General features: G+C 43.3%; 2 protein-coding genes across 6 annotated transcripts in view; both read left to right on the plus strand.

The window, feature by feature from the left end:
* Positions 1-10,240: 10,240 nt before the first annotated feature.
* Positions 10,241-53,260, plus strand: Pkd2 (polycystin 2, transient receptor potential cation channel). The gene is made up of 15 exons (XM_032916126.1): positions 10,241-11,464; positions 19,663-19,776; positions 23,777-23,910; positions 25,324-25,574; positions 26,556-26,780; positions 28,633-28,861; positions 32,725-32,892; positions 35,047-35,228; positions 36,870-36,990; positions 43,453-43,551; positions 46,491-46,612; positions 46,812-46,929; positions 47,209-47,372; positions 50,475-50,622; positions 51,082-53,260. Exons 1-15 carry the CDS (start codon positions 10,876-10,878, stop codon positions 51,316-51,318), a joined length of 2,901 nt encoding a protein of 966 aa, XP_032772017.1. The 5' UTR covers positions 10,241-10,875; the 3' UTR covers positions 51,319-53,260.
* A 14,954-nt stretch (positions 53,261-68,214) lies between these two features.
* The window catches only part of LOC116912914 (THO complex subunit 2-like), a 20,877-nt gene continuing 17,002 nt past the window's right edge, over positions 68,215-72,089 (plus strand). For all 5 annotated transcript variants that reach the window (XM_032917171.1, XM_032917172.1, XM_032917173.1 and 2 more), the window contains exon 1: positions 68,215-72,089. This exon is cut by the window's right edge and continues 1,490 nt beyond it. In XM_032917171.1, coding sequence (XP_032773062.1) covers positions 68,281-72,089 — 3,809 coding nt within the window. In that variant the 5' untranslated portion in view covers positions 68,215-68,280.

Consider the following 72,089-nt stretch of genomic DNA (forward strand, 5'->3'; position numbering starts at 1 on the left):
CACAAACCCACCCTCTCACCACATTCAGGCAATGCCGGTCTATGCTGCTGCAGCATAGACCACAGCAGCCTGGGAAGAAAAGGGCTTATTTCACTCACTTCCACAGCAATGTTAATCATTGAAGGAAATCAGGACAGGAACTCAAGCAGGGCAGGAACCTGGAGACAGAAGCGGATGTAGACGGCATGGAGGAATGGTACTTACTGGCTTGCTTCCTTGGCTTGCTCAGCTTGTTTTCTTAAGAGAAGCCAGGCCTACCAGCCCAGGAATGGAACCAACAATGGGTAATTAAGAAGTTGCCGTACAGTTGGATCTTCTGGAGACATTTTCTCAGCCGAGGCCCCTCCTTTCAGAGGACCCCAGCTTGTTTCCAGGCAGATCGCTTCTATCGCCAAGAAGAGTCCAAGTGTTTTAGGAGCCTGTCTCATGAATCACGGCCAGAACTGACTTTTCATATTAATACACTATAATAAAGAATGAACTAGAAAATACCATCCTGAGTGAGGTAACCCAATCACAGAAAAACGCACCTGGTATGCACTCATTGATAAGTGGATATTAGCCCAAAAGCTGGAACTACCCAAGATGCAATCTACAGACCACAGGAAACTCAAGAAAATGGATGACCAAAATGTGGATGCTCCCACTCCTTCTTAAAAGGGGAAAAAATATCCATAGGAGGGGATATGGAGGCCAAGTTTAGAGCAGCGACTGAAGGAATGGCCATTCAGAGTCTGCCCTACAGGTGGCCCATATAGTTACAGCCACCAAAACTAGATAAGATTGATGAAGCTAAAAAATGCATGCTGAAAGAGACCAGATATAGATTTCTCCTGAGGGACACATCCAGAGCATGTCCAATACAGAGGTAAATGCTAGCAGCAAACCACTGAACTGAGAACAGGACCCCCATGGGGGGAATTAGAGGAAGGATTGAAAGAGTTGAAGGAGCTTTAACCCCATAAAACAACAATGCCAACCAACCAGAGCTCCAGGGTCTAAAACCACTACCGAAAGACTATACATGGACTGACCCAGGTCTCCAACTGTATGTGTAGCAGAGAAAAACCTTGTTGGGGCACCAGTGGAAGAGGAAGCCCTTGGTCCTGCCAAGGTTGGACCCCCAGGATGGGGGAATATGATTGGGGGGCAGTAAGGGGAATGGACGGGGGAATACCCATACGGGGGAAGGTGAGGGGATGGGGGTTTACAGACAGGAAACCAGGAAAGGGAATAACGTTTGAAATGAAATATATCTAAAAAAAAAAAAAAACTCTAAAGAGTGAAAACGTTAAACAAATGAGACAATACAACCAGAAAATAGGCAAAAGATATGCTTGACACGCTGCCAAAGGGGTATGGTCTGCAGATGGTAAACACATGAAAAGATGTTCAATGCTATTTGGACATGTTTAGGGCTGTAAGTCAGTGGTCCAGCATTTATATGTCTCAAGTTTCCAAGGCCCTAGGTTCAATCTCCAGTACTGAAAACAAACAAACAATCTACAATAGTATCCAACCGTGAAACACCTATGAACGTAACAAATATAACTAAAAAGAGTGCGGGTGTCAGACACTGCCAGGGGTGTGGACCAGGTGGTCGCACATGGCTGATGGGAATGTAAAGTAGTACTCATCCTCAGAAGTAGTTTGGTCCTTTGTTCCTTTGTTGTTTATATACACTTTACATATGAAAGGACCCTGAGGGGATATCTATTTTCATGTAGAAATATATAAAATTTAAAGAAGGTTTATAATAGTAAAAAATGGAAAGTAACCACACGCTCCAACAGGTCAATGCTTAAACAATAGCACTGTTGTAGTTTGCATCTGAGCCTAAAGCAGTGGTTCTCAATCTTCCTAACGCTGAGGCCCTTTAATGCAGTCTCTCGTGTTATGGTGACCTCCCATTGTACAATTATTTCATTGCTACTTCCCAACTGTGATTTTGCTACTGTTAGCAACTGTCTGTCTGATAGGCAGAATATCTGATTTGTGACCTCCAAGGGGGTCATGGCTCACAGGCTGAGAACCACTGCCCTAAAGGCTATGTATTAAAGGCTTCATTCACATGCTGCAGAACTTCTGGCATGTGGTGGAGCTGTGGGGGCATGGTGGTCTACTGGGAGAATGTCGTGCCATGAGACATATGTTGGAAGAGGATTGGGGGACTCTGGTATCTTCTCTCCCTTTCCTTCCTCACTGCCAGTAGGCTAGTAATGTTGTTTCACTGTGTGCTTCCCACTGTGACCCCTGCTTCACCACAGGCTCAAAAGCAGAGAGACTGTGGATCCTGAGCTGAAGCAGGGTGTTGACCAAAACCTCTCTTTTTGTAGAAAGTTGCCTTGGCGATTTGTTACATGTTAGAAAGCTAAGGCGAGCATTGTATCTATATCCTGATACACTATTCAGCAATTAAAAAGAAAGGAAACACTATTAATACACAGCGACTGCGATTTACCTGCAGGAAATTGTAAGTGGAAAAGGGTATCTTTGAAAATGTGCATATTCTATGATTCTGTTCATAGGATATCTGTGAGATAACATAATCACACAGATGGTGCTAAGCAGAATGATTGTCAGTAACTAGACAGAGAGGGAGGGTGCTGGCACGGCCATGAAGCTGCAACCCAGGGACGAGTTTTAGTGCTGGTGTATTTAAGTGTTTTGGTTGTAATTACATAACCAGGATACAATTGCATAGGGCCATCATCCCAACCCCACAACATACATGCTATCATTCAGGGCAATGAACACACCTAATGGCTTGTACAGTCTGAATGAGCCCACTGACATCAGTTTTCAAACACTGATGTCATATTTTTGTTTTACAAGACATAGCACTAAGGGAGGTTTGTTGTGGATCCACAAGATATCTCTCTCTCTCTCTCCCCACCCCCGTGTGTGTGTGTGTGTGTGTGTGTGTGTGTGTGTGTGTGTGTGTGTGTGTGTGTGTACCGGTTTTTCAAATTAAAAAGACAAGTTACAGCAAAAGATGATATATGTCCAATGTGTCTTGATGTGACTCTAACTTTCAAAAATACCCACTAAGACACTATTAAACAATCTGAGTGTAAGTGTAATTTTTCCCATCCTTCAAACACAACAAATGTGAACAGTGACTTTCAAGCTCCGGCTCAGGTCCTCAGATAACAGAAGTCAAAGAGGAGAAAATCAAAGAGAAATGACACAGAGGCGCAAAATGAGAGCAGGAGAAAAGAAGACGGGGGTGTGGGGGGGAGTGACGTCTGCTCTGCACTCTCATGCCTGTCCTCTAACTGCTGACCCAGGTACACACACACACACTACCAACACACACACACACACACACACACCACATATAACACACACACACACACACACACACACATCACGGTGACCACCACCATCATACACCCACATACATACCACATGACATAGGCATACACCACACACACACACACACACACACACACACACACACACACACACACACACACACACACACCAAAAAAACACACACACATGCCACACAGACATATACCATACCACCCACCAACACACACATTACACACACACATACACACTACACACAACTACACACACAAAGAGCATATACATCACATGCACACACAGCACCACAACCACCACCATGCCATATACACACATATATGCCAAAAAGACATATACCAAACCACACACAAACTACAGCATACATACATACATACATACATACATACATACATACATACATACATACTTGCATACATCATACACACACACATACACACACGTGTGCACACACACACACACACACACACTCCCCTCAGAGACACCTAGGCCAACCACTATCTGCCTTATTCAGCTTACTCAGCACAAATGTGCTCATAAAGTCTATCATGCATGTGATTAGCATGACTCTGACCTGTCTACATGATCCACTTCCGTTCGAATCTATTTATTTGTTATAATTTTCTTTGCAAGTGTCAGAGACCCTGACCTAAGTAAGATAACAAAGCAAAGCTATTACTCCAATAAGTACTGACCCCGGGGCCCAACTGTCCTGTCATCAACATACGTGTCCTCGAGGCTCCTTCTGTGCTTTTCTAACATATGTGCTTCTGCAATCCACCAAAGACAGGGTTGATCAGAGATCCCCAGAGTCAGATCCTAGGATCTGTGTTTTAGAACGAAAAGATTTCCTGGCAGCGTGTCATAAAGATTAAAGATTGGTTACATGCTTTACGCAACCTAATAGCAAAGTTACTGCCCTCAGGGAGGGTCCCTCTGACTCATTCACAGCCACGATCTTACAAAATGGACATGAAGCAAGTGCTGCGTGAGGTGTGGTAGGAGCCGGGGTGCTGAGCCCCTTGTTCATGTTGAGGTCAAGAGGTATTTGAGAAATGGTCTGATAGACTGTAGGAGAGTCTGGGCTGGTAGAAGTACATTTCAAAGTCTTGTAGCAACCACACCAAAATAATGATAATGAATAAACTGGAGTTAGTTAAGGTGCAACTTTTTATAATGGTCCAAATAACCCTGTTCTCCGTCCCCCCTTGAATGAAGAGGCAATGGATAAATAACTGTGCACTTGACCAAACTAGGAGATAGCACAGGAAAATAACTATTTCGAGGCTGGAGACGGTGCTGTTTGGGGAGAGCGCTAATGGCTGCCGGCACACACCTGTGACCCCATCCTTCAGGAAATGGGGACAGGAGGATCAGAAATTCAAGGCCATCCTTTGCTACACGCTGAGTTTGAGGCCAGTCTGGATTCCATGAAACAAGATGTGTGTGTGTGTGTGTGTGTGTGTTTGCGCGCACACACACACTCACACTGATAATGTAGCAACCGAAACATTAATTCGATTTCGGTTTGCTTCTAGTCCTCATATTCTGTGTGAAGCAGTTTTCCCATATATCCTCTTGGCTCTGCACTTCCCGAGAGTCAAGTTTGGCTGCCTGCTTGTCTGGACTTAGAACTCCACAACACAAAGTAGCAGACAGGAGGTTTTTCCTTTTAACACTTGGTGAAAAACTAACCCACATTCTGGCTTGAGTAATGATCAAACTTGGCCGTGGCATTCCTTCCCTATTACAACCACAGGGGCTTAGGGGGACAGATACTGGGCTTGACCGTGTCTGAGTGCCTGACTCACTTCTTGGGAGATAAAGGTGCCAGCCACCTCTGAGTCACACACAGACTCAGACTCAGTATAGGGAGAACCATTTCTGCCCAGAAAGTCTGACTACCACTGTCACTCAAAAGAGACAGGTTGTGCAGCCACGGACAGACGCCAGTGAAGAAGCCTCCACCACCATCCCTACTCTGGGTATGTGTCTTACTCAGGAAGATGACTGATAGACGGTACCAAGAACACAGACATTTACTTGGTGGACCAGCAAATAAATGGAGACCAGGGTTGTAGATGAGGAAGATGCCAAGAGACATTGATAACTCAGAGTTGGAATCTAGAAAGATCCTTAAATTTCTGTGAACTGTAAAAAGAAAGGATGAGAGAGATTTGAAGACACTCCCAGGTAGTCTGTTTATACAGTTTGCTTCCCTTGAAAACAGAATTTATGCCTCATTTTTGATTCCCTGGAATCCAACATGGCACCTGATATCTGTGAATGTTCACTAAAGGCTTGGTAAATTTGTTAATATTCCTTTATTAGCGTTGCATCTGAATTCCACAGAGGATCTGAAAATGAATATTTAACTTCATTACTCTGTACAGGAAACTAAGCCGGAGAGGTTAGGAGTCTATCACCACAGTGCCAGCTAAGGCTGACGCCAAGATACCCCCTCACAGACACAGGCGGGCCAATCTAAATGCAAGCCAGACACGGAATGCCACAAATCCGAGCCTCGCCTTATTAGAAATAAAAGGAGAATAAAAGGAAGCTTTAAAAACGACTAACACTTCTTATAGTGGCACGAACGTCAGATTTTCTGCTAATGATTTCAGACGTTGAGTGGTAAGTTATTTTACAATGTTGTTAAATAAATACATACTTAGGGGAAATGAGGGAAAACATGTTTGTTTGATGAGTTGCTAAGTAACACCACACATGCCAGGAACTCTTTGGAGTTCCTATTGGAGGTGGAGACGTCCAGACCAACCGGTACTCTGTTTGTGTCTGTCTCACCAGTTTTCACTGGAAAATTAGTGAACACAGCCAAATTAACAGTGGGGCATAGAACGTATATTGGATGTATGTGTGTCAATTCTAAGTAGACTCTTCCCGCGCGAGGTTGCTGTTCACAAGTTTCCCTGATGTCTACAGAGTATCCAGACTGTGTGGGATTTGTGCATTTTTCCCCCAGAAAAGCCCACTACAGAGATGAAATGAAACCAAACATCCGTGATATGCACATGCCTCCCGGTATCAGATTACTGAACGATGTATAGTATACAAAGGTCTGTGGTAGCCAGGGGAGGCAAACCACAGTTTGTTCTATCTCATTTTATATAAGGAGAACTCTATGAGAAGTAGGGCGTTTTAAAGGACGATTTAAAGGAAGTAACTCTGTCCACGGGAAGAAAATATGACAGCCTCAGGACTTGCTAACCCTAGTTGCTCTGCAAAAGGATAGACACAGTAAAGTAAAAGGAAAAGCCGAGCAGGGACATTAGCAAACCAGAAAGGACGAAGACTTTGGATAGCTGGGCTCATGAAGCAAAGACTAAAGTGAAGCCAGATTCAGCATGAAGAAGCCCAGTGCTTTTTGAAGTAAGATGCATTAAAACTGCAGATTTTCTTAAATTACTTTTCTTGCAAGTAAAATTGAGGCAAATACACATTCAACTCCAAGTTATTTAGATACATTTTTAACCAATCCGAATTACTTACTTGTTTAGATACATTTTTAACTAATCTGAATTACTTTTGGGGGTGACGGTGCTATCTTAGGAAGAATGTTTTATATTTGTTTTAAGTAATTAACACTGTAAAAGGAAAAGCCCTACTATCCTTACTAACTTTGTGATTTGTTTATCAGAATCAACTCTGAGCCTTTCGATGATATGGTCCCACTGCTTTTCCTAACCACTTCAGCCTAGGGATGCCCTCTTTGCTGGAAACTTCCATATTAACCAGATGCTACATGGCAACTCATGCTGTTATTGATATCCAGGGGGACCATCTCTCCAACAAGAGCACAACTCCATGAAATATCTGCCTAAATTGCATTGAGTTTCGTCCATCTCACCCTAACCAGAATCACATTTTATTATGTAAGTAAAAACACAGAATTGGACACTCATGGTAAATATAAAGTAGTTGGATGAATCCGATAGCTCTATTCTTCCTTAGCTCCCTCCCAGGCAGCGCTGTTTAAAGCAAAGACTTCTCATGAAGTAGGAAGAGGGGATGAGGGCAAATGAAAGAGGAACATATTCATCAGTGACTCACTGTCTTCTAGTTGGAATGATACTCCGAAGGGCAAGCAAACAACCCTTTCCCCATTCCAGAGTCAGGAAAGGTCCGGCTCTGTGATTGAAGATTCTTAATTTCAGCACTTGCTTAACACACAAGGATTAGATTTGGCCCATTTCAGAGGTCACATCTTGTTCCTACAGATGTGTCTTGTGCACACTGGATGCTCAGGAAGTATTTTCTCTACAATTTTGCGTTTGCTATGGCTCCCCCGTTCTAAACAAATGCATATCAAGCCAAGGAAAAAATGGCCATGGAGCAATTATGGCGGATCAAAAATAATTAATATGAGTAAGCCATAAGCATGAATTCAGCTTTAACAGGACACGGCATTTACCATGTGAAGTTTTCCAAATTCATACACCGAAACCCCTATCTGTCACAGGATAATAAAAGGAGGTGGGGTTTTTATAGGGACATTAGTCCTAGAGATAGATGTCTTACACAGCCAAAGAGGGGTTGTGTTGGTTAATTTTTCATTGCTGTGACAAAATGCCTGAAATAAAGGGGTGAAAAAGTTGTTTTGGCTCATGGTCAGAGAAGGTTCAGCCTGTGGCTTACTAGCTCCGTTCACTCAGCCTTGTGAGTGTGAATATCACTGGACCTTACACATGTGGTGGAACAGAGCTACCACAGTGAGCGGAAAGTGGGCAGGACAGAAGAAGAGGAGAAGAGGAGATGGGAGGAAAGACCTGGATCCCAATATTCCCTTCAAGAAGAAGCATGTCTCTGAGGTCTTTATTTTATTCTTTACTTGGGTCCCACCTCACTAAGAGCTCACCACTTTCTAACAGGATCACAAGCTGGGACTGATCCTTCAACACACAAATGTCAAAGGACATTTCTGACCCAAATCCTAGTGCAGCCTTTTGTCCCTTCACCACATGAAGATAAATTTAAATGGTACCACATGGATCAGAAAAGACTTGTAACACATACCAACTCTGCTGGCACCATGCTCTTGAAACTTCTGCTTCTATAGCTGTGAGAAGCAGATGTTTATAAGCCACCTGGTCATGGTAATTTTGTTACAGCAGCCTGAAGGGATGGTCTTAGACATTGGTATCAATTCAATGTATCTTCACAGGCCTATGAGGCAAGTATTCATCATTTCCATTTCCATGGGCAAAAGTGAAGTAACTCACTGCAGGTCATGCAGTTGTCTGCTTCTACGGTTCTGATAATGAATTATTAGAGGCTGGAGCACCACTGACAGTTCTAGATCTGAGTTTCTGTATGGTGTCATCATTGTGACTATAAAACCCAGGCTACAAGGTGCGTTTTATGAAAACTCTTTTATCTGAAACATGCAGTTATTTCTCAAACTTAGGGTGCCCGGGAGCCTACAAAGAGACTTGGAATTCAAGGGCAAACTTCCTAGAATTTCTGAGTCAATAAGATTGTTATGGAGGACCCAATCAATGTCTCTATTTCTCAGTATCTTAAGTGATGGTTATAGTTCTTTGAGTCACATTTTAAAACCAACCCATAAAACCTATTTTCTGACCCCAAGTCTGTGCCCTCTCTCCACACCCGGCTCCTCTGGCAATATGCCTTAAGCAGTTAAACTGTTAGTGTGGCAGGTGGCACAGCTCAGAATACTACAGCTCTTGCTAGGCAGGCATCCCAACCTTCCTAGTGGGAGATTTCTGCCTTTTCTTTTCTTGAGGTCTGGGTCTTTTCTTGAAAAGATCTGTCTTTTCTTGAGGCTAGGGGTCCTTACTACACTGCTTAAGTTGCCCAGTTCTGAATTTTACATAGTGGGAACATACTTGAGATTAACAAATAATGACAGGGAGAAAGATAGATGTGTGATGGGGAGATCATTCTAGAGAAGTACTGTGGAGCCCACAATGACTAAGGAAAACATGTACCCCTGAATTCATACGTTGAATTCCCAAGCCCTGGTGTCTCAGCATATGACTGTATGTGGTCGTCGGGTCTTTCTAAAAGCAACTAAATTTAAATCATACCATATGGTTGTCTGTAATCACTATGATGATGATGACGATGAGGATGACGACGATGACAGTGACCACAAAGAGGAGCATGAGGAGGAGGAAGATGAGGGAGGAGGAAACATCTAAGGGAGGACAGTGGGGAGACACAGGCAAAATGGGCCTTGTACAGGCAGCCAAAAGAGGCCTCGGAAGAGGTCAACTAACTTTTTTTTGTCTTTTGAGAAAATATATTTGCGTTATTGAACACAGCGTGTGGTGATTTATAACAAGCCTGGCAAGCTAATATAGAATCGGATCAAACACACCTGCTAAACTGTGGAAATGAAATGTTACCACTTAAGCTGGAATTCCATAGACTCCTTTATGCACCAACATGGCTGGCCTCTCATCTGGAAACAGAGGGGACATGGAGAATACGGGGTGGGGTAGGGTGGGGTGGGTCAGGGTGGGAGATGATATCACCCATAGACTCCCAATCCAGTCCTGTCTCCGAGGCTCAATAGAGAGAGGTCAGTTTAGTACCAGAATGGCAGAAGAGAGATGGAAACGACAGAAACCATTTGCTCCGCTGTGGAATGACAATGCTCGCAGTGGGAGTGAAAAGCAGAGACAGCATCAGGGAAACCCTCGAGGACCTAAGTGACAAGAAGATCCATGCAGGACTTGAAGAGGATGTGGACGAGGACATCCTACGAGTGAGTAGCTGTAGAAACAAAGACCTCAGTCAGGGTTTTGACATTTTAAAGAGATGGGGAAAACAGGGAAAACCACCTTGGAGTAGGCTTTGCCTGATCCAACTGCAGTCTTAAGTTGGATGTGCCAGCTGCCAGTTGGTGTAGTGAGGATGGAGATCTAGACCTAACGCCTGAAGCAAGATTCCGTTACTCTGGGGCTGGCTAGGAGCGGAAATGAGATAATGGTGGAGGCATCAGAAATCTGAGAGTCCCAAAATCCAACCCTTGGATTCTTCAAGATGTCTGGAGAGTGGAGACAGGAAATCATCCAGTAAACGCAGAATCATGGAGGCGAGGGCCACCAAATGCAAGTGGGGCAGCCTTAGTGATTTCTTTCCCTTCCAGGAGAGTTCAGTTCAAGCTGGATTTCACTAGTTCACTCTATCGCACCAAAGGGTCACTGTCTTTACCCTGCTCTTTGTACTTTGCAAACACGGGGCGAGGATGGGCAGGGCCTAAGCACTCATCCAGAAGCCCCTTTCCCAAAGAGCTGGCTGGCCACGCACTCCCTCCTTTTGCGAGCTACGGCATTGGAATGTGTGCACCGGTGGGGACCCTGGCTCCACTTGGATCCTTGGCCGCCGGGGCCTTTTCGGCGCTCCTGAGGCCGGTCAAGGGGAGGCCTGGGCCCGGGAGGCGGGCCGAGGGGGCGGGCGGAGGCGGGGAGCAGGAGGCCGACCCCGGGAAGAAAAGAACATGGCTCCTGCGGCAGAGGGTGGCGGCGCTCCCGGGCGCGCTGGGCGCCAGTGAGCGCTATGGTGAACTCCAGCCGTGTGCAGCCGCAGCCTCCCGGGGACCCGGGACGCTCGCCCGCGCCGCGAGCGTCCGGGCCCGGCCGCCTGGTGGCGGGAGGCGCGGGCCTGGCAGTCCCCGGCGGCCTGCGGGAGCAGCGGGGCCTGGAGATTGAGATGGAGCGCATCCGGCAGGCGGCCGCTCGGGACCCACCGGCCGGAGCCTCGGCCTCGCCTTCTCCTCCGCTGTCGTCCTGCTCCAGGCAGGCATGGAGCCGCGACAACCCGGGCTTTGAGGCCGAAGAGGATGACGACGACGACGAGGTGGAAGGAGAAGAAGGAGGGATGGTGGTGGAGATGGACGTGGAGTGGCGCCCGGGCAGCCGAAGACCGGCCTCCTCCTCGGCCGTGAGCTCGGCGGGCGCCGGCGGCCGGGGGCTGGGAAGCTACCGCGGCGCGGCTTACCCGAGCGGGAGACGGCGCCGGCTAGAGGACCAGGGCGCGCCGTGTCCCAGCCCCGCGGGCGGCGGGGACCCGCTGCATTGCCACCTCCCGCTGGATGGCCAGCCGCCCCGAGTGGCCTGGGCCGAGAGGCTGGTGCGAGGACTGCGAGGTAAGATCGGGACCCGCAGCGTCCGGTGCGTGCTTAACAACTGCTTGCCCGCAGGCTCGAACCCCTGTTCTCCGAGGGCGGCAGTCTGTGCGGTTCCACCTCGCATCCTCTGCGTCCCCGCCTCCTTCCTGAGCGCTTTCCCCTACCTCTGCTAATTCCGCGCGATTTCTAGTACCCAGCTCCGAATTTCACCAGGTCCTTGGTGCAAATTCGTTGCGTTCCTTCCTCCCTCCTTAAGATGCTAGCACATTTTGGAAAATAAAAGAAAGCCATTTTCAGGAATACCTGGAGCTTGTAGAGGTCGGAAAGTGACTATTCTAGTACAACTAATGACAGTTGGACTTTATGTTTGCTAAATGTCACAAATGAGGAACACGTTTATTCCAGCGCCCAAGCTTTTCATTTGGCCGCTACGCGCCATGTCTCTTCAGCCATTCTAGGAGGGACCTACAGTGTTGCCCAAGTTTTGAGAGGAAATGCCTTTAAACAGGTCATTGTCAGTAGGCTTGGTTGAGAGAGGAGTTGTTGACAGAATACAGCAATGTCTATAGAAACACATTTTTGATAATTTCTAATTCTAGACATTTCTGAAATGGTTGCAAACAAAGTATCATACCATCCCCACCACTGTGTGTGTGTGTGTGTGTGTGTGTGTGTGTGTGTGTGTGTGTGTGTGTGTGTTTAAAGACTGGAAGTAACGGCCTTTCCCATTCCAACAAGATGATTGCTTTTCCAGATACCAGATGGTTAATGTGTCAGCGTTCTGTGCCTGCTACTCTCCACAAGGCAGGAAAGGACACGGATTTTCCAAAAGCAAGCTGATCTCATGTTCTCAAAGTTTTGCAGCCAGAAGTATCCGGGGAAAAGTTTCACTAACTCTCACCCACCTAGTTATCTTAATCTCCAGCTTTAAAAAGTTACATCCCGGGATTTGGTGTTATTTTCTCTCTTGCTCTCTGTCTACAGTCACCAGATCTGCAACGGGAACTATCCAGATGTTGAAGCAGTGTGGGTTAGACAGGTCAGGCCTCCATCCAAATCCTGGTTCTGCTACTGTTTGACCTTGCGTATGTTATTTAACTGCTCTGGTCCTTTAGATTTTTGGTTTTTTGTTTTTTAGAAAAGAAATAGCCAGTACATAGCCCTCGATGTGTTGAAAGAATTAAATGAGAAGGTGTCTGAAATGCGCAGCAAGTCTTTGCTGTGCTGTGCTTCTTGAACGTCACAAGTGATGAAAGAATATTTTGACACTGTTTTTATATGTGCACACTAGTTAATGTGCGTCAGGGCATCGTGAGAAACAAAACATCCCTATAAGGTAACTGTAATCAATAGAATAGGAAAACACTGATTTTTTGATGTCTAGAACAGCATAAAACACACTGTTATTTTAAACTATGTAGGAGATGCTTCTAAAAGTATTCACTGAAGTGACATACAAGCTTCTTAGAAACTAGTAGACGTGGAAAGTCATATGATCAGTTAACTTTGAACTCAATAATGGGAGACAATGAAATAAAATGTAAACTTTTATATTGGGATGTGTGTGTGTGTGTGTGTGTGTGTGTGTGTTATTTCTTTTAAAGAAGAATTTCAGTAAACTCACAATAAGGCAGACTTTACCAGTGGGAACTCTGTAGAGGTTCTGGGAGAGTAGGGTGCAGGAGAGACAGGGAAGCTGTAATTCCCTTCCCAGAGTCTTGCCCTCTGCATCTCTGCATATATTACCTCAGTAATATCTAATAAACTCTTGTATGTAATAATAATAATAATAATAATAATAATAATAATAATAATAATAATGTGATGACATACCTGCCACAGATGTATTTCACAAGGAAGCAGACTTGGGAAGTTATTAATTATAGAAAATTTTAAACATTCAATTTCTGTTACAAAAATGTAGTTGGCATTCTTGCGGCTTATTAAATACACATTAGGTATTTAGCACATGTTACGAAGATAGTATACTGCTAGCAGCTCTAAAGTAAAATAAGCTTTGGGAGTATTTCACTGTTTTCCAAAGGATGGAGCCCAGAAATGTAAAATCACTAATAATGAGTGAGATGCAATTTGTTTTTTCTGCCTTGTGCGAGAACAATCATGGAAACCCTGTGTGTATCCAGTGAATCATCCCCCAAGGATCAGAACAGAAAGTGACTTTTGCAATAGCCATTGGTAATGGGGACTATTAAGGGAGAGGACTGACATCTGGGAGGTGTCCGCTGCTTCCCCTGTCACTCATTCAGGCTCTCCGGAAGGGGTGGCAGGGGGCTCAACTTCTCAATTATAAAATGAAAGTGTTGGGCATGGTCTCTACCTCCGGGATAGCAAACAGACAGCAAATGTTCTGTGGACAGAGACTTACCCTCTCAGCAGTGAGTAATCAGGGTTGAAGAACTACTTCTGGGATACACTGTATCTTACTGGGGAATTAAATGTATCTCTGCGTACTAAGCAGTTGAGGGCTTCCTAGCTGCAACAGAGCATGCTGAGTGACTGGGACCCAGCAGCCTGGTGTCTCGGATTGTTTCCAGAGGTAAATACCAGGCAGGGAGACATCAGCCAGGCAGGTGTGGTGTGTAGCCATCAGTGAATTGGTGCTGCAAACCTGGGCCAGAGGAAGCAAAGGACAACTGATGACAGTACCTCAGACATCATTTTGGAAGTAACACATCCACTCCTGCTGCACTGGCAATTGTTAATACACATAACAAATCTAATGGAAAGACACATAATAAGCGATACAATGTAGCCGTGTGTCCACAGTTAGCGATCTTTGTCACATATTGTTAGGGCTCAAATGAATGAGAAGGCTACTCTTATTTTTCCTAAAATCATCAGAACTTGGTACTGACATGTACTGTTTGATAACTGGCCACCATTATTTTATCTCATACATAACTTGCATTTTTCCTGCCTTTCCTTTTGATGCCCACAGAGGAATGTGTTCAGTCATTAAAAAGGTTATTGGTGATGATAAAGGTCTGAACTTGGCTATACCAAACAGTACCACACCAAAGTGCTACTCCCGATCCCTTATTCCTCGAAGCTCATGATCATCCGTGTGCAGGGACTGATGAATTTGGCCTGTTTTGAATCTCTGGATCCATTCTTACTCCATTACCAGCATAGCGTTATCCTAAATGTGAGGTTTTCAGAAGGAAGTAGAGGAGCTTTTGCTCCTTAGGGGGTAGTAGAATCTGATGTATGAATGGGCTTTTATAACCCCAGGAGGGAGTAGGGTTACACCTGCCAGTTAGAAGGGAAGAACTGTATGAATTTCTTAAAGTGCCTGGGGCAGCCTCCTCCTCCACTCCAGCATTCCATCCAGCACATCAGCAGGATAGAGGTTGAGGAACCTTGCCCTAATCTCTTAGGTGACAGTCTACTCAGCACTCTGGAAGCCCTTTTGTGGTCATAGTTTGTTTTATTCTTAGGTTGCCACCTATATTAGAAGCCATTCTTACCACCATCTTCCTGATGAGGGAAGCAAGGGTTAACTGACTCCCCCATGGCCACAGCTGTTAAATAGCAGAGGTAGGACTTAAGTAGAGTCCAAGCTGTTCCTACTATGACAGGCAGCTGTAATACTCACACCTAACTGTAGCCAGATGCTTTCACTTTATAAACGTTGATTCTTCAGGCCGTTTAGAATCAGCCATATCAACCGCTCTGTGTATCCAAATTCCTGATTTATCTAAATCGGGAGAACCTACTTTCTTACTTTTTAAAAATTGTTCTGAAGTACATGCAACGTCAAACTTACCATTTCTTTTTGTATCCACTGTTACATGGGTGCAGATACATTTATAACCCCATGGTTCTACGGAACTATCTTTTCCCAAACCTTTACATCATCTGAAGGAACCCACTGTACGACAAGTGAAATCTGGACTTGTCCTGTTATGTCTCACTCATTTCGCGTAGCCTGTTTTAAGGCTCCTCCCTGTAGCACAGTGCAACCCAACTTTGTACCTAGAGATGCCTGGTGCCATCGTTTCTATATACTAATTTTGTCTATCCATTGGACGTGATTTTTTATTTAAGTATAATATTTTTATTATATGTGAAAAATTGTTACATGCATACAATGTATTCTGATCATATTCACACACACACACACATGCATGCACACGTGCGTGCATGCATACACACACACATTTCGGTCATTTGAGACAGGGTTTTACAGCACAAAGTAGCCTGGGACTTCCCATCCCCTGCTTCATCCCTCCAGGGTGCGGGTACTAGAGTTACAGTTAGAATAATACCACACTCAGCTCCCTGAAACATTTTTTGACATCTTTTAGAGCTTTTCCAAAACAACTCCTTGTCAGTTTGTGAAGAAAGCCTCTCAATATAGAAAATGTTCCAGAGACGGTCCTAGGCTGGACCTTGTGATTAGCCAGTGGCGTCATTCAGACTTGATACTTAAGCCAGTGCCCTGAGTGTGGAGTATGATCTCCCCCTCCCCCTGGGCTCTGTGGCCCTCATTCTCCAGAATCAACTCTCAGCTCTTCCTTACTACCTACCCCTCAGCGATACTGTATGGAACAGCGCCCAGAGTTACAGCTGAGCTGACGGGAAGACTGCCCTCCCAGGGGACTTGTCTTCGATGATCCTTTCTGGTGTTCTCTTGTTCCTGTGTGTCACTCCAGATGGAACCTCCCCTAGGATCAGAGCCATGCTTCAACCAGAATGCTGGAGGGGCACAGCACTCCTTCTTCACTCGAAGTGTCACTGTGGCCCATAACCTCGTGGGTGGTGGACATGCATTTTGTCAGTGGTGGCCACAGAGGACAGGCATAACTCTCCAAACTGGATGGTACCTAAGGGCAGCTAGAGTCTTCCCCTTCAATACTGTCACTGAAGATGCTGGCCTGATTTTGGCTCAGTCTGTCTAGTAGAGGCCAAGGGATTCCCAGCATCCAGTTATGACTTGGGCAGGAAACAAGACTTTGAGGTCACAGTAATATTAACAAGGATCTCTGAGGACTGATCTTGGCCTTCAGTCCCAGCTGAGGTCACAACTTGATGGGAAGAGGGGCTTATTCCTTTGTTTATTTCTTTTGTTTCTCTCTCTTCCTTTCTTTCTTTCTCTTTCTGTTTCTTCCTTCCTTTCTCTTTTTCTCACTTCATATTTGTCTACTGAACGTTCTCTTCGGTTAGGAAGATAGCAAGGTCCTAAGTTTGTCCTTAGAACCCATATTTAAAGAGCTGAGTGTATGGTGACCTGTGCTTACAGCCCCACTACTGGGGAGGCCAAGACCGTGCTCACTGTCTACCTCACTCTCCAGTGCCAGGCCAGTGAGAGGGACTCTCTGAAAACCAAGGTGGACAGTTAGTGCAGAAGCTCTCGGGGTTATTGATCTCTGGTCTCTGTGTGTCTGTGCCCCAGCATATGAACAGAGAGAATTCTTAATCCACGCTTCCTTCCCTAACCTCTTTCTTTTCCTCTTCGGACTTCATTGCTGCCTTTGCCCTCTAGGCTGTGTTAGCTGTGATGAAGTTGCTCAAGTAACACAATTCCTGCAGTCAATAAACTTGCTGGGCATCGCCTCTATGATAAGACCTAGGAACACACAGATGGGTAATACAAGGTCCCACATCTCAAGCTGTTCCCATTCTGAGTTTAGCAGACAGAACAGCTATAGATAAGTAATTACTGTGCGTGTCTTGGCTGTGAGAGGAACTCAGGGATGAGGTAACCTATCTCTACCTGAGGAGGTCAGTGAAGGTCTCCAAAAGGAGACCTTCGAGAGGGAGGGGCTTCTGGCAAAGAACAAGGAGCATTAACCAGGGCTGTGCAGACCCTGAATGTTGCATTAGGGAGCTGGCACAGTTTGCGTCAGGTATTGGGAGCTATAGAGACCCCAGACAAGGCTGGTATGACCGTATGCCAGACTGAGGAATGTAGAGGATTCAGTGAGTTGGGGTCAGGAGGGAGCTGACATAGAGAAAGGCTTGCCAAAATTGCAACTCAGAATACAGGCTGTGATGCTGTGGGCCTAGATCAAAGACAGACACCGTTAGAGTTACAGAATCAGGCTGGGCGTGGTGGTGTATACCTGTATTCCTAGCACTCAGGGGGCAGAGGCAGGAGAACCATTAAAAGTTCAGGGTCAAACTGAGCTAGGCAGCAGGATCCTGCCTCAAAACATAAAACACAATAATTAGAGAACCAACTCTATGTGAAGAAGGATAAGAGTGGGGCCAACTTTGAGACAGACATCAAGTTGTTTGCTCGAATAGGAAAACATTTCTAGAGGAAGAAAAAAGACACCTGGGGCATGTAAATCTGAGCACATTTGATGTGTACCTTAAGTCACTCCTGCCTGTCAACTCGTGGACATCAGAAGTCGTCTACAACAAGACCATGATGCAGAGGGATCCCTGTCTCCTAAGACTGACTTCTTACACAAACCAGCAGGGAAAAATTAAGGATTGGGAATATTTAATTTTTAAGAGGAAGGTAGGGTAATTTAGAAAAAGTAAATATGTAGTAGTTTATAGAAATACGAAGAGGGTGTTTCTCATTTCCTCTAAGGGGCTTGAGTTAAATTGCCATAATTCATTGCGGATTTGGCCTGGGAAAAGTCTGATATCCTTTTTGTCTGTTTCTATTTAAAAGTCTGAGAATACCTTTTGTATGAAATTATGTCTACTCCTTAGCGGCTGCTGTCTGTAAACCACTGGAAATAAAATCACTGACCATGCCGCAGGAAAGATGCTAAAGAGACTAGCAGTCTCCACGTGTACACTGAAGGTCGGCCTCCGGAAGAACTCTATCCAAAGATTATGTGGGGTTGTATTTTGGGTTTGTACCCGAGGCTTCCAAGCCTGATCCTCAGCTGCTGCCCTGTTAACCTGAGTTGTAATTTTCCATGTCATCTAAATTTATAAAAATTATTTAATATGGCAGAGTTTCAATGAGTAAACATTTCCCATGCTGCATTTCTGCTGCGTGAGTAATTCCCTGACAAGTACCAGACCTTGGCAGTGGCAGGCTGATCGTAAACTGGGTTCAGCTTTCAGAGTGGTGGAACGCGTGATGTGTAACACGGTGTCCTTGAATTTAGATGCTAATTTTTCTTTCTTTTTTTTTAAACAAGGAAAACGGGATATCTAAATTTAATAGAGTGGAGCTCTTGCATCGTTATAAGGCCCCAAAAGCATATCAACCTTACCGATGAGCTCATTTCCTCCGTGGGAAAGACCTTACACTGTTCCATTTCTCTCCCTGTGGCTTGTTCATGGCTTAAATGTGGTCTGCATTAGGTTAATGACGGGGGTAAATGAACGCAGAGGTAACACGTGGGAACCAGATTCCTGTCTGTTAATAGCGAACCTACTCTAACCGGAAGGACTGAGAAGCTGGTGTTTTGCCGAAGATATTAGGGCCCTCCCAGGGAGCCAGCAATGTGTGACTTGACCACACCGGTCCCTAACCAGGGTTTGGACAGCCGTCATGCTGCCTGCTGGCTGAATCTCTCCAGCAAACTCTCCGAGGGTTACATCATCTTTACTGCACCAGCCCAACACTTTCCATCTGCCGAAACATAAAACATGGTGGCTGATCATAGTTTTTCCCAAAGATAAAAACAGAGGAGCTCCATGAGCCGAAGCTGTTGATTTTAAAATGTATCAATCGGCGCCCTGAAAGCCTGTTAGGCTTAGATGGGCCACGCCCAGTCGTTGCCATTGTGTCTCTAAGGACAGAGCACGGAGCAGCCTTTCCGCCGCTGTGCTAGAAGCTCAATAGATGTTTCCACGTCGGAATGATGCAACTCCTCGGGTTTGCATTGTGTTGACCTCCCTGGTGGCTGCCCAGTAGTCACGCCACCTACTTAGCTAGGCTTTGTGGGAGGCACCAGGTGTATCCTTTACCAAGCAGGATATATGTGAGGTGCGCAACTGCTAAAGCTTTGAAATTGCTTTCCTTTTCTCAGCCTCCTAAGTGTTTAAAGATACTTGCTCATGGTCCTGGAAGTTACGCAAATGATAGTGCGTGGCGTATAGTAAATAAAAGGTGTTCCTGCCAAGTCGCTTCTGAGTCACAGATTGCGTGCCTACATATTTTTTTGTGCCCATATTACGCTTCAGAACTCGGTTACTATTCATATCACTTTTCCTTTTGCCACTTGTGAAATTCCTTAAGAGAGATGACCTTGTTTTGTTTGTTTTTCCTTATGGTCAAGGTCTCTGGGGAACAAGACTCATGGAAGAGAGCAACTCTAACCGAGAGAAATACCTGAAAAGCGTGTTACGGGAGCTGGTCACTTACCTCTTTTTCCTCATAGTCTTGTGCATCTGTGAGTACACTCTCTGCCTTTCTTGTGGAAATGCCATAGTCAGGGCGGAAGAGAAGTATATGAGCACCAGGAGAGGCCAGGCAACAATTTTCAATTTTCTCCTCAGGGTGGGGGCATTCTCTGCTCACTAGTTCTTTATTGGCTATGACTGACGGCACAACAAGATGCACAGAACCACCTTCCATACACACAGATCCCAGCCAAGGGGTTGGGATATTAGATCTCGTAACCGCAAATATCGCGCTCCCGTGTGTAAATGCTCACACTGCTTGTGTCGGCTCCTGTCTTCCAAAGGCCCCCTTTGGAGGCTGACAGTTTGTGTCATTCAATGTGTGATTTCTTCCAGGTCGTCAATAGTTGTAGGCTTTAAGGGAAAGCTGGCCGACCGACTGTGTTCCTCTCTTATTTTGGTGTGGTAGTGCATTCTCTGCTGAGTGAGGGGCAGGAAGCAGTAGCATAGAGCCACTCTCAGGAGGCTTTTGCAAAAGTCACGAGCAAATCATCTATCCTGAGTCAAAGCATGCTAAAGCGTGGGTTTTTAAAATATGTGTGTGTGTGTGTGTGTGTGTATGATTGTTTGGGGGATTTTCTTACTAATTTTCTGAAAATTTCTGTCACTCGTATAGGGCCTTCCCTTGCGTTTAGGACACACACACTCATGAGCACACACAGCTACATCACCTGTGCACAGACACCTATACACTCACGTGCACACACCTACATCTAATTTCCTCATTAGTACACCCTGTAATGAGCTAGTAGATTAAAAAAAATTAAAAATGAAAACATTCTCGAGTTTAATTCCAAGAGAGAAGTCTCGGGAGGTTGTTTGATTAGAGAGAAAAAATTAAATGAGATCCATGTTATTACTTTCTGTTTTAAGACCCTATCATTTATTTCTGGTGCTTGGGAGATGTGCCAAATTATTAAATACTTAATTTAATATACCTATTATGAAGATAGTCATCTTACTGCAGCTATAAGACATAATCATTTCAGGGAACAAACCATAATATTCTAATAGAGACAATTTAGGAAACAACTTTTGTGAGATGTAACTTAGGATCCATCTGCATGAGCATCTGATTCATTTGTGTCTCATTTGGGTTTTCCTGCCGTGAATAGACATAAGAACAACATTTAATTGAGGCTGACAGGTTCAGAGGTTCAGTTTATTATCATCAAGACAGTAACATAGCAGTGTCCAGGCAGGCATGGTGCAGGAGGAGCTGAGAGTTCTATATCTTCGTCCTTAGGCTGCTAGCAGAGTACTGGCTCCCAGACAGCTAGGATGAGTGTTAAAGCCCATGCCCACAGTGACACACCTACTCCAATAGGGCCAACACCTCCTAATAGTGCCATTCCCTGGTCCAAGCATATACAAACCGTCATAATTTGTTTTCTAATGTACAGAGGTATAACCCCCACAATCCAACTTTACACATTTCTGTCATCTCAGGATTCGTTTCCCTTCTTGGCTGCAGCCGACCTTTGTCCTTGATCCCCCTCCGTCCCATCTGGTCCTCAGCTCTGTCCTCGCTGCATTTTGCTGACTTGGGCCTCTGCTCTGCCTTTGGTGGGCCCTGGCAGCCCACCACCCCACTACTATGAGCTCAGCACATTACATTCTGTACATACATGATGTGGCATTTTTAAAGACATGCTTTTTAACACAGAAATGCTAAAACCGGATGTAATGTGCACATTGCATTGAAATTCAGGCAACAAGAGATGAGATATTTTCAGACTTTCATGTTCCGAACTGTTGGAGCACAGAACACTGAGGTTGGCTTTGTTCCTAGCACAGAAATGGCGCTGAAATGTCAAACCACACTGGTTTTAACATTAACATGTCAATTAGGATATGTCAGAATTTTCAAACATCACAAACGTAAACGTATTTCTAATGCAAAATAAGTCCAGAGTCTGACAAGTTATCCAGGCTGAGCATCAGAATTGCCAAGAGAATTTAAAGAAAAAAAAGAATTGATAGTTTTTCCAGGTGGACTAGACCAGAGTTTCTTCAGTATGAAGAAAAACGAGTTTTCAGATAGACTTTATGAGTATGAGGCCAAAGAATTACGGAGGGAAAATTAGCATGAAAGAAATCCTTTCCCCAAGTTGCTCTGTGGTCATGGAAACACAGCAACAGGAAGTGATGGAGAGAAGTGTAACTCTCAGGTTTCCACTCCAGTTCACACTGCTCAGATGCCTTCCTTCACACACATCTCTCGACATTTGGCTCCAGAAAGAGCTTGCAGCATCATTAAGCTCATTTTCAAAGTTCAAGCTCGGGAAGGTTAATTGCTGTTCAAGATCCCCGTAGCAGCACCACCCTCTATTGTGAGCCCAGAGGCAGCTGGTCCGTGTGGAGCTGGCTTCTCTCCAGGCTGTCGGAGGTTGAGCTGCCGTTGCTACTCCTGCTCCTGCGTATGTAGAAATGACATTCCCAGATAACTGGGACAGCCTTATCCCGACAAGGTAGTTGAGAAGTAGTTCGTGGTGGCCATTTAGAAGCATCATTTTCTGGGGTCCAGCAGGGGGCGCAACACAAATAATAGCGTTCCGTTTCCCTGTGTGTGAAGCCGAGAAAGTTAATACCGATCTCTAGAATTTCAGCAGTAAAGTCAGGTCTGAAAGTAAGAAAACAAGGAGTCACCCTGGCGTCTATACCATGCCTAGAAGTCTCTACTTTTAACCTATCAGCAAATAATTTCCAGCAGCAACCACCTCCTAGGTAAAACACTCAAAAATGCTTTATATTAACCAGTCCACCCAAGGACATTCTAATAACCGCTGCCCAGGGCCTTACAGCTGCACCCTTCACTGTATGGGAGGTGAGGAGTCCAGGCAGCACACTCTCTGAGGACCTTCAAGCTCCTAATTCGGAGGACAGATCACTTCTTTATACTTGTGTCCAAAAACTGGCCTACTAAATGGATTAGAATCACTGAACTAGGATCAATACAGCGCTAGAGTGGAAAAATCAGGCCAGGTACCAGCTGAAGAGCCCTATTTTTATTCTAAGTACGATAGATCCTAGAAGGGCAGGTGAGAGACCGTATTCATTTATCATACTCTCTCTGCATGATTACACAAATTGTGAGTTTATGCTAATCTCTTGCTAATGTGATTGCTTGAGACTGAACTCTCAAACACAGGTCAGATCGTCGCTGCCCACGTTTCTTCTTTAACAATCTTAATTTGCTGTTGCTTGAAAACAAGAGCGCATGAGAGCCAGACTTACCAATCGTTTGAGCAGAACACTCGTTAAGACAAGGTGTGATTGCAGCATCAAGAAATTATCATCTATGTTCATCGCTGAGGTCAAACGATACAAAAAAGATCCAAATCGCTTCTTGAAGCTTCTTGTTTCTAGAAAATTGTATTAATTATAGTATATTGCACTGGTCATAAGAATCCCAGCTTAGGGCTGGAGAGATGGCTCAGTGGTTAAGATCACTGACTGCCCTTCCAGAGGTCCTGAGCTCAAATCCCAGCAACCACATGGTGGCTCACAACCATCTGTGATATACATTAAATAAATAAATATTTTTTAAAAAAAAAGAATCCCAGCATAAAACAGTACCCGCTAAAGTGCTGAAATTTTTAATTCTCAAAGAATCATCATTACGTATGATGTATACATGGAAGCAGCCATGCCATGGTGTTCGTATGGAGGTCAAAGGATAACCTTTGGGAATCAGTTTTCTCTTCTCTTCCGTGCACGGGTTTTAGGAATCAGACTTAGGTTGCCAGAAGCGTGTGATATGTTCCTTTTTTATTGAGCCACCTTGCTACACATTTCTTACCTAAACAGAGATGGGATAGCCTACAGTAGTGGTAGGAGAAGGAAGGGAGAGAGCTGACCTTAGGTGACATTACCTAAAATGTCTGCCTTCCAGGAACGGTCCCTGGAGGCTGTGAGCTGTGCAGCGGTGTGTGTGTGTGTGTGTGCGCATCCCCTCTTGATTCTCACTCACTACTTTCTGTGTTCCAGTGACCTACGGCATGATGAGCTCCAACGTGTACTACTACACTCGGACACTGTCACAGCTTTTCATAGACACCCCAGTGTCTAAAACCGAGAAAACCAACTTTAAAACTCTCTCTTCCATGGAGGACTTCTGGAAGGTATTTACGAATGGCTAGGAGTGCGTCCTTGTCTCTGAGAATTACTGATTTGGTGTCGTAAGTTCAAACCCGTAAGTTTCTTCGGGAGCTGTGAGCTATAGTAAGTTGTTTAGAGTTCGTGTTCCTTTCAGTATTCATGGAGAACACCGAAAGTCCTTTGCACAGAACTGAATGCTTTATTTAATTCCTATAATGATCATATCTAGTGCACACTAATGCCATGGGCCCTCTTGTAAACAATTCGCTTGAGATTCAGGGTGTGTGTGGTCACATGGCTACAGAAGAAAAGACCTGGAGATATGTCTGTCCGTCCGTCCGTCCATCCATCCATCCATCTATCTATAGTAGGATAGCCGCTGCTTCTTAGCTTACTGTTCTCTCAGTCATCCGTGAGTCTGTAAATGATGACTGAGAATTGTCCTATGATACAAGTCCCAAGTAAAAGTTTGGGTGTCACACACTACTTTACTTCTTGCAATTTGTGTCTTTGTTGGCAGTGGCGTGCTCTCCCAGCCCCCCCAGATCCATGAACTACCTGATAAGACCTGGACACATTATTTCAAAGGTCTGCTACTGTTAACATTCAACCCAGCCTCCTCTCCAGTTCTAAGCTCCGACTAGCAGACAGTAAGCACTGAGTAACACTGAGGCCGTGATAAGCCAGTGCTAAATGTTAGGTCGATTTTAGCTACTTTTAATAAAGCACCGTATAGCCTCTGGAGTAGCTAGCTGCTCACATGATGTGCTGCTCAGAATCTAGGAAGGCTGGAGAGGAAATGTAAAAGGAAGTTATTGTTTCTTCCCAGAGAAATAATATGCAGTATTGTTACTAAGACCCCGAGGGAAGAGCCTTTGGTTCTAAACAGAGAATACTGAGCCACTGAAGCTTTCGATGTGTGACCTTGGCATTAAAACCCACAGTGGCTCGATCCCAACCTTTCCCTAGCTCTGTGTGGCAGGTCCCTGTAGATACCCTGGTAATACATGGAGGAGTGGTTACATCTGTTCTCTCTAAAGGAAGAGTCTTTCGTGCAAACATGAAGCTTCTCACATTTAGCTTTCCACTCCGGAGTTCTGGTTATGCGTGATGCCAGGTTTCTAAGGGAAAGTGAAGTTAATGCGTTTTACATATTTACAAAACACACCCCGTCTCAGTTGATAGTCCCAGCACAGAAATCAGACTATACTGATATTGTGTCAGGTGCTGACCACACAAAGGATGAATTTTTCCAAATGTGGGAACAGCCCAGCTTAGGAAGCCCTACACGAGGCCCCGCACTTAGCAAATAGCAGCAAGATACAAACCCAAGTCTTTCTGACCACACGGCTTGCCGTAGTCCCTCCGATTGCTCATATGATTGGTGTAGAAGCCAGCCAGCCTGAGTTTGGAACCAATCAAATCTTTCGTTGCAGTTCACAGAAGGCTCCTTCCTGGATGGGCTGTACTGGAAGGCACAGAGCAGCAACCATACGCAAGCTGACAACCGGAGCTTTATTTTCTATGAGAACCTGCTGCTAGGAGTGCCGCGTCTACGTCAACTCCGAGTCAGAAACGGATCCTGCTCCATCCCTCAGGACCTGAGAGATGAAATTAAAGAATGCTATGATGTCTACTCTGTCAGCAGTGAGGACAGGGCTCCATTTGGACTGCGGAACGGAACTGCGTGCGTATCTGTGACGGATGCCCAGTGCTTATCTGTCCCGTATGCCCAGTGCGTGGGGTTCCCTTTTCGTTTATTCATTATCAGACTTGAGCAAAATGGTGCCCCCAGCAGGCCTGGGTCAAGTTGACCTTTGTTTCTTGTTTTAGCTGAACTTCTATTTACCTCTGTTTCTGTTGCCTATTTCAAAATGTCTAATTTCTTCACCATACAGCCCAAGAAAAAGCCTGTAGAGGTTTTAAGATGATTCCATATTATCTTTCTAGGACAAATAAGATTGTCCTATAAATTGTTTTAGTAGTTCTCACAAATACTTTTTTGTTCAGGGTGTAATTACCGAAATTGCAGATTTAGGGGTGCTGAAGAGATGGTTCAGTGGTTAAGAACAATCACTCACTGTTCTCACAGAGGACACAGGTTTGGGTCCCAGTATCCCATCAGGTGGCTTACAAACACCTGTAACTCCAGGACCAGGGGATGATCTGATGCTCTCTTTTGGTCCCTGTGGTCCCTGTATGCACGTGACACACATGAAACACACATGGACACCCTGTTCTGTGCGTTTCCCCTTACCGAACACCTCTAAGTCAGGCGTCGTTAGAAACAAATGAACCTGGGAGTGGCTGAGTGGGTAGTCTCTCTTGGCTGCAGTTTTCATTGGAACTTTTTAGGAATGTAAACATTGCATCAGTCACCAGAAAGGGCATGGTGGGGTGCATGATGGCATAGGCTCTGGGAACAGGTGTAGCATTGGTTCTCGACTCACGCTTAACCATGTTGGGTATAAGTCCATCTTACTAAGCCTCAGGGTCCTTGTTACCAAACTGAGGCCAGTGACTGTGAGAGTTCATGAGGAAAATAAATGTGAAGTACTAGTCCAAGCACACCATTCTTACATAGCCTTTATCCCAGGAGGCACCAGTCATCTTCCTGGTTCTGACCAGTCTCCCACGAGTTTTACCTGTTGTTTCCACTTTTAATTAGGTGGATCTACACAAGTGAAAAAGACCTGAATGGCAGCAGTCACTGGGGAATCATTGCGACTTACAGTGGAGCTGGTTACTACCTGGATCTGTCCAGAACCAGGGAGGAGACAGTGGCCCAGCTTGCCGGCCTCAGGAGGAACTTCTGGCTGGACCGGGGCACACGGGCAGCTTTCATTGACTTCTCGGTGTATAACGCAAACATTAACCTGTTCTGTGTGGTCAGGTGTGTGCTACGGGCTCGCCGCCCTCCTATCTCTGGGTGGTTATCAGCCCGTCTGTTTCTGGAAATGAGCTAGGAAGACACTTCTTGCAGGTGACTAAATGAGAGATGAAGAATCAAGGCTGAGAACAAGGGAGGGTGGGAGCCGCAGGTCTGCCACGTTAGGGCTCGGAAAGTACCTTAACTCTCGTCAAGCTTATCCTGTCCCTAGACCACGTCAGGTGAAAGGAATGTAACATACCCATTATCTTCAGCCACTCTAAGGATGGTTGTCCCCTATCACCAAGTTCTCTAGCTACCAAACCTTGGTTCCTCACCCTGAGTGTCCCCACTTCCATGGGTGACACAAAGGCACATCAGGTTTGCCCCATAGACCATGATGTTGCTACCAGGACCAGTGTTGGAAACTGTGGGCAAAGATTCTGTGTACCACAATGGCAACACCCAAGACCACTCACACTGGGACTCTGCACATACGTTCCCGCAGGCAGTAAGGGCATGTTCTCATAATGTTGGTGTTTTGTGATTTTCACATTAAATACAACTCTGATGTAACAGGCAATTAGAATTTTGCCTTTATTTGTTCTTAGCAACTTTTGCTGAACATAATACCAGCTTAAAAGCAAGTAGATCTCATTAGAAATGAGCGAGGATTTATCGTAATTGCCATTAATTTCCATAATGATCCCAGTGGTGATTAGAAGAGGATTCTGATAGGCAGGTGTCTTAGTCAGGGTTTCTATTCCTGCACAAAACATCGGGACCAAAAGTCAAGTTGGGGAGGAGAGGGTTTATTCAGTTTACACTTCCACGCTGCTGTTCATCACCAAAAGAAGTCAGGACAGGAACTCACATGGGTCAGGAAGCAGGAGCTGATGCAGAGGCCATGGAGGGATGCTGCTTACTGGTTGTTTCTCCTGGCTTGCTCAGCCTGCTCTCTTATAGAACCCAAGACCACCAGCCCAGGGATGGCACCACCCACAATGGGCTGGGAACTCCCCCTTGATCACTAGTTGCAAAAACGCCTTACAGCTGGGTCTCATGGAGGCATTTCCCAGAGGAAAATGCTTCAGTGTGGCTTACTGTGTCTCTTTAATTTCTTCCCTTGTCTATCTGAGTGGCTTGCATTTAATGGAGGGTTTGATGAGTTATTTATTAAACACACAGACAGACATACAAACGCACACACAGATACACGGAAACACACATACATCCACAGACACAGACACACACACATACATACACACAGAGACAGAGACACACACATAACGTAGAAACCCAGAACACAGACACACAATCACAGGTACACATACTGACCCACAACACACACACAAACACATACAAGCACAGAGACAGACACACACAAGCACACACAATACATACACACAGACACACATACAAATACTCAACACAGACACACATATAGACACAAATACACAACACACACACATATAGACACACACAGATACACAACACAGACATATAGACACACACAGATACACAACACAGACACACACAGATACACAATACAGACAGACAGACAGACAGACACACCACACACACACACACACACACACACACACACACACACACACACGTAGTTTGAAGACCAGGAGAGTGATCGGAAGGGATGATGGGTGGAAGGCGTTCTGTAGGATCAGTAGCCTTAGAAATCAGGCTCCTAAGCACATGCTCCCGTGAACACGGAACTGGCGGTCAGGATCAAAATGACCTCTCCCTCAGCTTGGGGTACCCGAGGCAGTGGTTTTCACCTCATAGTACTGGGCGGACAGACATACTTCCCGTCTTGATTCTATCTCCCGTTGTTAATGTAATCATTCTTTTTGTAATGCAGGTTATTGGTTGAGTTCCCAGCAACGGGTGGCGTGGTGCCGTCTTGGCAGTTTCAGCCTGTAAAACTGATCCGCTACGTCACAGCCTTTGATTTCTTCCTGGCAGCCTGTGAGATTATCTTTTGTTTCTTTATCCTTTACTATGTGGTGGAAGAGATATTGGAAATTCGGATTCACAGACTGAACTATTTCAGGAGTTTCTGGAATTGTCTGGATGTTGTGATTGTTGTGGTAGGTTGGAGAAAAATGCCAAGTTCCGTGCCCCCTCTCTCTCATTTCCTTTCTGTGTTCTAAGAGCTTGTTCATCTGTAGGCTTCCATCTCAGAGTTGGAGACCAGTGGAAAACCTAAGATTTTTTTTTTATATTAACTTTTGTGTTTTACCTTCTCCCCTCCCCATTTTGTATGGAAACCTACCATTTTATAGTACGGATGGTTTTACTGAGCTCTGACTTAGTCACGCAAAAGTAATTAAATTACTTTAAGTACTTTAACTTTGCCATTTACTTACTTTATTTTCACCTTTGTTTTTGTAACAAGGTAGTAATTAAATAACAAAAGTAACAAACTTTTTATGTTTAGTAGGCCACGTAAGATTTGTACGATGAAATTTGAGGGTTTTTTTTTTTTCCTTTTTGGAAAAATACTTTTCTGCCTGTGAAAATTATTTTATGCTTTAAGTGTCAAATTATAACAATAATAAACAGCCTGAACGTTTTTTGTGTAATATGAAAAACCCCCTCTAGTTTGGAACTCCTATATCACGCAGTCCAGAGGGAACAAAAGTTAAACTGTATCCATCAGCCACATGCATTGCTTCTTTTCCTAGTCCTCGGTGTGAAAAACCAGTTTTATAAGCTTTTCCTTCTTCAGGAGCATACAGACTTCTGTCTTCTTGCACCTTTAGGTTCACGACAGTGCCTGACTGTCGTGTGTTTAAGCAATCTTTTGACATAGCTGTGCCCCATGCCCTGCACCCGTCATGCTTCCCGCTGTCTCCTAACCCCAGGTGACTCTCTGGACTCCTGAGAGTACTACATTCACCAATGGGCTTTCTCTCTCCTCTCAGCTTCTTCCTGATAGTATCCTTTTCCTTGTTCCAAATTCAAAAATTACTCGGTGTTTGGGAAAATTTATCAATTCTTTATCAAGCCTTACAGAGCATGTTGTCCATGGGTAAAAGAGCACATACCTAAGGCATGGGGAGGAACCATGAGAACACAGAGTGCATGTCAACACTGGCTTTAGCAGCAATGATAGTCATCAGAGTAAAATGGCTTTTAGAGCCCAGTGTGTGCTTGGCACATTGCAAGTGCCTCTCATAGAAGAACGCATGTTGAATCCTTACACTGCCCCCGCCTAACTGAGGCATGTATGTGTGCACTTCAAAAACTGCTTCCACTTGTCATAAAAACCCCTTCAGAATGTGTTCCGTCTGCAACCCACTGGATGCTGGCACCTCCCACCCTTCCTGTGTTCTCGTAACATCACACAGTTCATAGGAGTCAAGGTAACTTGAGCCACATAGTACTAAAGAATTAATACCAAGCAATGTTAGAAAAACAATCAGTACTAAAGCGAACAAGAGAGACAGGCGTGGAAATTATTTTTCAGAGTATTTCTGTAGTCAGAGATGGCAGAAAAAATAACACGTATATTAAAATTATTCTAGGTAGCAATGTTTGGAACTCCAAGACACAAAGCTACTTTTTGACTTAAATAAAATTGCTACATGGTGCTATATGGCAATTAGTTACAAGATGTTCCTTCACCCAAAAATTTCCACATTACCAAAACTAGTCAGCACTGAACGTTTTCAATCTTGAATGCGGATCAGTGAAAAGGTTAACTGAGTACCCTAATTTACTGAATGGCGTCATCAGTGGTGGTGTATGTGCAGGTATAACAGGTATAGCTGTAAAAACAAATGACCTGCAGAGAATTAAAAAGATACAAATTAGTAGAATTCTAGTTTTTAAATTTGTGTATATTTCTATTTATTACATAAATTGTGAACATGTGTACTACGTGTTACAAAAGCATTTTTAAAGTCTATCAGGAAAAGTGTATATAGTATTATAATGTAATGGTTTGTGTTTATATTTCATATCAGACACACTTGCTTATCATCCATTCAGACACTGATATGCTTTCTAACCACACACAGAGAAACATACACAGACACGCATAGAGACACACACAGACACACACACACACATAGACATACACAGACTCACATAGAGACACACATACACACAGACACACACACACAGACATACACAGACTCACATAGAGACACACATACACACAGACACACACACACACAGACATACACAGACTCACATAGAGATACACACACACATGTACACACACACACACAAACATACACAGACTCACATAGAGACACACACGGACACACACATACACACATACAGACACATACACACATACACACATACACACATACAGACACACAGACACATACACACATACAGACACACACACACACACACACACACACACACACATACACACATACACTGTTAGGTTTTCTCCTCATACACCAGTGAACTGTGTCCGCGTTGGCGATCCCAGGCTACAAGTTGCTGGTATAGAGTTGAGCGTGGTGGTCTTTTGGCCCCATAGCCACAGTGTTTTGCCAGCATCCCTTTGAAGACTTGTTTCCTGTAGCTTTTAACTTTAGACTAACCTTAGTCCTGCCAGGACTCGATCAAGACCATGCCATGTCTCCTTTGAAGCATTTGCTGCCTGAGGAGAAGGAAGGCCATTCCTCCTGCCACACCTGCTCCCCTAGGTTAGCAAACCTCTGAAGGAATGCAAGAAGTACTTTTGTTTTATCCAGCTGAATTTTAAGTTTGTCCAAAGCCCAACATCTCAAAATCCCTTTGAAGTCGTTCCCCGTGTTTTCCTATGTTGTTTCTCCAGCAGATACACTGAAGCCTCCAGGCTTCTGTCATCAGCTCGCCCTTTGTCCTAGCCAGTGAAATTTTAGAATTACTGAAAAAGTACTTTAGAAGTCTAAATTTAGGGCTGGAGAGATGGCTCAACGGCTGCTCATCCAGAGGTTCTGAGTTCAATTCCCTACAACCACATGGTGGCTCACAACCATCTGTAATGAGATCTGATGCCCTCTTCTGGTGTGTCTGAAGACAGCTACAGTGCACTTATATATAATAAATAAATAAATCTTTTTTTAAAAGTCTAACCATAAATAATGTTGATGGCTTAGCTTCCCTGGTGAAAATAAGTCATCTATTTGTAAAAGCTACCCTACCAGGCACCTGGCTGTGCTCCAGGCCTTAGAGACACAGGGACACACAGGACAGCCCAACCCTCTGTCCTCCTAAAGGTTGTGGTCTGGTGTGGGGAGGAACGTCTTATGTAGATAGAAATGAGAATTACAGAGAAAAATTCAGGGTGATTTTAACAACACACATATCCTTGAAAACTCTCTTCTCCTCTTGTTCCTTATTTTGGAAGAAAACAAGGAAAACCAATGTGATACTGTTTTGTGGTTGTTGTTGGTGTTTTGGGCTTTTTGTTTGTTCTTATATTTAAAACGTCTTGACTGAATGATAAATTATCTGGGCTTTGGATAAAAGATTATTGTTAGATTTGCTGACTTACCCCTCTCAGCCGAGTCTCAAACGTTTAGAGCATCCAAAACGGAAGGAAAAGAGAATTTGAGCTCTGGCCGGAGGCTCACCAGGAAGACTTCCTGCGGGGGCGGGGGCGGGGGCGGGGAGGGGTTGTCTGGCTCTTCAGCTGTGATTGGCAGCTGGGCAGAAGGCCTTCCCTTCTGAATTAGAGCTTGGTCTTGTGTAATCTTCTCTGTGTAGCCTGTGTATAATACCTGCACACGTGTACTCTGTTGATGTCTCTTCCTAAGGAAGTGTAGGCTGCAGGTCGTTCGCACATTTAGAGCTGCTGGCTGCTGGCTGCTGGCTGCTGCTGTCAGCTGAGTAACATCATCAGTCCTCTAATCAAACCACCAGTAGAAAAAAAATTAGACATTTCAAGGTAGATTGCCTATTCCTAGAGTGACGAGATGAATATAACTCTTTTGTCTTCCAGTTGTCCTTAGTAGCCATGATGATTAACATTTACCGGATGTCCAATGCTGAGGGGCTGCTACAATTTCTCGAAGATCAAAATTCTTTCCCCAACTTTGAGCATGTGGCATACTGGCAAATACAGTTCAACAATATAGCTGCCGTCATGGTATTTTTGGTCTGGATTAAGGTAACATGTCACATTCTTCATATATACATGCATTTATTATTATTATTATTATTATTATTATTATTATTATTATTATCAATCACACCAATCGTTGAAGACATAGATTCCCGCCAGTTGAAATGGCCAGATGAGGTTGCCGCATAGTTTACAGTCTCGTACCTGGTGGCTTCTGTAAACCTTCCCGTTGCTATGGATGAAACCACTTGCCTTTTGATCCGTGCATTTTGTTTAAAACATGTAGTAAAGTGTCCTGTCCTGTGGATCTGGGGATGCAGGCTACTCTAGAGATCACCATTTCATGTGATGTGCGTTAGCGTGTATGGGAAGGGAATTCAGAAAAAAGTCAGGCTACAAAAGAGATGGTGCAGCCGGAAGCACTTAATAAAAGGACTGCCTCTTCCTGGGAGGCCAGAGGAAGCCCCGCCCCACCACGGCTTCTTCAGAAGCTCATCTGAGCGGTTTCTTTCCCACTCGATCCCTGCATAGACCCGAGAGTATCTCAGGACACATCCCGAATTCTGGAGGTACAGAAAAGCTCAGTCATTTTGATGCAGTCCCCAAGTCAGGTTCTGTGGTTGTGCTGTGCAAACATAGCTCCCGATTCTGTGTACATTGTACGTTTAAATGAAGTTTAACATAACTAAAATTCACTTCCTCCACCCCAACAGTCACGTTCAATCTGAGTGTTGCTAAAGGCTACTACAGCAAGCTCTCAAAGGCAGCTTTCAGAGAAGGCTCCTACCCAACGGCTTATGTGCGTTCCTGAGTTGTTGACACTTGAAGCCCCCCCGAAAGCATGGACCCACATTAAGTTCTTCACATTCTCGTTCATTTATTGCTTTTTCAAGAGAGTCCGGCACCAACATCAAACGTTACCATAAAATTAGTAGGAGTTGGTGGAGTCGCTCAGGGGCAGAGACTTCATCTGGTACCTGTGAGACATTGGGGTCCATTCCAGCACTAAAGAATAAATGAGTGAATTAAAATTAGGAGTTCCATTAATAAGTAATAGTGATCATAACAACAGTTTACAAAAGACCACTAAGTGAGATTCTAGAGAGTTCTCTCGTAATGTGTAGCATGAGTTATTATTCATTGCTTTGCCTCCCAAAACATGACCATTGGCTTGTTCCAGGCAGGAACCGTGCCTGATACTCCTGTGTGCTCTGCGCACAGCCTTCTGCCGTGGTCTGCATCCGTTGTCCTGCCGCCTATGCTGTCAGCTATGGCCTCAGCTGCTGCACTTAGGTCCTTGTCCACGTGCTCAGTGGGCTTCACAGGCAGACTCAGCTGACTCCCAGTCTGGCTGGCGTCTGGGGATAAAAATACCAGGATTGAAGAAGTCATTGGATATAATTACAGTTTCCCATAGTTACCCCTACATAATGGTACTCCAGTAAATGACAGAGACGCACAAAAAAGTATTTTCTGATTTTATATTTTGCTAGTGTTCTTCCCCACCCCCATTTTAGTTTAACCCTCTTGGGGACATGATTACTTATTTATCAGTCACATTTAAACGTGTTTTCACTATATTATAACTGCAACTTAAGATGTGAACAAAATGGGGGTGGGAGCTTTGCCATACTCACCATTGAGGAAGGCACCTAGCGTGAGGTAGGAACGCAAGAAATAATTTACGTATTGCATTCCCAGCTCTGGGGACAGTAACTGCCTAGACTGCTCCACGTACTCAACAAATACGTTTGAAAGACAAGGTCGATATTCCGAGACTTGAAAGAGGCAAGAAGTCAAAGTCATTTTCCCTTACTTTCCTTCACTGTGATAAGTGTAAGTTACACAGGTCACTTTCACTGATTCGCTCGCACGCTTCAGAAGCGCGAAGCCCATGGCGTGGCGTAGTATCTGTCACCGCTGCGTCTTGCCAAACAATTTTCGTAATCCCAGTGGGAAATGCTGAGTCACCAACTTTGTATTGGAGTTCCTGTCCTGGTGAATTTGACTCTTCAGGGTGCCTCAAACCAATGGAGTCATACACTGTTTGAGGCTTTGCATCTGGGTATTTCACTTAGCTTTCAAAGTCCTTGTCAAGGCGCGTAGCCCATCCCACTCCCTCTTATGGTAGAAGAATTCCATTGTCTATGCAGACCTCCTTGTATCATCCACTCATACTGACCTTGTCTCCCTTTGCAGCTCTTCAAATTCATCAATTTCAATAGGACCATGAGCCAGCTCTCCACGACCATGTCCAGATGTGCCAAAGACCTCTTTGGCTTCACCATCATGTTCTTCATCATCTTCCTGGCATATGCCCAGTTGGCGTACCTTGTCTTTGGCACTCAGGTGGATGACTTCAGTACTTTCCAAGAGTGTATGTAAGTATCTATGGCTTGAAGAAGAGGCTTTCATACACGTGTGCGAAATCGTCCAATAGTAAAGTTTTAAAAGTTGTCTTAAAAATAAGTTTAATCTAGATGCGACTGTTCTTTATGGCAAGTTATTCTTCTTTTCGCTATTTGACTCATCCGCAAACATTTTCCTACAATAGAAAAGCAGATGTTTTGCGATGTTGATTCTTAGGGAAGCAGCATTTAAGTAGTGGGATGGAGTGGAATGGCTGTGGGAAAAACGCTAGTCCAAAGATCAAGATCTTTGCCACCTCCAGCTCGGGTGGGTTTTAAATGGCCAACTGCGGGAGGAGACGCACATGAATAGGATGCTTAGTCCTGGGTCCCACCTCCAGGCTTGTTCCTCCCTACCCCTACCCCTCATTCCCGACCTCAGGAAGCAATTTACCTGCATTTTCATGCCTGTTGAATATTGTTGCCTGTATCTTAGGTTTCAGCTTCTAGGAGATAAAACCTATTTCTAATATTGTAGAAGAAACTAAATCCGGTTCACAAATCTTTGTTTTTTTCCCCCCAGTGTTCCCAAATATAGCAAAGACAAAACCAAACTACTATATTCTGGATTATAGGTCTATGCCATTCACAAAGAAATGGCCAGGTGGGGGCTGGAGAGATGGCTCAGCGGTTAAGAGCACCCGACTGCTCTTCCAGAGGTCATGAGTTCAATTCCCAGCAACCACATGGTGGCTCACAACCATCTGTAAAGAGATCTGATGCCCTCTTCTGGTGTATCTGAAGACAGCTACAGTGTACTTTATATATAATAAATGAATAAATCTTTAAAAAAAAAAAAAAAAAAAAAATGGCCAGGTGATTAGGGAAACAGAAATTCTTAATTGTGGGAGTTAATGCGGCTTTGTAGGCAGGGATCCTCAGTTACTCTTGCTTATTGATGAAAGCTAGGAAGGGAAGTGATGTCACTGACAGCATCTAGCAGGAAGGGAAGTGATGTCACTGACAGCATCTAGCAGGAAGGGAAGTGATGTCACTGACAGCATCTAGCAGGAAGGGAAGTGATGTCATTGACAGCATCTAGCAGGAAGGGAAGTGATGTCACTGACAGCATCTAGCAGGAAGGGAAGTGATGTCACTGACAACATCTAGCAGGAAGGAAAGTGATGTCACTGACAGCATCTAGGAGGAAGGAAAGTGATGTCACTGACAACCTCTATGACCTCATGTTAAATGACTGAGAGTGCTGGTCCTTTGAACCCTACTATCTTTGAATCCTACTATTTTGGCCATCTTTCAAGTTATCATTGTTATTATTTAAAGATGTTTTCACTTCAGACCAAGCATGACTGTTATAAAGGTTTTAAGTTGCTAGGTTTTACCCAGATCATGTCTTCTTGCTATACAAATCATCTAATAGTCAGATTTACTATTAAGTAGAAATGGGTTAAATAATATGAAACCATACTATTATCCTAGAAGGCATCATCAGTTGACAATACAAGTAATGAGACTTTCCCAGAGATCAGTGTTTTAACTCTTTGGTGGTTCTCTCAGACTTCCCAAGCTATGCCAGCAGGCGAATCACCGTTAGTAAGCGCGTGTCCCCTGCGGACACTGTTTGCTTTTGGACTGTGTTCTGTTTTCTTTTCCTAGCTTCACTCAGTTCCGCATCATTTTGGGTGATATCAACTTCGCAGAGATCGAGGAAGCTAACCGAGTTTTGGGGCCACTTTATTTTACTACATTTGTGTTCTTTATGTTCTTCATTCTTTTGGTATGTATATATATATTTCTTTTACAGTGAGGTGATTTAAACTTTATGCTTGCAAATCACCACCTTTTCTTTTCTCTCATTCTTGACCACCCATCATTTCAAATAAACCTATGAAAAACAGAAAAAAAATGTTAATTCTAGAAAGTTTTTTTCATTGGTTTATAGTTTTAAGATAATTTATTTTCCCCATAGTCTTTCAATTATCTATGTATGTGTATCTAACGACTGTAAAAATAATTATAAAATATACAGATTCATCAAGTTCCCAAAATGGCGGTTTGCCTCAGTGGTAGGAAGTACCACCTCCTTCTGCATCACCGTGTCACTTTTTGCCTTCTTAGTGCCTTGCTAAAATATGACTTCCCATTTCTCTCTTTTCTTTGATAAAATAGGAACTAACAACTTAGAAATAGGATGTCAAGAGTTGTCGTTGGGCAAATTATGACATGTCAAGATTAAGATACTATTTCAACTTTTTCATAGTCCTCAGGCTATGTATTGCCTAAAAAACAAAACAAAACAAACAAACAAAAAAATCCTACATGTATTAAACTTAAAAGTAAATCTAACAGTCATTAGGAATTACTCCTAAGGATACATTTTAAAATACCTCGAGTCTCTTGATTTGGAACAACTGTTACCATTAGCTTTAAATGAAGTAAAATTTGAGTTGTTCTTGTCGTACATTCTACTTGTCCACAGAGAATGTGTGCAGTGAGGTTAGCTTAACTTGGGAGAAGGCATATTCCATCCAAATGCTATTTATTATCCTTCCAGATTTTCCTTTCTGAAAGTTTGAACAATTATATTTCAGTAACTTAGTGTCACATCTCCAAGGTCTACCCGTGTCCCTGTTTGGACAGATGGTGCTCACAAAGTGTTCGATAACTACTGCTAGGGTGAGAGGGACAGTGTGACCCTGCAAGTCCATTCATTCACACCCTGCTTTTTTGCCAATAGAGTGGCTAGGTGTTAACATGTCATTAACTGACCCCTTCCTCTTTTTTTTTTAATTGGATATTTTTTATTTACATTTCAAATGTTATTCCCTTTCCCGGTTTCCTGTCCATAAACCCCCATCCCATCCCCCCACCCCCTTCTTCTGTGATGGTGTCCCCCTCCCCACCCTGACATTCTCCTATACTGGGGGTGTCCAGCCTTGGCAGGACCAAGGGCTACTTCTCCCATTGGTGCCCTCTAAGGCCATCCTCTGCTAATATGCAGCTGGAGCCATGGATCCCTCCATGTGTACTCTTTGACCCCTTCCTCTTATGAATTAAGGGAAAGGCAGAATTGTCAGGTCTTTGATGCCCTCTGATGTGGTTAGTCCGGTGGGTTCTGCAGCACCGGGCTCTCTGCCACGATTTCTAAAAGCATGAAATATGTCCTGCTGCCAACTCTTCAGATGGCCTCTACCACCCATGAGGACACACAGCGATGGTTTGAAAAGCTCAACTAGGACAGGATCATCGTGCTGCACTAGGTGATGACTTCTAGCACCGAGGTTGTATAGAATCCTTTCCTTAAGTTAGACAGAAGAGCAGGAGAGAATTCTCAATTCTTGTCTTTAAGACTGCCTTTAAAGAACCTTTATCTGCCACTGTCTATGAATCTTCTTGGAAATCTCATAGAATCCACACTTTAATTCATGTGTAGTGGAGCACACCCCTGAGGGTTCATGTGTAGTGGAGCACACCCCTGAGGGTTCATGTGTAGTGGAGCACACCCCTGAGGGTTCATGTGTAGTGGAGCACACCCCTGAGGGTTTATGTGTAGTGGAGCACACCCCTGAGGGTTCATGTGTAGTGGAGCACCCTGAGGGTTCATGTGTAGTGGAGCACACCCCTGAGGGTTTATGTGTAGTGGAGCACACCCCTGAGGGTTCATGTGTAGTGGAGCACACCCCTGAGGGTTCATGTGTAGTGGAGCACACCCCTGAGGGTTTATGTGTAGTGGAGCACACCTGAGGGTTCATGTGTAGTGGAGCACACCCCTGAGGGTTCATGTGTAGTGGAGCACACCCCTGAGGGTTTATGTGTAGTGGAGCACACCCCTGAGGGTTCATGTGTAGTGGAGCACACCCCTGAGGGTTCATGTGTAGTGGAGCACACCCCTGAGGGTTCTGTGTAGTGGAGCACACCCCTGAGGGTTCATGTGTAGTGGAGCACACCCCTGAGGGTTCATGTGTAGTGGAGCACACCCCTGAGGGTTTATGTGTGTGGAGCACACCTGAGGGTTCATGTGTAGTGGAGCACACCCCTGAGGGTTCATGTGTACTGGAGCACACCCCTGAGGGTTCATGTGTAGAGGAGCACACCCCTGAGGGTTCATGTGTAGTGGAGCACACCCCGGAGGGTTTATGTGTAGTGGAGCACACCTGAGGGTTCATGTGTAGTGGAGCACACCCCTGAGGGTTCATGTGTAGTGGAGCACACCTGAGGGATCATGTGTAGTGGAGCACACCCCTGAGGGTTCATGTGTAGTGGAGCACACCCCTGAGGGTTCATGTGTAGTGGAGCACACCCCTGAGGGTTCATGTGTAGTGGAGCACACCCCTGAGGGTTCATGTGTAGTGGAGCACACCCCTGAGGGTTCATGTGTAGTGGAGAACACCCCTGAGGGTTTATGTTTTGTGGACACCTCTGAGGGGTAGTGGAGCACACCTGAGGGTTTATGTGTAGTGGAGCACACCCCTGAGGGTTCATGTGTAGTGGAGCACACCCCTGAGGGTTCATGTGTACTGGAGCACCCCCCTGAGGGTTCATGTGTATGTGTACTGGAGCACACCCCTGAGGGTTCATGTGTAGTGGAGCACCCTGAGGGTTCATGTGTGTAGTGGAGCACACCCCTGAGGGTTTATGTGTGTAGTGGAGCACCCTGAGGGTTCATGTGTGTGGAGCACACCCCTGAGGGTTTATGTGTAGTGGAGCACCCCTGAGGGTTTATATGTAGTGGAGCACTCCCCTGAGGGTTCATGTGTAGTGGAGCACACCCCGAGGGTTCATGTGTAGTGGAGGAGGGTTCATGTGTAGTGGAGCACACCCCTGAGGGTTTATGTGTAGTGGAGCACACCTGAGGGTTCATGTCTAGTGGAGCACACACCTGAGGGTTTATATTTAGTTTATGTTCTGCTGTAATTTCTGATATCCAATCCTAAACAATAGTCTTCCTTAATTGATAGAGATTTATATTTGCCACTGAATAAGAATCTTAATTTTCATTCATGAGTTACTGGATACACATTATCAGAGCCACTCTATTCTTATATAGATATTTTACATAATATGTAGTGTAGATTATAGTGTTTGTGCATTTGGTGATGTGTTACACAGCAGAGGGAGCTATGAAATGAGGGATAGGGCTTAGACTTCTCTGGTTTCACAAACTCATGGGGAAAGCAGGCATAGTTGAATATGCCTCTGTTAGTTAACCACTGTTACCAGATACAGACAGCACACTGAAAGTTGATCTGATTTACTTGCTGCAGTACTCTGAGGAGGTATTGCAATCTGATAGAACTTTCCATTACCACTGCGGAAGGGAATGTCAGGAAGAGTAACTAGACCTTTGTAAATGGCAGCAATTAGACCCCACATATTCGGACCTGGCTGAGCACAGCTTCGATTGTCCCATTAACCTGCATGCACAGTGTTTAAGGGAGGTCCTGTTACCTCTCCCATTTTATAAATGCAAAGCGAGGGGTTACAGAGATGGCTTGCTGGCTAAACTGCTTGCTGTCCAAGCCTGAGGGCTCAGGTGTGCATTTTCAGCCTTCGCGTAAATGTGGCTCAGTCAAGGCAGCCAGCATAGAATCCCAGTGCTCAGGAGGTGGAGGTGGGTTCCCTTGAACCAATTGGCTAGCTAAGCTAGCTTACGAGGGCGCTCTGGGTTCAAGTGAAAGATCCGGTATTGATACATAGGTGGAGGGAGAAGTGAGTGGGGAAGGCATCCTGTGGTTGTCATGCATACCTGCAGGGGTGAGCTCCACACATACCTGCAGGGGTGAGCTCCACACATACCTGCAGGGGTGAGCTCCACACATACCTGCAGGGGTGAGCGCACACATACCTGCAGGGGTGAGCTCCACACATACCTGCAGGGGTGAGCTCCACCCATACCTGCAGGGGTGAGCTCCACACATACCTGCAGGGGTGAGCTCCACACATACCTGCAGGGGTGAGCTCCACACATACCTGCAGGGGTGAGCTCCACACATACCTGCAGGGGTGAGCTCCACACATACCTGCAGGGGTGAGCTCCACACATACCTGCAGGGGTGAGCTCCACACATACCTGCAGGGGTGAGCTCCACACATACCTGCAGGGGTGAGCTCCACACATACCTGCAGGGGTGAGCTCTACATATACCTGCAAGGGTGAGCTCCACACATACCTGCAGGGGTGAGCTCCACACATACCTGCAGGGGTGAGCTCCACACATACCTGAAAGGGTGGGCACACAAGGGCCCCCTCCATATACACACACATGAAAAGAAAATAAATGCAAAACAAATTTTTAACAAATGGAACAGACAATCCCAGCACTCACAGGCTATGCCAGGTGTGTTTTTGAGACCATATAGGGGAAGCACTATTAAAAAAAGAAAGAAAGAAAAAAAGACACTTGTATTATATTATAATCTCAAAAAATAAAGATAATTATATTTTTAAAAAGTCAAACAAGGTCTTGGGAGATGGCTTACTGGGGAAGAATGATCATCGCTCTGCACGCGTGAGCACCTGAGTTTGACTCTCCAGCAGTCAACAAAATGCGTCTGCCTCTGCCTGTAGAACACCCGGCACCCAGACAGGGGTGTGCACAAGTAGATTACTGGATCTTGTTCCTTAGCCAATGAATGAGCCTCAGGTTTACTGGGATCCTGTCTCAAGGCAGTAAGAGGGAGACAATAGAAAAGGCACTTGCTTTGGCCTTTGCTTGTGCACTTAATATTACACACAGCCACACACGTGCATTCAACACAACACATGCAGGTTATTGTAGCCAGGACCATGTTTGTGAAGAACGTAAGAGACAGAAGCCTGACTGACTCCTAGCTCTTGTCTCGATGGAGAAAGAGTTACAAGGCAGGACCCATAAGGAACTGTGTGGAAGTTTATCATAGAGGAAGAGTATGCACTTCAAGGGTGATCTCAGGTTTCTCGAGAGAGTCCCACATTTTAGGCTTTTCTTACTAGGTTTTCTATAACTCTGGGAGTTGCGATTGAAGGTTACACAGGTACGAGGTTCAGCTGACATGACTAGCAATCTTTCATTTCTTTGCGGTGTGAGTGAGGGTTCAGGTTGGAAGGTCTGACGTGAAGGCTACAGTTGAAGTTGCTTTAACAGGTTGGACGTTGTCGAGCCCAGCTATGTATTACAAACAGTATGAGGTGGAGAGACTGGGGTTCTGTTGGTTTTCTTCATCTCTTTCGGGATTTATTTGCTTGCTCTTTCCTTCGACCTCTTCCGGTCTCCTGGCAATTCCCACGATCTCTCTCCGGTAGCACCGAGACGAGAACCCAAGTCTGATAGACTCTAAAGTCTTTATCTTTTCCACAAATATCCTGCCTGATCTTTACACTGGGCTTACTCTATGTCTACTTGCTGAAGTCATTGGAGTTCTTTAGAATACATTCTGTGTACTTCACGTGTGAATCAACAAACTTGGGAAGAAAAGTTAAATTAAATCGATTGTAAAAACTTGAATAGCTCTTTAGAGTTCTGCACAATAACTTAAAGTTTAAAAGCAGAAAACAGCAACAATAATAATTCTACCATCTTATATAAATACATTAATACATTGTTGCTTTTTATTGTCTCTTTGCAAAATATGTCATAAAATGCATTCCAGCCGCTGTGATAAAACGCTTTGAACAAGAGTGACATGGAGAAGAAAGGGTTTATCTGCTTACACCTTACAGCCCATTCTCATAGTCAGCACAGGAGACCAAAGGCCAGAATCGAGGCAGGAAAATGGAAGCAGGAACTGAGGCAGAGACCCTAGAGGAGTGGGACAGCTTACTGGCTTGTTCCCTTGGCTTCCCAGAATGCTTTCGTAAACAACCCAGGTCATTGTCCCCAGTGGTGGTACCGCCCACAGTGGGCTGGACCCTCTCAAGCCAATCATCAACCCAGGACCGTGTGCCCAGGGGTGGTACCGCCCACAGTGGGCGGGACCCACAGAGTTGCTATAGAGGCAGATTGTCATTTGAGGTTCGCTCTTCCCAAGTGACTCTACTTGTATTCACTTGGCACAACTAAGCAGCTCAAGACGGCTCTATAAATGAAACTTCCTTTGGTCTGACTTAGTGGAGAAAACATTGCTTCTGGGAATGAGAGCAAAACTTAATTAACGGCTTCATAATTACTGAGATTGGATAAAGTGAGGAACAAAAGGCACGCCTCAATTATTATATTGCTACCAAAGTGTATTTGAATTTCATCCTTTGATTTACACACAGAACATGTTTCTGGCAATCATCAATGATTCCTACTCTGAGGTGAAATCGGATCTGGCCCAGCAGAAAGCAGAAATGGAACTCTCAGACCTTATCAGAAAGGTAGGCTATACCCTAATTCCCACAGTTTTATGTAGTGGTGTGTGTGTGTGTCTGTCTGTCTGTATGTATGTCTGTATGTATATTATATATAATATATATTATATATATTATTTTATATATTTTAATCAGTTCACCAAATCAGTGTTGATTCCTTGAAGTTATTTGAAGGGTAGGTTGCTTTATTTCAGAAATAATTGAAATGTTTTCTTTGGTGGCTAGGCCTTAAATCCTGAGGGTCCTTTTACGGTCTGAATTAGATTCTAGAATAAGCTTTTTGGTTCTTACTCAGTGCTCTGGAGTCCTATGTAACTGTCCAACAAACTGTAAGGGTCTCACTTCTATTCCCAGCTCTTCTATCTCAGCGACTCCCCTCTTACCCCCATCCTTCTGTGAGAGCTGTAAAAACCAAAGGAAAAGCTTCTGGATCAAGGCCACAGCTTGTGGTGCCTAAGAATGTCTTTCACACCTTCTCAACAAGTGTGAAATCATTATTGTGAGCTGGAAGGGCAGGGTAGGGAAGTGCTTTGTTCTCACCTTGGCTTCATTTGTCTTAAGTCTAAAACTAACATAAAAATGGGTGAGTAATATAAATACACAGGATGCCCCTCTCATTGCATAAGGTAGGATCGCCAGCTCCTTTACCACTTTTCTGTTCAAGCCTAAGCCCCCTTGTCTGTGAATTTTGTTTTAGTCCTTTGGTTGAGCCTTGGATTCTTGTCATCTAGGATTCGGCACCACAGTTGACGGTGTTTTACAACTTCGTATTGTGTACATAAGCACTTCGTACAGCAGAGTTTTTATATTCACAAAATTTAGTCACTACGTTATTTCATATAGCATCAGGCCTTGGACAACAGGGCTCAAATTCGTTTGGTCATAAAATACCGTGGGCAACAGGAAGCACCAAGTCCACTGTTGGCTGCGTAGTCCACAGATTACCACTAAGTGACTTGTGTCTTACCCAGTGGCCAGTTCTGAGCGACCCTTCGCTCTTTTGCTGTTTGGTGGTTCAACATCTCCTCTTCGGTTCCGACACCACCAAGCACTTAGTGTTGCTCTCTCGTTTCCCCTGAGAAGCCACGTAATTTGTTTTTTAATGACTAGGGGAGGTGGAGAGGCGCTCGCCACTTTCCCAGAGGATTTGAGTTTGGTTCTCAGAACCCTCCTGGGTGCTCACAGCCGATTGTAATTCCAGCTCAGAGATCCTGAGACCCTCTTCTAGCCTCTACCACCACTCACACGCACTTGTCCTTGCACAGGGTTGCCCACACATAAACAAAAGTGATGCTTTTTTAGAAGTAGAAGAATAAAAACCTTGGCTAAGATAAAGAGAACGGGCCAGCAGAGGTAAACACAGAGCAGAGAAACGAGGACGTGAAGGAGTGGGGATTGGTAGGAGAAAGACCTGACTGTGGGAAAGGAGTCCCAGCCCCCGTCTGACGGAGTCAGGTAAACAGCTAAAACGACCTGGTGAAGATCGGTGTATCACAAAATAAAGAAAGCACATTATGATGAAAACATGCTGGAGAGAGAATTACCTTTGCAAATAAATATTAGGTTAACTCCGGAGGGGTCTCTTAGTAACTGTCCCATGTCTGTGAAGGGACAGCATGACCAAGGAAACTAGCAGAAAAGCATTTCATTGGGGCTTGCTTACAGTTTCATAGGGTGAGTTTATGATCATCACTGTGGGGAATGTGACAGCAGATGGCAGCAGACGGCAGGCAGACAGGCAGGGCAGACAGACAGGGGAGGCAGGCAGGGCACTGGAGCAGGAGCTGAGAGCTCGTCATCTTACCAGCTAGTCAGCCTTAGAAGAGAGACTGAGAACTGCGTGAGCTTCTACCTATGTCTATCTACCCCCCAGTGACACGCCAACAAGGCCATGCCAAATAGAGAGGTAACTGTCCTCCCCAGATAGTTTCACCAAGTGTGGACTAAGCGTTTAAATACATGATACAATGGAAGCCATTCTCATTCAAACAGAGGGATGCTTTTCAATGAGAAACGAGAAAAAGAAAACATGTTAGGAGCTGATCCCTTTGTGGGGAGGGTATGATAATTCGCCAACATAGAGCAAGTATGCTCAGCTCCCATTGAATCGAGGTGACAGCGTCATAGAAGACAAGCCGAGTTCACAATTCTGGATATGTTTACAAAGAAGTTAAACACTTTCATTTCCCCAGCTCTTAGTGGTTTAAGTTTCCACGCACTCAGTAAATATTGGGCTTGGTTTTATGTTTCTGCGAATGTGTAATTCATAACCATGGGGATTTTTTAAAGTGTTTTAATAAGGAAATTAAAGGTCATAAAACAACCGATTTAGCTCTTGATTATTCTGTTCACTCTGCACAATTTCAACCTGATAGCCCTGCTTACCATACAAAGCAAGATGTCTCTGCCTTGCTTCTTCTGTCCTGAGCACGAAGCCTGTACTCGCAGTGACTGGCAGGAACTCTATCTCTGACGAATTTCCTCAGGCTTGCCTCTAATTTCTTAAAAGTGCTCAGCGTGATTTCACAGAGTTTCAGAAATGTTTCTTTCTATTCTACGGAAACTAAAGGACCCAATGCTGCTGTTCTTTCCTCTGTATTCCGGGGAGCAAACAGCTATGGAGTTCATAGTGGGCTACAAAGAGATATGTATGTATCCCTTTATATTTCAAGTGTCAATTATAACTTCAAATGTAAACCTGCATATGTTAACCTATGGAAGAGGCTCTTAGCTCCCGATTTATTGAAAGACTCTAGTTTTCTTCGGGTTTTGTAACACACTGAGATTACATTCGTTACTTTCACCAATTCATTGTCCCTGAATAGCCACCATCCACCAAGCGCCGAACTTTCAATAGTTCCACCGTAACCGAAAGACCAAACCCAAAAGGGGGATAAACAAAAACCATGCCGTTTGTGTTTCTTTCCTTCCTCTTTTTCCAATAGGGCTGCCAAAAAGCACTGGTCAAACTAAAACTTAAAAGAAACACAGTAGACGCCATTTCAGAGAGTCTCCGGCAAGGTGGCGGCAAGCTAAACTTTGATGAACTTCGGCAAGACCTGAAAGGGTGAGGGCCATGTGCTAATTCTCGGTGATGAGAGGGTGTTTCGGGCCCCAAGGACTGGTAGAACAATGTCTTTCATTTGGGGAAATGGGTATTTTTCTGGAGCACGCCCTATGTCTCCCTCCCGCATTCTGATGTTTCAGTGTTAGGGCTGGACCACAGGCAGAATAAAGTCACTTCATTCTCTCAAGTTCTCTTTCAGGAAGGGCCACACGGACGCAGAGATCGAGGCCATATTCACTAAATACGACCAGGACGGCGACCAGGAACTGACCGAGCGTGAGCATCAACAGATGAGAGATGACTTGGAGAAAGAGAGGGTGAGTGGTTTAAGGGGCGGCTGGACTCAGCATCTCTGTGTATTAGTCCTTCCTCTCCTCTCTCCCCTACACCCTCAGCCCACACAGCAGGAGCCCACTTGCTCACCTGGCTTACTCATGCAGGTTATAACGTCAATTAGTATAACATGTTGTCAATTCATAAAAAATGTATAGTCCTGATTATGAGCACCCCATTTTCTGCCTGCCCAAGACCTTAGTAAAAATTTCTGTGAGTTCTTGGTCTATCTGTCCCTCACTGGAAGACCCCATGTTCTTCAGGAGGACCTAGACTTGGAACACAGCTCTTTACCACGTCCCATGAGCAGCAGAAGTTTCCCCAGAAGCCTGGATGACTCTGAGGAGGAAGATGATGAAGACAGTGGCCATAGTTCCAGGAGGAGGGGAAGCATCTCCAGCGGGGTTTCCTATGAGGAGTTCCAAGTGTAAGTACAAACGTTTCCCCCAGGTTTGTGCTGACCGGGGTCAAAATGAGATGACACGGCTTCTCTTGATGTTAGCCGTCTACTTCTTTTCATGACTAATATCATTTCTTTCAAATAAGTTCTATGGTATCTTTCATTCTGGAAATGATCTCCATGTTAAGAAGTTAGGGAAGCAGAGAAACATTACCATCCTCTATGTTCCCTCCAGCCAAAATTGTCTTAACAAATCTGAGAGCCCTCGTCACCATGTGTGTTGGTGTTTTTATATGTCTTGCAACCTCTGTCATTGAGGACAGTGTTATTCTGCCACTGCTCAGTCTGTCAGTCCCTCGTCTCCTGTTTCTGTGTTGATTTTATGCCTGTCTCTAGCATGTAATAATTAAAAATCAATCCACGCTATTGCCAACAACTCTGGCTGCCACCCCCATGGCTATCCCCATGCAGCAGTCTGCAGAACTTCTCACAGAGCAGTTAGCTTGCTGCTGAATTGCTCTATCTTCCCAGCCGTCCGACCCCTGAGGCTAGCTGCTTGCCAAACTGCTCAGCACTCCCAAATGTTCACAGCTACCTGGGGGCACACCCTCGCCAACCCACACACTGCAGTTACCTTTCCCCTGGAGCTCAGTTGAAATGGAAAACAATCTGAGTTTAGAATCAACAGATAACACACTCACTGGGTGCGGAATCTATTGTCCTAAACTCAGTAACTATTCTATGTTAGAAATCTTCTGGCTGCAGATCCTGGTGGATCCAGCTACCAGATCTAACAATCCCCGGCCCACATTTTGCCTGCTTTCGCTTCCCTCACCATCCAAAAGGAAGTGCCCTCCTCCTGTGTTCCCTCTTCCTCTCTAAGACCGGGAAGGCCCACCTCCTCCTTGCTCAGTGATTGGCTTCTTGTCATCTCTATTATCTAATCAATTAATTAGAGAGAATTCTGCTACACCTGTTTACTTGTTTTTGAAAGTGAGGTAATCATATCTATATATCTAATAAGTTATTCATTTATGCCATTAATTCTAAAAGGTTCTGTTTAGAGCAATTTGAAGCTGTTTGCTACATACATGTTCGTAGCAAGTCTAATAAATTAGGCCTCCTGTCGGTATGAAATGTTTTCTTTTAAATACATTTTTGTCTAATATTACTGTAGGTATTCCGTTCCTCACAGCTATAATTTGCATGATATTAACATCATCGTCCTTTTATTTTTAACGTCTTGTGTCTTTAATTATAAAATATGTGTCATGTAGGGTTTAGTGAGGTGGCTCAGTGGCTAGAGGTGCCGAGGACCTGAGTGTGAGCCTCAGGACTCACATGGTGCAGGGAGAGAGCCCAATGGCCGTAGATTGTCCTTTGATCTCCACACATGCTCCCCAGCATGCACAAGCACGCAGTAAATAAATAATTTCTAAAGACTAGGCCATGGTAGCCTCATAGAGTTGGATCTCCTTCGGAAATTGCTGTTTTGGTTAGATTGTTTCGCTGTTTGCAGTTTGTCATTATCGATACACTTGCATTTATATCTGCTTTCTGGAGTCATTTGTACTTAAGAGATAGAGAAATATTATGCCTGATTATGTTTGCTCTCTTTTTTGTTCTTTCTGTTCATATTATGTATATTTGTGTACACGTTATGCTATTCTAACCATCACCGTCTTCAAATTTGTTCTCTGGATTCAGGTTACCACTCAATATAATTTCAGACCCCCCCAGTAAAACTTAACCGTCCTCCACCTCCTTCACCGAGGAGCTGTCAAATATATTATGTTTCTGTTACAGGTCCAACGATCTTGTTATGTTCAGGTCTTACACGGCTGCTTCTTAACCGTGAAGGAAGAAATAAGTGGTTCATATTCTCTTTACACTCAGTAGCTACCTTTATTGGTGTTCATTTAAAAAAAAAATCAGTATTCTGCTGACTGTCATTATGCTTTGAGCCTGAAAGCTTTCCTTAGGGACTTCCCATAAAGACATCTCCAGCAGCGGATTCTCTCCAGCTTTCTTTACTCGAGCATATTTTATTTCACTCTCCTTTCCTTCGATATGTCTGATGAGAACGTAGCTCAGGCTGATTCTAGGAACATTACAGATCAACGTTTTCTCGGTGCTGTCATTTCCTCTGCCTTTCTCTCTCTCTCTCTACACTTTCACCGTGTGTGTCCAGATGTGCATCTCTGAGCTGGTTCTGCCTGCAGTTTTATGAGTGTCTCGGATTTGCGAAGTTTCTCAGCAAACATTATTCGAAGAAATATAGTTCAGGCATTTTTTAAATGCCACAGGTTCTCACTTTTCTTTAGTTGTCTTTCTGATTAGTGATTTTCATCTGTCATGTGGTCTCAAAATTTCTATACCTTTGAAAGGACTGAGGTTTTAAAAAATAGTTTTGAACCGCTATCCTTATACTGTCGTTTGAGAGCTGAGAGTGGTCTCCAGGGCAGACAGCCAGTGGTCGAATACTGGCCCAGCTTGTTCAGCAGCTTTCTTCAACCACTAGGGTCACAGAGAGAGGAGCCTGGCAGGGAGAGTTCAAATTGTTGCCAGTTGACATGTTTAAGGCTTTTAAAAATGCTTTTATTCAAAATAATGAGATGAAAAAGAGCACACTACTAACATTAGTATTATTTATTTACAACTATTTCATGAAACATTATGACACAGTACAATTTGTATTGTATCTATGAGCTATAATTTATTTAAAAGAGTTCCTGCTGGGTGTTTAGCGTAGCTACTGTTCAGTTTTGCGGTATTAAAAAGCAGCTTCATGTATGTGATTATGTGGCATGTATTGTGACTGTGTTTGTAGGACAAAATTACATGCGTGGATTTCCTCTAGAAGTTTTCTTAAAAACGGTACTTGTGACTAAAGGTTGGATGTAGATCTTTAAGGCTTTAGACACAATTTTATTGACAAAAAGAATGGGGGCCATGGCCCCTACCAGCAGCCTGTAAGTTTGCCTCTCTAAGCCTTGTGAACGCTATAAAGAGTGTTTCTGATTATCCTGTTGGTTAAGAAGGAACTCTGGTAGCTTATCCATTGGAAAAACCAGGTGGGCTGAGAAGACAGAGACTGTGACGGGCTCTGCTCACTGTCGCCCCCTGCAGACTGGTGAGACGCGTGGACCGCATGGAGCACTCCATCGGCAGCATCGTGTCCAAGATCGATGCCGTGATTGTCAAGCTTGAGATCATGGAGCGGGCCAAGGTGAAGAGACGAGAGGTGTTAGGAAGGCTGCTGGATGGAGTGGCTGAGGTAAGCAGTCTCGAGCTTAAGCTGACAGGCGGACACCCATGACAGAAGTATTTACCCATGACACTTTTTAATTGGAAGTATTGAAGAGTAAAGACTATTTAAAGTTACATAGTTACAAATTATACTTAATATTAACATAACATTAGTGTACTAAAAGTTACGAATATTGCTTTTGTTCACGTTTATTTTCAGATTTTTTCCACCAGTGAGCATAAAGGTAGCCATCGTATTTTGTAACTATTAATCCCATGCTTTTCTTCCTCCATTTGTAGCCTCAGATCAAATAATAATCAGGAGGCCTGACTCGTGGTTCCCCTCCCTCTGAGAGCGCTGCCATACAGCTGAGGGAACAGTCATTCCACTGGCTCAGAACTGATACTGTTTACTTTGCTATCTGCAGTCTTACATAACTATAGCTCATTTCAGCTAAAATGTCTAACCCCTTAAATCCCTTGTCAGGATGCGCGCCTGGGTCGGGACAGTGAGATCCACAGGGAGCAGATGGAGCGCCTGGTGCGGGAAGAGCTGGAGCGCTGGGAATCGGATGACGCAGCTTCACAGTCAGGTCATGGTCTAGGCACACAAGTGGGACTCGGTGGCCAGCCGCACCCCAGAAGCTCCCGGCCCCCTTCCTCCCAGTCTGCAGAGGGCCTGGAAGGCGGAGGTGGAAACGGAAGTACCAACGCGCATGCGTAACAATCCACACGTGTTTGTCCCTGAGACACGGAGAGGTGGTTGTCCGGTATGGTAGTGACAAGTTCGGTATTTATATACCCCGGCTGCATTGTGATGCTGGTCTTTGTGACCAATTGTTATAATTTTCTGCACTTTAATTTATTTTACGTAAACTTAACCCGTGGTTCGAGGAAGGTCGTTTTACTTTTTTCTCATATGAGAAATATAGATGTAAATATTGAGTTCAGAAAGAAGAAAACTTTGAAAGTATACTGAGTTGCTGCCCTACCCGAGTCTATTTGGAAGTTAGGGGAGAAGCGTCACTAGCCTAAGTTTGTGAGGAGCCGCCACAGTCAGCAGCGGCAGGCAGTGCAGTGAGACATGCTAAGGAAAAGCATGGCATTTCTATCCATGGAGGTGCACCTCGGAGCTTACTACATACCAGTCTTCTAAGGAAGGAGTCGTATTTCAGCAACCTTACTGGGGTGCAGAGAATGGATATGTATGTAGCCATTGTGCTAAAATGTTTATGAATGGCTGAGACAGATAGATGCTAAGCGTATCATTTAATTTTTGTGTGATTTAGCTTTTGCTTGAAATTCGGCAAGGAAAGCCCCAAAGATAAACTGAAGGATAAAATGTAGGATTGGAAGAGGCCTTCGATTCCTAGTTTGACTTTTCAATTATTTGTTAGCATAGAAATTTCTGCATTTTTTCTTTCTCACATCTCATTTTCAACCAAATTTAATATTAAAATAGCTAATAAGCCAGACATACACTGAATATTTTGGTACGCAATGAAAGTTTTAACTCAGCAAACATATACACGCGAAACAGTGTTTTAAGGAAGTTTTGAAGCACGTAAAAGCCCTGTAAAAGTAAAGGCTTGGTTTGTGCTGTATCTAGAATATAGTTCTCAAATATTCTTAATCTTGTATTTCAGAATGAAATCATATACCACAAATTCAGCTCATTTTTATGCGAGGAGCCTTTGGTATTAAGGGTTTATCTATTTGCAGAAGGGATCAGCTAAAAGTTGACTATCAGCGATAGTTTTCATTAAGAGAGGGTCTCACTAAATTTATAGGAGAAATCTATTTCTTCGTATCATTTTTTTGGTCCGTCAAAGACAGGTTTTCACTATATAATCCTGACTTGCCTGGAACTAACTGTGTAACCTAGGCTGGGCTCAGACTCACAGGGGTCCACCGGCTCTCGGCCTCTTAAGTGCTGGGATTAAGAGCCTGTGTGACCACCAGTTGTTGAGTAACTTGGCCCTTAGTCAGCAAGGGGATCAGAAGAAGCAAAGCCAAGCTGGTAGAGAAGCCAGAGGTAGAGAACAAGTAGAAGAGAATCCTGGACTTAGTGCTGTCCTTTAAATTCACAAGAGTTCATTGTTTTCCTAGAACATAGCAAACCTCCAGCTAACTGCTGAGCGGACAGGTTACCTTCTGCAGGAGCGAGGCGTGCCATGGTTCCCCGATTCTGAGGGCTCCATGCCAACCATTCTCTTTTGAGTATGCTACGCTAGCTTTTTTCTCCCTAGGTGTTAGATTTTGCATTCCAGGGGTATCATTGTGTGTATGTATTTATGTATGCGTACTGTGCTGTTACAAGTAAACAAACTTCAATTTGAAGTGCACTCAATATGTGGTATCCATATGTATCGACCATGTGCCATATATCTACTATGGTCACTAGCACGTCTTTAATGATGCTTGTTATTACACCATCGCTTCTTTTTCATTCAACTTGCAGAACTTTTGTAGAATTCTTTTTTTTCCCTTTACATATAAGTTCATATATTTTTCTACTTCAGTCCTGTGAAGCTTATCCCCAATCACTTTTCTATGTCTCCCCTCTGTAATGAGTATAGTTATTACATATACAAGATTCTTTTGACAATCAACAATTTCTTAACTGTAATAATGTGTACATTACTTAATAAAGACTTGACATGCTACCATGGTGTAAATACACCTTTGTTTCCATAAAAGAAGCCTGCCTTTTATCATAGCATAAGCCCTGGAAAAGCACCTTACTTTCTGTGTCATGGAATGATCCAAGTAACACATTTATATGTTTTTTACACTAAATGTAAATTTTTAGACTCCCAGTTAACCTGACATACATGGTCCTTTTTTTTCTTTTTTCTCATTACAGAAGTATAACCTGGGACAAAGACTCCAGGACAGGGGGACAGTTGGGACATGTAGGTAACAGGAATGAGGAAGACAGGAAGGGGGAAGCATTAGTAAAGGGCGTGGTAGCGCACTGTTAACATGGTTGGCTGCTGGAACACTGAGACTCTGAGACATGGTTCGAAGTGCACACTCATTGACTCTACCCTCCAATAACGTGAGGACAAACTTGTAACCCTGAGAGCTGAAAATCAGTAGGCACACCCCACAGGGATGCACCAGAAGGCATTTTCCTAGGATATGTAATAGGCATAATCACGCATGGTTCACATCCGTGTACTTCCATTTCCCCAAGACACAATGCAGAAAACGAGTGGACTTGTTTCCCGTGTACAGCGTGAGTCAGTCACCTGTACAGTGGAGGGGAAAGTAGCCCTTATCTTAGTTACGTTTCTACTGCTATGGTAGCATAGATAACACGACCCTGGCAACTTATAAAGAGTTTATTGGTACCTACAGAGGATGAGCCCGTGACCATCATGGTGAGGTGTATGGCATCAAGCAGGTAGACGTGGCGGTGAAGCAGTAGCTCAGAGCTTCCATCTGCTTGGTAAACATGAGACAGAGAGCTAACTGGGAATGGTGTGTGCTTCGGACACCTCAAAGATCACCCCAGTGACATATCTTGTCCAATATGGTAACAACTCCTAATCCTTCCGAAAGTTCTACCAACTGGGGACCATATACAGGAAACCATGTGTGTTCCATATTGCTCACAAAGCTAAAAGTTAATCTGCCATGACTCAGCTCCACTCCTCCACACATGGCCAAAGGACACCCTCCTACCGATGCTTGCCTAGCAATGTCCATTTGCTGCTCTATTCACAGTAGCTAAGTGTGAACACCCTAAACGCCCTGCAAGCGATGGGCAGCAATGCAGATGTGGTGCAGGCTCACAAAGGGATGATATCCGTCTGTGAGGAAAACGACATCATGGAATTTGCAGGTAAGTGTAGCTCTCCCCAGGCGGCAGGCATGAAATGGTTGCTGGAGGAATAAAAATGAACATCATCCCATCGTTGTTCATGAATTATTTTCATGGTGGGGAAAGGCATTTAAATAGAAATAAATGCCCGGAAAGTGACCAAGCTACTTATACAGTACCTACTGTTATGTGCAAGGCAATGTACTAGATTCTGGCCATAATAAGATTTTTAAAAATGTGGGTCTAAAATCTGTCTAGAACTTACTATTGAGACAAAAAAAAATCTCAGTAAGTCATGTTTTTGAGATACATATATGCATACACGCACATCTCACTTGATTTTATGTATTTCTGTTGCTTTATTACAAGATGGTTATTTATATACTCATGAGCAATGATTTTATATAAACACCACATAATAACAAGATAACAGAAATGGCAGTTTTCAGAGATAATGTCAAAATGCGAGTTCAACTCTTACTGTATTTGAAACCCCGATGCCTGTTTACATTAAAAAGAATTTTAATCTAGAAATAAAAAAGAATTGTAGCTTCTTTTCATAGTGGGTGGGGAACAAGCCCACAACTAGCATTATCCCAGTTCCCACAGTATGTCCAATAACCATTAAATATTTCCAAGTTTCTGTAAGATGCATAAAAAAAAGTTGTATGAATAACCTTAAGGGTTTTTTGGGAACAGATTTTGACAGCAGTGTCTATAGTGAGCAAGTATTTTAGTCATCTTTCCCTAGCTCATGGCTTGTTTTGTAGTCTTGAGACTCAACATACTTGCCGTAAACTGACTTTTACCATAACACACTTCTACATAACACACCAGATCTTCCACCAGTTGAACCACGCCATTTCAGAAAGCTCGCAGAATTGTTTGGATTTAGCATTCACTTTCAAATGAAACTGCGAGTGCACACAATCACCTAAGCAAGGTATTGTCTAACAAAAGTGCAGTCACGACTCAAGAGGCCTCAGTTTCCCCCACTCAGCCTGCCGCCAAAGTGCGGCCGCGCATGCGCAGAGGACACGCCGCACCGCCGCTGTCCCTCGGCAGTGACGTCAGCCGAGCGCCGAGGAGATCCCGACCCGTTTTCTACTGTTCTGTGAAGTTGGTCGTGTATCGTTGGTGTCCCTGTCGAGTTGGGTCAGGAGGGCGCGGAGCAGCGAAACCCTTCCCGAGCTGCGTTGAGGAGGCGGTTTCCGGCGGCTGGAGTGGGGAGGCACGAGCTGACGCGGCCGCGGACGGCGACACCGGCCGAACGCGAGCGGTGAGTCGGCATGGCGGCCCCCGGGCGAGCGGGCGGACTGCGGCCTCTGTCCGGCTCGGCGGCGGCTCGGCGTGCCGGGCTGTGCTGACACACGTAGGGGAAAAGCTGCGGACCCCCGAGTCTTTCCGGAGCGTTCTCGAAGCGAACAGGCTATTAATGAGCTCTGGTGTCACGAGGCGCTTCCTCAGCCCGACGTTTGGTGGCTCCCGTGAGCTTCACAGGGCACACAAAACGCCCGCCTGGCCAGCAGTAGGTGGTTTCTGGACCGCGAGCTTCGAAGAGATTAACTGTGTCCCAGGTGCAGTAAACTCAGGATCTGGAGCGAAAGGGTGAAGAGTTGAAAGCATTACCAGGAATGGCTCCAGTATACCTCATCCGGTTGTAATAAGTAGTTCTCAGCAATATTCTGAAGCTGTGGAAGTGCTGGGGACGGGAGAGGGGGTGCGATTAGATTAAGAAAAAGGACAGGGTGCCAGGATTTTAGAAGTGTGTTTTGCCATCCCTACGTTTGCCCGCAGAATCTACCCTCAGACATTTAGCGCCAGTAGGAGATTATTTTTCAGGATGATATTTATAACCAAAATCAGAATATTATCAACTGTGTTAAATTGTCACTGAACATTATTGTTAATTCTTCCCCCGGTTCAAGAAACTTAGACAAGGTGCTTGGACAAGAACGTTGATTGTTTATAGAGTACTGAAAACACTACAGTATGCTTTAAAGAAACTTGAAGGCTCGTCTCCATGATATGCCCAAATATTTGACAGAAGTTGTTCTTTTGGATGCCTTTCAGAAGACGTTTTAGTCTTAAAGACTCATATAAGTATTCACATGCTTTATTTCAAGCTAAAATTGGGATGATAGCTTCTTCATACTTAACAGTCATTTTGATATCAGCTAAGCTTTGTAGTTCCAAAGAGTAAGACTATGGGAAACCATATTTCCATTTCAGTTAATAACAGAAGGCAAAGTTGCAGATACGAAGTAACAACAAAAATAATTTTTTGTTTGGGTCAACATGAGGAACTGTATTAAAGGGTCGCAGTATTAGGAAGGTTGAGAACTGCTGGCATAAACGTAAATGAAAACACAAAAGAAATTAAAAGAAAGCACATCACAAAATAGAGAAAAGGATAGTTAGCTAAATAAAGCATTCTGGTATTGTGAAAATAAACCATGTAAGCCAAGTTTAATTCCCACCACTGCCAGTATGGAGAGGCATGCATGTGTGTATCAAGTACTATATGGAGTACAGGGGGTTCTTATCACTTAGCATAGTTCTAAACCATTAAACCAAACCACGGTAAAGAAGCTTGAATAGTTACGGATTCTACAACTCCATGCTATATTGAACAGATACCTAATTTGATATTGTAAAGTGTACTCGTTAAGAAACTTCTGGACCTTTCCTGGAGAATGAAATTATTAGAAAGGTGCCAGGGTTAGGAACAAGATGACTGTTTTATACAGTCTTAACTAATCACCCATACGTTTGTTTGCTTGCTTTTAAATTCACTTTACATCCCTATGGCTGTCTTCTCTCCTGGTTTCCACCCCCCCACAGTTTCTCCACCTCACCCCTTCTCCCCTTCTCTGAGTGAAGCACCTCCCCTGGCCCCCAGCCCCCTAACCCTGGCACATCAAGTCTCTGCAGGGTTAGATACTGCTTCTCCCACTGAGACCAAACAAGGCAGCCAAGACCCCACAGACAGGTAACAGCTTTTGGGATTGCCCCTGCTCCAGTTCTTCAGGACCAACATGAAGTTGCATATTTGCCTAGGGGCTGGGGGGGGCTTAGTCCAGTCTGTGTATGGGTTTTGGTCGGTGGTTCAGTCCCTGAGAGCTCCTTAGGGTCCAGATTAACTGTTGGTTTTCCTGTGGAGTTCCTATTCCCTTCAGGGCCCTCAATTCTCCCCCCCAACTTTTCCCTAAGAGTCCCCAAACTCCATCCAGTGTTTGGCTGTGGGTCTCTGCATCTGACTGAGTCAGCTGCTGGGTGGAGTCTCTCAGAGGACAGCCATGCCAGCCAGGCTCCTGTCATGCAAATCCTTTTGGGTCTGGGTTACCTCGCTCAGAATGATATCCTCAAAGTTCATCCTTTTGCCTGCAAAATTCTTGAAGTCCTGGTTTTTAGTAGCTGAATAGTATTCCTTGTGTAGATGTACCACATTTTCTTTATCCTTTCTTCAGTTGAGGGATATTTACGTTAACTTGTTTCCAGTTCTGGCTATTACAAATAAAGCTGCTATGAGCATAGTTGAGCAAGTGTCCCTATGGTATAGTGGGGTGTCTTTCGGGTATATGCCCAGGAGTGGTCTAGCCGTGTCTTGAGGTAGAAGGTTAAGGTTATGTTTAAGAAAGGTTAGTGATAGAGTTTGAAACTCTTACCAGTTATGTTCTTTCAAATTTGGAGTTTTCAGTTCAATACTAAGTTTATCATGCATAAGCACTGCCTAGGTTGTCCATCCTAAGCTTCCCTTCCACCCAGAAGGCATGGCCATATAGGTGGCTTCTGAGACCTCTGTTCACACCTAACCGAGTTTTCCGAGATGCTATCTCAGGGCATGAGTGAATGTCTTTGAGGTCTGTTTACTTTGAGAATGGAGTTAACATAGCAGTTTCCCTTTGCTGACAGCTTTGCTGTGACCTTTATGTCCCTCTGTTTTGGCTTTTGGTTTGCTTTCCTGAAAACACTATTAATGAACCATTAAACTTTAGTTGCCTCTCATTGCCAGAATGAACCTGTCCCTGTTACTGGCCTGATCTGTTCCTACTGTGGAGGAATAATGATTAACAGAGTCGGGTTATAAAGCAGCAATGAAAATAATCTTATAATGCAAAACAGTTGATTTGTAAACTACATTAATTTTATTTGAAAGGTTCATTTACATAGTTGCAGACAAAGCATCATTTATAAAATATATAACAAACCTTTAAACTCATTTTGTGTGATCCTTCTACATTCAACTTCTTTTTCATTATTTTTCTTATCAGAAGGTATATTCCCTTTATAACCATTTATTTTTCTTTCTTCCTTAGTTCTGTCTTTAAATTTACATTTTGGGGGTTGGGGATTTAGCTCAGTGGTAGAGCACTTGCCTAGGAAGCGCAAGGCCCTGGGTTCGGTCCCCAGCTCCGAAAAAAAAGAACCAAAAAAAAAAAAATTTACATTTTGAAGCATTGCTTACACATTTAGTGAATTTGGACACAATTATATTTTAGCACCAAAATAATTCACTTTACATATTTTCCTAGATTTCTGATTAAAATGTAGCCACTTTCTTTTTATAGTTTTTGCCATTAAATTGAATGTTATTTAGAATTTTTAACTGTCACTTCTTAAGAAAGACCCATGAAAAAAACTATTTAAAACTTGTTCTCTTAGCAACAGTTTATAAAAGTTCATTAATGTAAACATGTATCTTCCTTTCATAGAATTAAGAAGCCAAGATGCCTCGAATATGTATTTAGCTGTTGATATTTTAGCATTTCAATTTAGAGCTGATTCAAATATTTTTACCTCTATTACTTTTTTTTTTTCAGATAAAGTGGTTCTTTTAGTACAGTGGTTTTTGATGTCCTGTTTATCCCACTCCCATCCTCTCTTTTTCCTTGTTCTCAAATGAACATTTTGACGTTTACATTCCAGTTAGGTCTACCTGAAACAGAAAACTCCAGATGATCTTAAATAACAAAAGAGTCAACAGAAGAAACAGAAAAGCTGTTTACATGACAACCCTACAAATTATAGTTTAAGTAATGTCTTAGAGGTGTTCGTGGTCAAACAGAATACTAAATTAGATGAGAGAAACAGAAAAGAATTTACCAGAAAAGGGGTAACTAACATAACAAGTTGAATGATTTAAAAACTTGCAGGAGAAATCCTTTTGGAAAAGTGGGGTGCCTTTGGGAACTGCCAGCAAAGCTACACATGCCGTGGGCACCAAAGCTACACATGCCGTGAACATTTTACTTGAGAACCCTCCCCTTTTTCACATGCTTAGTCAGCATACAAACTGCCCAGCACCTCTAGCTCTTCAAAAGGCCTCTGCATCTGCATGTGTGCAAGGTAAATCTTGTCTGCTCTTGTCAGTCTGTGTCTACTTATGTGAGCTTGCAGGTTCCCACCCACTGGACCTAAGTCTTACTTAACCCACGCTCTACCTACCCATTACCTCTCTCTCAGTCCCTGCACCTTGGTGACATGCTCTCTCCTCTGATTCTTCCCACAGAGGCTCTCTTTGTTGGAAGTCCTGTCTTTCCTCTCCTGCCTCAGTTATTGGTCATTAGCTCTTTATTAAACCAGTCAGAAGGTGAGGGAGGTCTGTATTTTCAAAATACTGAGGCAGGTGGTCCATAAAAACAGCAGCTGAGTCCTGAGCAGTGTTCAGCAGTTCTCCGGTGACACAGAACTCAGCATTTTGAATAACAAAGACAGCCTTTACACAGTGTACAAACATTACCCCAGTACATGAAAACCACAGTAATACAGCTTCCTCATTTATAAAGATAGGTTGAATAAACTCTAGGATATAGTCCTGCTAAGATTGAAGAGTAGAGCATGAGAGTTAGGTAGAAAGCATTTCATCATCCTGGTAAAACCAGAAACTAGCAGGTAGAATGTCCCTTGGAGGCTGAAGCAGCTGAGGCAAGAAGTTTGAGGTCGCTGGGTTGGACACAGATTTAGCCCTGGTATTCCACAATACGACACATGACCATTAAACATGAGAGTCATGTCGTGGAAGTGGAAAGGAGAATTGTATTTGTTTTCACTTATGAAATAACAGATTACTAAGTATATTAAAACACCATCTACTCTGTAACATTTTTTATGATCAAGACTTAAAGCTAGTTAAGCTCTGTTTAGGTTACAAGAGGCCAAATTAGCATCAGCCATCAGGACTCAGCTGAAGAATTGTACCTGAAGCTGCTTCCAATCAGAGTCCAGTTGTAGGTGGAATCAAGCTCCATTTGATGTTAGCACTAAAGTCCCTGTGACCTATGATGATTGTCCACTAGCCCAGCTGCCCCAGTGTCTCCAGGCTTCCAGCATTTTTTCCTAAGTAATCCCCCTCACCTTCAAAACAAGTTGAGTTCTTCTGAAAAATGGAATTTCTCTGGCTTCTAGTTTTTGCCTCTAAAGGAGTTTATGTGATTAAATCAGGACTACCTTTATAATCTCACCTTTGCAGAGCTGACTGATTTAGAGTATTAGTTGCAACTGTAAAACCCTTCTGGTTAGTCTATTAGTGTTTGATGAAATAACTAGAGGATGTTCTTGGAAAAGAACTGTGGTATGGTGGTAAATGCCTGTGAGTTACCAGTATTTGAGAAGCTGCCATGGGTACAACTAGAGATAGCAAGTTTAGCACCAACCAGGGCAATACAGAGACTCCTTGAAAATAACAAAAGCACAAAGGATGTAGATGACAGCACAGAAATAAACACTGAGTAGACTATAGGTGCCATTTAGCAGTGTGTGCCCAGCTTTCAGGGCCTTGCATTCATAGGTGCATGCTTGCAAATGCTCAAAAGAAACTGAATTCAAAAAAAAAAGTTCCGTAAAGAGCCAGCTTGTTTTTCCCTTTATTATCACTGATCTATGGGGGTGATTGTTTCCAATTTTGTTTTAGTCTCCAGGATACCACTTTATTCAGTGCAGAATGCCTTTCAGCCCATCCATACCTTTCCCATATGCTCCCTCAAGTAACTGCATTGTGAGTTTTATTTATAATCCACTCATTAGAGTTGAACTCACTTCAAATGCTTCATGGATATATAATTACCAGAAGTACATTTTGTGTATTTTTTTTTTGTCTCAAGTTTATTTGTAAAAAACAGCATAGGACACTGGTCATCTGCAAATAGTTTGTAGGTAGGTGTGGATAATATGTAATATGCACATGTGTAGTATGTGAATATACAAATATATAACTAAACAATGATTAAAATGATTTTAAAAATAGCAAGTCTAAGGAAATGACTCATTGGTTAAGAGCATGACTACTCTTCCAGAGGACCTGGGTTCATCTCTTGGCACCCATATGGTAGCTCACAACCATTTGTAACACCATTTCTGTTGTGGTTTGCCCTGGAGTTATCTGTATTTTGATGTTAATTCCCCTGCCCCAAGGACAGCTGCCTAGTCACATCCTCAGGACTCAGGTGACTTCACCAGAACCTTCTCCTCACTCCCCATTGAATTTGTAAAATACAGGTGAGGGGCAGGTACAGGATAGAAGGAGGCCTGTCATTGGAGGAGAAGGAAGGATGGGCGGGAGAGAAGTTTGAAGGGAGAGGAGGAGACTAGAACAGAAAGGAAGAGACAGGAGAGGAGAGGACGAGAAGCCATGGTGACGTTAAGATTCTGCTCTGTGTATTTATAGGTTGTTATCAATGTTCCTAAGGGATGGATGGTGCGGGCTTTGTATGTTTAGGTGGGCAGTTATATCTTATCAATTGGGTCAAAGATTATTGTGTTGTGTGTTCTTTTATGTGACGGTTTGAGTGTAGGAAAGTGTGCGGCAGGAGGAGACACTGGGCCACTGCGGAGTTGGGATGTGTTTCCGCCAAGATGCCTTGGGGTACTGCGGTGTGAACCTAGCGAGGTAAAAGACAGCCATACTTTTTTATTTTTTATATTTTTACAACAACACATTTCCAGGGCTTTTTTTCCCCTGTAGGCACTGCACACACATGGCACACAGATATGTATATATGTGCAGCCAAAACACCTATACACATAAATAACTTTTAAAAATTAAGTAATTAATTTCATTTTTAAGTAAGAGAGTGACAAGACTCATTGAAGTTTTAAGAGGATAACAGTTGTGGTGGCACATGTAGGTAGGATTTGCTGAAGGAGGCAGAGGTAGGAGGATAGTGAATTTCAGGATATCCTGGGCTAATATTAGCTGGTTGCTGGTGGCACACACCTTTAATCCTAACACTCAAGAGGCAAAGGCAGGTGGATCTCTAAGTTCGAGGCCAGCCTGGTCTACAGAGCTAGTTGAGGATAGCCAGAGCTACACAAAGAAACACTGTCTCAACAAAAAAAAAAAAAAGGAAGGAAAAGAAAAGAAAAGTGGAAGAGGGAAGAGGAAGAAGGAGGGAGGGAAAGAAAGAGAGAAAGAAATAAAAAGAAATTTAGAGGGTAACTTGGAATGCCTTGTGGAGTCCAACTTAAATAGAAAGCCCTATCCTTACATCAGTTAGGATCCTGGGCACTGCTTCTAAATTAAATTAAATATCAACTCCCATAGGATATTCTATACTCATATCACCTTCAAGATAAATTTAAAATCTGTAAGCAGATGAGCATTTCACCTCATGATCTTGAATCACCTTCTAAGGTAACCCTGTAAACCTCATCAGTCAGTCTCACGGTGATTCTCAGAAAGGCTTCTAGATCAAATTGTTCCTTCCTTTCACCTTAAGACTCCTGGGAAAGTGCATTAGACAACATCTACTGAAGCACTGTAGACTTTTCAAGACCACTGCATAGGAGCACCTCAGTAGGATCTGCAGTGAAGACAGGTTGAGTAGACTTAATTCCAGTTTGGAATGGACAAGAGGAAATTTATAGCTAAGAATCAGAGTTGGGGGGTTAGTGGAAGAAAAATGCCTAAGGGACATTTTGTCCACACTGACTTTTAAAACTCTTTGAAAACATCCAAGAATAATTAGATACCTCTTGGGGAATAGTGGGAGATAAGGAATCTGCCCTTAATGTGGTGGTGATCAGATGTCAAGAATTGGTTCTAGGGTTCTTACTAGCCTGATTTCACAGAGTTCTTTGCTGAGCTGAATTTTTTAAAGGAAGGTTACATGTGGCTTAGGAAAAGAAAATTTAGGTGTCTAAAGAGGGGGGAAATCATTATCATTCTTCATCCTGGTAGATAAGCTCAGGAGTTATATCAGGGAGAAGCTTTGTGAGCCCCCCGCTTTAGCTGTGCTGCTGTTGTCTTCACCCTGGAGTGCCAGGTTGCTCCATATATCTGTGATCCTCACAGGAAGAGAAGAATAATGTTTGCATGTTACACAGTCCTGGCATATAGAGCTTCTCCCTCACTGTTACAACCATTGCCCCATTCTGTTCTGCTCAGTAGTGTTTCTTAAACATTCATACACACATCTGTTCCTGAAAGAACATTTAAATATGCCCAAGTGTAGGAATTATTTGACTTATATGTACTCTGTGATCATACATGTTCTATTTAGTCCATAGAACGCCCTCAAATATGTGCCCTTATTTTATGCCTACACATTTCTGTGGAATATGGTACAATGTAAGACTGCCTAAGAAACATGGTTTTCTGTACAGAGACAGCTTCATTTCATGACATGAGATCTATGCTCTGAGATGAAGATGTGTTGGAGCATCTGTTTTTTTACTGAAGCAGATTTTTATAGCATTTGAGGTTTCCTCTTTGGCCCATAAACTATTATGAAATTTTTTTTAAAAAATTGAGTAGCTTAATTTTGCATATATATGCTTGATTACCCTTTTATTAATTAAATTTAGACCATATGACATATACATATTGTCTTTCATTGCTTTGTTTTATTTGAGAAGTTTATTGGTTTACAATAGGGATTGACTGTGTCTTGAGTTCTGGAAACCAGATGTCCCAAAGTAAGGCACCAGCAGACTTTTGCTATCTACTAAGGCTGAAAAGGAACCTGGACCCTCTTCTGGCCTCTTTCTAGTGTCCAGTATTGGGGCAATCCTTGGTGTCCTTGCTGTGTGGCTTGAACACTCCAATCCTCTTGTCCTCCTGTGACATCTCCATGTGTCTACTTCTTATGACCATGCTCTTAAAACATATCTATGCTGTTGATGTTCAACTTTAGGGCTTTCCTTGTGCTCCCTTTGTGATTTAATATGATCAGTTTATAAACCTTGCACATACTTGAGGAAATATAAGTGATCTTTTTTGGTCACTACAGATGGACCATCCTTCATACATAATACTTAGAGCCAGAAGTATTTGGGATTTTTGGAGTTTACCCAGATTTTGATATAGTTGCATATACTTGATCTATCTTACAATTTGTACCCAAATTCTTATGTGCCTTATATACAAGGTAATTTTATGCAATGTTGTAGTATTTTTGTGCATGAAATAAAGTTTGTATTGTGTATTTTTTTTCATTTGGGCATTTTCATTAATTAGCAATAAACAACTTTTCAGACTTTATGGCAAATTCACATTTCTAATTTGGTGCCCAGGGATCCACAGAATATATGTAGCATCTTCCAAGTTACATAGGTAAATGTTTATTAATGTCTAACTCCTTTACATAAACACCTTGTCAAGACTGAGAGACAGCGTTATTGATAGTGTGCCTTTGTTAATTTTTCTTATACTAGTAGCAGGTGTTTAAATGTGTCTTTTTTTTTAAAATGTGACTTGATGCTTTGTTCAATATATTAAGAATTGCTGGTAGTCAAATCACAATTCTATGATAGCACATCAAATAGTTTAAGAACATTTTATTACTTTTTATTTATATGTAATGTATTTGTGGAGGAGACCAGAAGAACATGTAAGATCCCCAAGAGCTTGAGTTACGTGTAGTCGTGGCTCACTGGAAATGAGTGGTGGGAATCCAACTCAGGTCCTCTGAAGCAGCAGCAAGGATTCTTTTTTAAGATTTATTTATTTATTATGTATAAGTACACTGTCGCTGTCTTCAGACACACCAGAAGAGGGCATCGGATCCCATTACAGATGGTTGTGAGCCACCATGTGGTTGCTGGGATTTGAACTCAGGATCTCTGGAAGAGCAGTCAGTACTCTTAAGCAATGAGCCAATTCTCCAACCCATAGCAAGGATTTTTAATTACTGAACTGTTTCTCCAGCCCCAGTATAAAATAGCTTGAATCAAAATCAGTACTTACCATATCGTTTTATCTAATGAGTATAATATCACTTAACTTGTTTAAAAAAACATTTTGTCCTTAATTTTTTTTTAAGATTTGTTTATGTTTTTTACATAAGGTGTCTGTTTTAAATGAACATAAAAGTTTTAAAGATGCTTTTTTCATTTTTAATTCATTATTGGAACTTGGTCATCTAGTAACTGTTTAATCTGTTCACAATCTATACTTTATAATCATTAATCTGTTATTTTTCATTTTCATTTTCTTACAGTACTTTGATTTTTTTATTCATGTGATTGACATTTACAAAATACAATTTTATAACTTATTAAATATTCATATACATATTTTTTCAACAGTAGGAATAAAGATAGTCTACGGTATGCTAGCTATTTTGAAGTGATTGACTGTGTTTGTGTTTGAAAGCTGCTTTCATTAATTTAAGTGCTGCTTGTTTTAATAACCTGTGTTTTAGTGTACATTGTTTTGGATTTCGTTGTGGAGAAATGGAAATTCAAGTGTTAAAACAAGAATTAAATAAAGAATAATGTCATCTGTGGAACATGTGTCTGTTACCTGACGTTTAGTAGTATTCCTTTTGGTTTCATTTAAAGTTATTCCACACTTTTACTTTGTCCTTCACATTGCATTTAATGGGATTTTTTTTTTTTCATCCAGAAGTCAACTGAAAACCTTCTGTTTCAATTGACACTATGCAAATACATTTACATTTCTTTGTTTGGGCTGCACCGAAGCTCTTAATAACCTTATTCTAACTTTCTATAAAACTCAAGTTAATCTCAGGAGTGTTAACAACTGTTCAAGATCTCAAGACACAAACACATTGAGCCAGAGGCAGATAGATATCCAAGATGGAATGCAGTTGGCCTCATATCTTGTGCCTGTCCAACACTGTCTACCTTGGATGTAGGAAAGAGCTGTTCCTGACTTGTGTGCAACTGTCATTCACCCATATGTGGGACTTCTCAGAACCTGGCTCTGGACAAAGTTGGAACTTGGTCATCTAATAAGTTTTTCATCTGTTCACATTCCATACCTTGTAATAATTAATCTGTTGTTATTACATAGGGTGAATTCAGGTCCTTTAAATAACCAAGCTGTAGGCTTCTCTGCTTGTGCAGCGGAGTGTGCTGCAATCAAACAGAGCTATCTCTTCCCTCTGAAAGCCCTGGAAGGTCCAACAGACCCTAAGAATTCAGCACTAGAAACAGTCTAAAACGTGAAAGGAAAAGAAAACATTTTAAGATCACTACTTTCTGATCTATTTCTGTATTTGGACATGTCTACCATATTTAAAAGTATTTTAAAAATCATTTTAACAATAAACTCACAGGAAACCCTATTACAATTAGTAATAATTCATCCATTATGGTTTCACATTAATTGAAGTAATCTTAATCATTTAGTTGATGTTGAAAATTCATCGGGTCTTACTCCTTCAACTCTTCACCCTTCTAATGATTCAACCTTCCTAATGCTACAACCCTTTAACACAGATTCTCATGCTGTGGTGACCCCAACCATGAACTTTTCATTGCTCCTTCATAACTAGTTTTGCTACTGTTATGAATTGTAATGTAATCATCTGATATACAGGTTATCTGATGTGTAACCTCCAAAGGTGAGGTCATGACCCCCAGCTTGAGAACTGCTTCTCTAGATCCACACAAGGTTTCTGCAGAGGGTATAGTATCTATGTCTATTCCTCCATGAGAGCTGGATGGCAAAATACCTGGGGCTAATATGAGCTCTTCTAGAGGGACAAATGAACTGTAGGTTATGTTTATGACTTCTATCTCACAAGTGGAAATAGTGACTCCTGCATAAATTGTTAATTATTTTCATTTCCATATCAGAAAATTCTATCAAGTAGATAACTTCTATTTTCTAGAAGAGGAAATTGAAACTCACTTAGGTTCATGTGAGCAGTAGGACCATATGTCAAATCTGTATCTTCTTGTTATCTTCCTGCTTCCTTCTTGGTTCATTCATTATGAACTGAAAGTGTTTGTGGCTTAGGTTAGAGATTTCCACACAGGATTTGATCAACAGACAGGAGGCAAGTGGGTATTTGTCAGTAGGCCTCCTCCAGAAAGGAAAAAGATAATGAATCAATGTAGTAACTAAAGTGATGTGGTAGAGTTGAGTGTACCAATAGGCAGAGAGGCATTTGGGGATGGTAACACTTCAATCTTGAGGTGGACCAGAGAAGAATGTCATGGTGTAGCTACAAGGAAGCAAAGATTTTCCAGTAGCCATGGCCACAGAAATCAGAGGATCTCAGGTGGTAGACAGGAAGGATTCATTCTATCTCCGGGAAAGAAGAATGGAGAATTCACCTGTGGAACTGAGAAGCAGTTCTCCCTTAGTGTTTGTAGGGAAAGTAGGCAGATCAAGCACAGGTTCAGGATGAGATGGCAAGGCTTTTGTGGAGTTCTGACAACAGCCACCTCAGCAGCCACAGGGTCTACTCAATAGTCTGTCAGAGTCACTTGTTTCACATAGGCTGAGATGAGGACTATGGGATTTGTTTGTTTGTAAGCCAAAGAGATAGCAGCCTAGAAAACTGGTTGGGAAAGAAGGTAAGACTGAGACCTGAGAAGATCTAGACAGATACAGCTCCTTGCTATCAGCAGGTCCCTGGTAGAGGCATTTGTCTTAGGGAACTCATGAGCCTGCTGCCTCCTGGAAGCTTATTTGGCTCTCTCTTTGTTGCAGTGACTGACAGCAATGAGCATCCAACACTCCCAGCTTCCAGATCCAGAAAAACAGCACTAAAACCCTTCCTTCGGAATATCTGTGTTCGCTGTGGGAGGATCGTTCCTTGGACCTTCTGGAGCAAAAGTGTTAGTGCACAAGTGGCGATGGCCTCGACAACTGTAGTGGTTCCTACAGAGTGGATCAAGACCTGGGAGAAATCTGGGAGAGGCGAGTTTTTGCGTTTATGCAGGATTCTCAGTGAAAGTAAAAGCCGTGACACTTTGGCTTGTAGAGATTTCCAGCAAGCACTCTATGAGTTATCATACCATGTCATTAAAGGAACTTTAAAGCCTGAACAGGCCTCAAGTGTTCTTAATGACATCAGTGAATTTCGAGAAGATATTCCATTTATTCTTGCTGATATATTCTGCATATTAGATATTGAGACAAATTGCCTAGAAGAAAAAAGCAAGAGAGATCATTTTACACAACTGATATTAGCATGTTTATATTTAGTTTCAGACACAGTTCTGAAGGAACGCTTGGATCCAGAAACATTGGAATCATTAGGCCTTATCAAACAGTCTCAGCAGTTCAATCAAAAATCAGTTAAGATCAAAACAAAACTCTTCTACAAACAACAGAAGTTCAATTTGTTAAGAGAAGAAAATGAAGGTTATGCCAAGCTGATCGTTGAATTAGGGCAAGATTTATCTGGAAGTATCACTAGTGATTTAATCTTAGAAATTCTCAAATCTTTAATAGGATGCTTTAATCTAGATCCCAACAGAGTTTTGGATATCATTTTAGAAGTGTTTGAATGCAGGCCAGAACACCATGATTTCTTTATATCTTTATTACAAGCTTATATGAGTATGTGTGAACCACAGACACTGTGCCACATTCTTGGGTTCAAATTCAAGTTTTACCAGGAGCCAAATGGTGAGACTCCATCCTCCTTGTATAGAGCTGCAGCAGTGCTCCTGCAGTTTAACCTTCTCGATTTGGATGATCTCTATGTGCACCTTCTTCCAGCTGATAGCTGCATCATGAATGAATACAAACGAGAAATTGTGGAAGCTAAGCAAATTGTTAAAAAACTTACAATGGTTGTGTTGCCTTCCGAAAAAAGTGATGAGCGAGAGAAAGAAAAGAAAAAAGATGATAAAGTAGAGAAGGCACCTGACAATCAAAAACTTGGTTTGTTGGAAGCCTTGTTAATTATTGGTGATTGGCAGCATGCTCAGAGTATTATGGACCGGATGCCTCCATACTATGCCACATCACATAAAGTAATAGCCCTTGCTATTTGCAATCTTATACATATAACTATTGAACCTATTTACCGACGAGTTGGTGTTCCTAAAGGTGCTAAAGGCTCACCTGTCAGCGCTTTACAAAACAAGAAGGCACCAAAGCAAGCAGAGAGCTTTGAAGACTTAAGGAGAGATGTTTTCAGCATGTTCTGTTACCTCGGTCCTCACCTTTCTCATGATCCCATCTTATTTGCAAAGGTTGTGCGCATAGGCAAGTCATTTATGAAGGAGTTTCAGTCTGATGGGAAACAAGAAAATAAAGAGAAAATGGAAACTATCCTTAGTTGTTTGCTTAGCGTTACTGACCAGGTGCTACTTCCATCCCTTTCTTTAATGGATTGCAATGCGTGCATGTCCGAGGAACTATGGGGAATGTTTAAAACATTCCCTTATCAGCATAGATACCGCTTATATGGACAGTGGAAGAATGAGACTTACAACAGCCATCCACTTTTAGTGAAAGTTAAAGCTCATACTATAGACAGAGCCAAATACATCATGAAGCGTCTAACCAAGGAAAATGTGAAGCCTTCAGGAAGACAGATTGGGAAATTGAGCCACAGTAATCCAACCATTTTGTTTGATTATATCTTGTCACAAATACAGAAGTATGATAACTTAATAACCCCTGTGGTAGACTCATTAAAATACCTCACTGCATTGAATTATGATGTTTTGGCCTACTGTATCATTGAAGCACTAGCTAATCCAGAAAAAGAAAGGATGAAACATGATGACACAACCATCTCCAATTGGCTGCAGAGTTTGGCTAGTTTCTGTGGTGCAGTTTTTCGTAAATACCCAATTGACCTTGCTGGTCTTCTTCAGTATGTAGCCAATCAGTTAAAGGCAGGCAAAAGTTTTGACCTGCTTATATTGAAAGAAGTGGTACAAAAAATGGCAGGTATAGAAGTTACAGAGGAAATGACAATGGAGCAGCTTGAGGCTATGACAGGCGGGGAGCAACTGAAAGCTGAAGGTGGATATTTTGGCCAGATTAGAAACACTAAAAAATCCTCTCAGAGGTTAAAGGATGCACTACTGGACCATGATCTTGCCCTTCCTCTTTGTTTGCTCATGGCACAGCAGAGGAATGGGGTGATCTTTCAGGAAGGTGGAGAGAAACATTTGAAACTTGTAGGAAAGCTATATGACCAGTGTCATGATACCTTGGTACAGTTCGGTGGATTTTTAGCATCAAATCTAAGCACAGATGATTACATAAAGAGAGTACCTTCAATCGATGTTCTTTGTAATGAATTTCATACACCCCATGATGCAGCATTTTTTCTGTCTAGGCCAATGTATGCACACCATATTTCATCAAAGTATGATGAACTTAAGAAATCAGAAAAGGGTAGTAAGCAGCAACACAAAGTTCATAAGTACATTACATCATGTGAGATGGTGATGGCTCCTGTTCATGAAGCAGTAGTCTCATTACACATCTCCAAAGTCTGGGAAGATATCAGCCCTCAGTTCTACACCACATTCTGGTCTCTGACCATGTATGACCTTGCAGTTCCACATACCAGCTATGAACGGGAAGTCAATAAACTGAAGATACAGATGAAAGCAGTTGATGACAATCAGGAAATGCCTCTAAATAAAAAGAAAAAGGAGAAAGAGCGCTGCACTGCCCTGCAGGACAAGCTTCTTGAAGAAGAAAAGAAACAGATGGAGCATGTACAGCGAGTTCTACACAGACTGAAATTGGAAAAGGACAACTGGCTCTTAGCAAAATCTACTAAAAATGAGACCATCACAAAATTTCTCCAGTTGTGTATATTTCCTCGATGTATTTTTTCAGCAATTGATTCTGTTTACTGTGCTCATTTTGTCGAGTTAGTCCATCAACAGAAGACTCCAAACTTCTCCACACTTCTTTGCTATGACCGAGTTTTCTCAGACATAATTTACATGGTTGCTAGCTTTACTGAAAATGAAGCTAGTCGATATGGGAGATTTCTTTGCTGCATGTTAGAGACTGTGACTAGGTGGCACAGCGACAGATCCACCTATGAGAAAGAATGTGGAAACTATCCAGGATTCCTTACTATATTACGAGCAACCGGATTTGATGGTGGAAATAAAGCTGATCAGTTAGATTATGAGAATTTTCGACATGTTGTACATAAATGGCATTACAAACTAACCAAGGCGTCAGTACATTGTCTTGAAACAGGCGAATATACTCATATCAGGAATATTTTAATTGTACTAACAAAAATACTACCATGGTACCCCAAGGTTTTAAATCTGGGTCAGGCTTTGGAAAGAAGAGTGCATAAAATCTGCCAAGAAGAGAAAGAAAAGAAACCAGATCTATATGCACTAGCAATGGTCTACTCTGGGCAGCTGAAAAGTAGAAAGTCATACATGATACCTGAAAATGAATTTCATCACAAAGACCCTCCTCCAAGAAATGCTGCTACCAGTGTACAACCAAATGGGCCTTGTAG

This window comes from Rattus rattus, chromosome 11 (assembly GCF_011064425.1).
Source record: "Rattus rattus isolate New Zealand chromosome 11, Rrattus_CSIRO_v1, whole genome shotgun sequence".
Taxonomy (NCBI): Eukaryota; Metazoa; Chordata; class Mammalia; order Rodentia; family Muridae; genus Rattus; species Rattus rattus.

Bases quoted from the DNA above. Each gene is read 5' to 3' on its own strand.
- Pkd2 (XM_032916126.1), top strand. From the start codon at position 10,876: ATGGTGAACTCCAGCCGTGTGCAGCCGCAGCCTCCCGGGGACCCGGGA. The intron at 11,465-19,662 runs GTAAGATCGGGA...CTTATGGTCAAG, and splicing joins GCTGGTGCGAGGACTGCGAG to GTCTCTGGGGAACAAGACTC. The intron at 36,991-43,452 runs GTATGTATATAT...ATTTACACACAG, and splicing joins TTATGTTCTTCATTCTTTTG to AACATGTTTCTGGCAATCAT.